The sequence below is a fragment of the Watersipora subatra genome, chromosome 1 (assembly GCF_963576615.1).
Source record: "Watersipora subatra chromosome 1, tzWatSuba1.1, whole genome shotgun sequence".
NCBI classification, from domain to species: Eukaryota; Metazoa; Bryozoa; class Gymnolaemata; order Cheilostomatida; family Watersiporidae; genus Watersipora; species Watersipora subatra.
In genome coordinates, this window is record NC_088708.1 from 66,733,570 (window position 1) to 66,800,691 (window position 67,122).

The 67,122-nt window shown below is 35.2% G+C and overlaps 1 protein-coding gene across 5 annotated transcripts; it reads left to right on the forward strand.

Moving 5' to 3' along the window:
- Window positions 1-4,305: 4,305 nt before the first annotated feature.
- On the forward strand, window positions 4,306-59,916 carry LOC137403940 (calcium-activated potassium channel slowpoke-like). 5 transcript variants are annotated; one of them, XM_068090078.1, is made up of 27 exons: window positions 4,306-4,403; window positions 5,070-5,481; window positions 18,589-18,650; window positions 21,804-21,900; window positions 22,853-22,964; window positions 25,279-25,430; window positions 27,165-27,335; window positions 27,821-27,912; window positions 31,419-31,529; window positions 37,482-37,587; window positions 38,692-38,844; window positions 39,103-39,258; window positions 41,490-41,519; window positions 42,440-42,552; window positions 43,561-43,716; window positions 44,201-44,277; window positions 45,967-45,999; window positions 47,608-47,674; window positions 48,322-48,475; window positions 49,196-49,420; window positions 49,517-49,724; window positions 51,096-51,191; window positions 51,337-51,467; window positions 51,573-51,767; window positions 55,302-55,472; window positions 56,516-56,745; window positions 59,173-59,916. In XM_068090078.1, exons 2-26 carry the CDS (start codon window positions 5,128-5,130, stop codon window positions 56,741-56,743), a joined length of 3,450 nt encoding a protein of 1,149 aa, XP_067946179.1. In that variant the 5' UTR covers window positions 4,306-4,403; window positions 5,070-5,127; the 3' UTR covers window positions 56,744-56,745; window positions 59,173-59,916. The 5 variants fall into 5 exon arrangements, with proteins under 5 accessions (XP_067946179.1, XP_067946171.1, XP_067946196.1 ...); XM_068090070.1 differs by lacking the exon at window positions 45,967-45,999 and adding an exon at window positions 46,694-46,792; XM_068090095.1 differs by lacking the exons at window positions 45,967-45,999; window positions 56,516-56,745 and adding an exon at window positions 46,694-46,792.
- Window positions 59,917-67,122: the final 7,206 nt, after the last annotated feature.

The following is a 67,122-nucleotide window of genomic DNA, read 5'->3' on the forward strand; positions in this document are numbered from 1 at the left end:
TAGCTTTCGTCTGTATTTCTACACTAACATGCATGCATACCTACACCCGCACACACATCTCTGCATTGAGATGCTTTCACAGATCTGCAAAAAATAAGAAGCCATAATACAGAGCACGCTTTTGTATAAATAGTATGTTTGGCATCATATTAAGCATGTGATTTTTTTAGCTGTTTGTGATGACGACTTCAGCAATCCTAATTGCACAACAATATGTACCGAATGCCGAAATCCACTGACTCCTGCGCAGAATGAAAACTGCCGCAATTTGTGTGTTGAAAATGGCCATGATTGCTGCTCGAGCTGCTGTCGTCTCTTTCCTGATCTTTGTGAGATTCCAGATAGTCCTGCCCACTATATACATTAAAATTTGATGCAATTCCATTGTCATGAAAACCTTGTCTCAGCTAAAAAACTTTCGCTCTCCAATCTTCAGCAGAATATGTTCCGTTGTTTTTATATCCTTAATTTTTCATCTTCAGTCAATCTCTGCTAGTCTTTATTTGTAAATGTAGAAAATGGATTATTTTAAGCAATTATCACTCTAAGAGTATGTGGATTAATGTGATATTGTTGAAGGACTTGGACAGACAGACATACATATAATTCTATTTAACTTCATGTTCTATTTATCACTTAGGTTTCTTTTTTCTCAATAAACAGCTTTCCGAGCACGTCTTTCATAGTTCTTTATTACACTTAATTACAGTTGGAAAGTTTTTACAATGGCAATTGGGATTATTCTTACGATTGGAGTTGTCTGTTCATATTTATCTAAGAGGAGAAAATTTTCAAACAAAAAAACTTCTATAAGAAAGTGCAGATAAAAATACCATAACAAAATAATGAATGATGTTTAGTTAAAACTATTTGTAATAAACATTGATTAAATCTTGTTATTTGCATTTTTAGAGTAAAAGACATGCACAGTCTAGTGCTTCTTATCAATAAGCCCAAAGTCATCATTGAGTAATGGTTATCTTTTATGACATAGCTAGCCAATACATAAAAGTAGTATTTAATTAAATGAATCGTATTTTTGTTAAAGCAAGTTTTAAGCATCTTCTATGTAGAAACTAGAGATAATACGAGCTATCTTTAAAGGTTACATCTCAAAAAGCATGATGACGTCTTACCGTTTAAAAGAAAATGAAGTTTTACGAAAATAAAACATACTGTTATACAACAAGCTGATATGCCACACTAACCATAATGCTGTACAACATACTGATATGCCATACAAAACACAATGCTATAAAACATACTGATATGCTACACGAAACATACTGCTATACAGCATGCTTATATGCTACACAAATTGTACTGCTATACAACATACTGATATGCCACACAAAACATACTGTTATACAACACACTGATATGCTACACGAAACATACTGCTATACAGCATGCTTATATGCCACACAAACCATAATGCTGTACAACATACTGATATTCCCATAGATGTATAAACCTATATATATATAGGTTTATATATCTATGGATATTCCATACAAAACACACCGCGAGGCTGCACTAATGGTGACCTACAAAATAAGTTTATTAAAGAAGATAAACTGCTATAGTTTAGCTCAATTATTTGTATATTGCTGACAAATTAATACAGCATTGTCTTCTCTAGATAAGTAGTGCTTAGTAAAGAAAAAGATGACGCCATGCAAATTTAAACTCTAGTGTGTAAGAAAAGAGTGTCAGTTTTAACAGCTGGTCAATTTTCATTCTTTTTTTTCAAAAAGAAGAAATCAACCGTAACACATTTACATGAAAAAACATATTGTCAGAAAACATATTAGAGGGCATTTTCAGCTAGTTGCCTTTTTCTTGGTTTAGTGATCAAAATGCGCACTAGATTTTTTTTAATAGATGGGTTGAGTGTTTGCTTCGGTAAAGTGTAAATTACTATGAGACGCACGTAGGGAACAGCAGGCAGTCCTAAAGATAAGTCAGCCTATAGTTTATGTTATGCAGTGTTGGTAAACTAGAGAGATGGAGGGAGGGGGAAGAGATGGAGGAAGGGGGGAGAGATGGAGGGAGGGGGGAGAGAGATGGAGGAAGGGGGGGGGAAGTAGCCAAAGCTTGCTAGTAAACTCATAAGAAGCAATAACAAGAGCCAACGGGTGGAACTTAAAACAATTTCTGATTGGAAAAAGTTGTTGAAATTTGTAACAACCAAACATATACTTTGGAAATGCATATCAACTAAATAAGTTGTGCCTAAATTATTGTAGGGTTAATACTGACAACATTATGGTAACTATGGTAACCTCTACCATTATGGTAACTATGGTAACCTCTATTATGGTAAACACAAAACTAAATCTAAACTCCTGCTAGAAGAATAGCTTATGATTTACAATGCTTTTATGCTATTTTTGATAGTTTCTGATTGCTTTATAAAAAACTAATACATTTTTTTCAATTTAACACAGCTGCTACTCGAGGACAAACAATGGTTACGCTTTCTTTCAATTGAAAGGTTTGCAGTGAATGAGCAGTCAATTACAGTGTATGGTATATAATCTGATACACTATATGGTTTATTGTCTGATACACTGTATGGTATATAGTCTGATACATTGTATGGTTTATAGTCTGATACATTATATGGTATATAATCTGATACACTGTATGGTTTATAGTCTGATACACTATATGGTATATAGTCTGATACACTGTATGGTATATAATCTGATACACTATATAGTATATTGTCTGATACACTATATAGTATATTGTCTGATACACTATATGGTATATAGTCTGATACACTATATGGTATATAGTCTGGTACACTATATGGTATATAGTCTGATACACTGTATGGTATATTTTTAAGACATATTGTAGCTGGTTAGTCAAAGGAGACGAGCCCTCTGTTTATAGATTTTTAAGAATCTAGGCCAAGTCCTTAATGTAATAAAAGCTTGTCTGTAACTAGAACATAATGAACTTGGAGTTGTTCCCACACTGTATTCACAAAAATAACCTGACAAACCAAAAAAATCAGTGGAGGAATAAAAAGGCGTAAGCTTATTGGCTGCTGATAACTTAATCATCAGCCATAAGCTGCTGATTAAGGTCATATCGTCATAGGTCATTAATGGTCATATCAGTTTTAGTGTGACTGTCTTATCTTATGACTCATAACGCGTGAGTAATATAAAACAAAAATGTTTTACTGAAACGTTTGGAACATGGTGCGCCAACTAGATAATCCTCGGTTGCTAGCATTAAATATGTAAATAATTGAGCAACCATTGTTGACCACCCGCAGTTTCTCTTGTTTGAATGGGCGGAGTGTAACAAGTGTTAGCAGGTGTTTTGGAATGCTATCCACAAGTAAGAAAATAATGTGTTTAAGCAAATTTCATCATCCAATTATAGTTCGTACAAATATTGTTTACTGGCATCCAGACTTGGTCTCTCGGCTCTGTAAAACAATACAACAACACAAGGGAGCTGTCAGAGCATTGGCAGCTTAACAGCCATTTAAAAGCCTCACTACACTTTAACAAAGCTACAGCAAGTCATTAATAACAAAGTTTTTAATTTTTTTATTGTAATCAAAATCTGTTGAAGAATTAATTAAAAATTTAATTAATATAATTTTTAAACTTGTAACTGGTGTGCTAAAGTGAATATAAATAGTGTTATAATTATAATGCAATTGAGTAGCTTAAAACCAGAACTAAGAAATTCTGGATAACAGAAAATAAGCTATGATAGCTCATTTAGGTTGTCAGCAGGCTACATATTGGTGAAGCTGTCTGTTAGATCAAGGTTGATTATCAGCTTGCTTTGTCTTAGTTAATAAGTTTGCTATAACCCTAGCAATGCAACAATATTTGAGTGGCTGTCATATGCATGTTCACTCAATTGTGGCATGTTTGTTGTAAGACCGCCTTTCTTATACAACTCATCAAAGCTATACCCACTATAATTAGACAATTCATAAAGAAGAAGAACAAAGCAGCTTGACAGATGATTTAAAAATGGACTTTGTATTGCAAGTTAATTTAATAAAACCTTGAACAATGGGTGGCATGATCCAATAGTTGTATTTTAATGTGCATTTATGGATGAATAGTGAAAGGTAGTTCATACTAACCATTGGAGTTGTTGCATCTTGAATTCTATGCCTTCAAGCAATCCTTACACAGGCAATGATTATCTAGCCACGCATATGGCTCACATCGTTAATACTCCATAAGCTCCGCCCACAAACACGATTGTCAACAAGGGAGCTTAGCATACAGGTATTAGCTTGTCTAGCGCCTGTACTGTAGGATATATTGGTCAGCCCCCTACGCTATCTTCCAGTCATGGTAGTGTCTCCAAACGACACTGCGCTCAGAGGAATTCCAGGCTCATAAACACATTTGGTGAGTGCTAAACATTTACAAATTTGCTATTGAGCAAGTAGTTAAGCAATAGCGATGCACACCGTTTCCACAAAGATTTGGATTAAGTACTTGTGTTTGAATCCAAGAATTTTTATATTTGGCATAAATATTTCACTCTTTGGAACCGTTCTAACTACAAAACGTTTCAAAACTTTCAGTTTTAAACGGTTTCAGCAAAGATTTTAAAACTTGCCACCTACAACAAATCAAAATGTCGATATCTCGCTGTCAATATGCTATTAAAAGTATATGATCATGTCATGCTGTATACCATTGTAATCTTTAGGCCGTGAGCTTTCTGGCAAATACCAACATGCTATAGGCATTTTAGCTTGAGCTGGGCAGAATTTGTAACTTGGTTACTTTTCGCCTGTAGTAGCGCGGGCATACATACTGCTGATATGAATAGTTGAAAGTGTTAAAGCTTACATATCCTATGGCCATTAAACAAATGATTAACGCCCTTTGCTAGATCTGAGCCTATAATTAAGAGAGGCTAATTTATGTAATTGGCATCAGCCATTCAATTTCTGCATTTACATGTGGCTCAGGGGTGCTAGAAAGTCATTACTTTGTTGTGTGTCAGTGGTGATAAGTCTCATTTCACTCATACAAGATGGCACACTTCACAATATGTTTTCCTAGGCTGTTAAACAGCGAACTACAACAGCTGCTGCCACTGAACAAGAGCTAGCGATGAAATATGTCTACTCCAGAAAGTGTTAGTGAAAGCTTTACAGCGTCTCTGAGCAACGCTACTACCGCTGCCGTTGACCAGTCATTGAGGGTTTGCAATCCTGATCAGAGACTCTGGTACGTTTTTTTTCTGTCAAGCATTTTTTCATTCCTCGGAGCTTTAATTCTAGTCTCTTGCGGTCGCTGTCTGTCATGGATATACAAAAGGCAGAATCAGCGAGCGCAAAACCGACAGAAGGTTTTTGATCAGCAAAGAAACCTGCTTAGCAACTCAAGGCATGCTGACATTGGCTGCGTAACCGCTGCCAAGGATTGGGCCGGAGAACTGATATCTGGACAGACGAACAGCGGAAGAATATTGGTAAGTGGTTTATAGACGTCGTCTGTGTCTATAGCAGAAATCGGGTTTGTGTGATGAGAGTGACCTACGAGTCAGACACAGATAATACAGTAAATGAAATAATAGTAATGATGTTTTTTCAGTTCTGACATACACCCTGGCAGACAACTAAGTTTACTCCCTTCTAACCTAATAATACGCAAAGTAATGATAATTTAATAAGTTGTTACATTTAGTAACTTCCACAAGCTTTGGTAGTTAAGTCATTTTTGTCAGCTCTGATGATTGTGACAACCTCTACCGCTTTTCGATTGAGCACAGATTAATTCACTAGTAACACCTACTGCAGGTAGGAGACTAGTCAGTAAACCATAATAAAGAGTGTAAATGCATGTCATAACCGAGAGTTACGAAATCTCGAAGGTAGCAATTACATTACGACTTGGATGTAAGATGATGAGTCCCAAGGAAAATGGCTGCGCTAATTGCATAACACGAGAATTAATGAGTGCGTATTACTTCCAGTTAATAAACCCTTACCTAGCCTCATCTTCTCCACCTCCTGTAACTTCTGTACAGACATGGTACATCTCGCACGCACACTGTTTGCACACATGTCATATTTCATTGCTTTGCCTGCAAAACTGCGTGTATGCTAGCCGATAATCTGTTATTTGCCTTTGGACTATTTGCGTGACTGACAACTCGATCCGCAAGCCAAGCGAGTGCGTCAACCGATCTATGCTGTCGATTGATATTACGCCAACAAATAGGTGTGTTCGTCATTCTTATTGGTGCTCAGTAGATGCTAGCTTGTTCTCTGCGCGAGAATAAACCTACGATCTATCCATTTTGATTCGAGACCAAACAGTCGTCTGTAAATGGGACAAATGTAATCTGTACTTCAACTAATTTTGAAAAACGCTTTTTATCGGCTGAAAATAATTTTTTTTAAATATTTTTGCATAGTCTGCTAGTGTACAATTTGCTTAAGACTGTCCAATTTTAACATCAGCAGCTGTGGTGAGGTGTTGTAGCATCCTGCAGCACATCCTGTCATGCTCTGGTGAAACAATCCATTAAGGAAGTGTGGTTAGTCAGAATATTTCCTGAAAAATCAGCAAATTTCAGGTCATCTAAAAAATCATTTGGTTTTAACTAGCTAAAATGTACATTCATATTTGGTCACAGCCTAAATGAAAACTACAGTCTCGATGAGACATTCAGGAACATATAAAAAGAATTACTTGATATTGTCTAAAGAATGCTAGCCCAAGTTCTTAAATGCTTAAACAATCACAATCTATTTCTTGAATAAAGATCTTTAACTAAGATTATGTGCAGAACATTCCAGCGGTACATTAGTAAAGTTAGCAATAGCTGTTAGTCAAACTAGCCTTAGATTTGGGCGTGAAATCACTGAAACATTTTACTTTTTAAAAATCTACAAACTCGTTGAATATGTGATACTATCAGAAATGATCGAAGCAAATGTGAATAAATGTGAAGGAGTCGTTCATCTGCCTCAACAATGGTTTAGCTCTATTCAGCAGGATAACTGAGAAATTAAGCTACTAGTTTTTGCAAGATTGTTCTACATGTATATATAAGTTTTAAACTCGATAATTTCATTGTGTGCTGCCTAAAACAATCATGATTGATTTGTTTGTTTTTAAATGACTAGACAAGACCGTAGCTGTTTTTGAATCATCTCCGAATGTAAATGAAACTTTTAGTTAGTTACAAGAAAACTAACGCTTCAAATAACCTGAAATGTGGTGATTCTACAGAAAGGATTTTGCTCAACATCATCATGTTAACAGGTTGTTCTGATGAACATGACCCCAAAGGATCTTTAATATTATGTTTATGAGCCACAGCCCTAACTAATTTGTTTATATGAAGAACAAATAATGCAACAATTATGTGTTTAAAAAATATTTTGCTATCTGAGTGACCTTTTCAAATCTGCTGCATATTTAATTAAAATAACTTTGCAAGCGTCTAGTGTCTACTCCAGACCAGTTACAGGTGATTCAACCACAGCCATCTTGCTTTCGCAAAGTCTCTTGAGTAGAAGGGTCTAAAAAAGGACATGTTAAGCTTCTAGTCAAGCATATGAAAGCATCTAGTTTATAAATTCATGGAAATACAACTTCCACATAGACGCACTTGCCATTAATATCTGAAATTGATTCTAATCAAGTGTTTTAAATTTTAGCTAATTCTCGATATTTATAAAATTAAAAAAAATTTATATTTTAACTGAGGTTTTTAGGATTAGCGAGAGCAAAATATTTAAAAAGTTTTCAACCTAATTTTATAGTGCAAGCAATTAAATTACACTGTGTTTTCTGATAAAATACTAACGTAATATCAGTTTAGCTAAACGTAGTTGCTCAAAATGAATTTTCTATACTTATAACAGTTTTAAAGTAAAATCTCTGCTCTGAACCTGAAACATTATGTGAGGATTTCAAAACATAATAAATTTAAATAAGAAACAAGTAGCTTTCATCCATCACCACAATTGTGGCCACCTTTTAAAAGGTCAGTAGTGTCAATTCCGGTAGAACTTACTATTAGGAACAGTATTTATTAAAGTATTTCAAAAGGTCAGCACTATGATGGCTCCTATGCATTGTGGATCACTAAGTAATAACTGCAGTGTTTATGTCAAGCCAATATCAAAGATTACTCAATTCAAAAATTGTTTTTTTATTTGGTTCATTAATATAATCTGTTTAATCATTTGTAAAAACATTTTATTTTCTACCATTTTCCACCAATATGTTGGTCACTTTGAAAGGCTAGAACTAATTTTATGACTATTATGGCACAATATTTCAAAGCAAACATTTTTCTATGGGCAATATTTACTAGAAATATCAATCACTAAAAGTAGCGTACCATGAGTATCCTAAAATTACTACCAAAGCATTGATCGGAAAAAATCTTTCACCCTAAAGACAGGCAAACTGTAACTTAGCTACTATAGTCCTATTAATTGATTTATGTACGGTATTAGCTCGTAGTTGCACTAGCTATAAGCAATTGCTAATTGTATTTGCTACCTTCCCTAACTAGAAGCAATTGGTAATTGTATGTAGTTGTTAGTTCCACATACTTAACGCAATTGCTAACTATTATTGCTGGTTGTACTATATGAAAGCACTTGCTAATTTGGTTTGCTGATTCTACTAACCAAAATAAATTGCTAATTTCAATTGCCAGGTTCACCAGCTAAAAGCAATTGCTAATTGTAATTCCTAAGTTCACTGGCTAGAAGCAATTGCTAATTGTAATCCCTAAGTTCACTGGCTAGAAGCAATTGCTAATTGTAATTCCTAAGTTCACTGGCTAGAAGCAATTGCTAATTGTAATCCCTAAGTTCACTGGCTAGAAGCAATTGCTAATTGTAATTCCTAAGTTCACTGGCTAGAAGCAATTGCTAATTGTAATTTTTAGGTTCAGTAGCTAGAAGCAATTGCTAATTGTAATTGCGAATTTGAACTTTAATTTTAATTAAACTTAAGAGAAGTTTTTTAACAGGTGAAAGGTTTTTAGCAAACTTTCTAAGGAAACAAAGGAAATAAGCAAAAAGCTTCAGCTATGCACTGAAAGTTGTGCTCTTGCTATTGCATCAATCATTAAAACCAAAGGATTTCACCCCGTGGTGTACGTAACTGACATCTATCTCCGAATCTCTATATACCTTACCAATGCTATGATTTATTTATTCATGAAAGTTATTTTTAAGAGTAAAAAAAGCAATCCTGCTGGTTTCAATATTGAATACACATGACATGTGGGACTCTTTTGCAAAATGAGTGATACACAGATAACTTGTACATAATCTTGTCAGACAACATGAAAAACAGCAACAGGCTTGTTAAACACTATTGATAGGATGTGTTGAGGTGTCTTTATCTATTGGTGACTTGGTTTGGCTCCGTTATTGAAGATGACCTGAATGATAACAATGGCTTCTGTTTATTATTAAAATCAGCTTTAATTCAAGAAGGCTCACAAACGTGTCGTTTTTGATAGGTAAATTTTTAATCCATGTTAAACTGTCAAAAATGATAAATAAAGGTATAGATGCCACATAGCCTTTTATTTTTTGCATTACAATAGTAGTAGTTTTAAATTTATCAGCTTTCACGCAATCGCAAAGTTCTGTGCATGCAGTTAATAAGACTTTTGACAAAGATATCGGTCAATAAGGGGCTTCAACCTGTGATATTCAGCTCATTGGACAGGTGCTCTAATAAACTTAGATAATCAGCCACCTTCTAAGACCTGAAAGTAATTTTGCCAATCAGAGAATAAATATTATGTTGTGACAAAAAGAGTGAGCCAACAGACAAACAGACAGATGAATAGACAGTAATAAAATATAAAATAAAGACAGATGGTTTTCTGGTTTTAAAAGAAGTATGGAAACAGTTGTAGAAAAAAGTTCAACAATATTAGAAGAGATCGATTCATCGGGTTTTTGTCAAGGCGATTAGGAACCTGCTAGATGTTCTCATACATAGTAATGAGAGGTCTTACACCAGAGTATCATTTGACTAACCTTATTCGACTCCCACTCTGTGACTCAGCAAGTTCAAGGCTGTTCTCAGTCACAAAATCTTTCAATGACTTTGGTGAATATTCAACATTGTCTCTGCCACGTTGAGGCAGCCAAAGTTGAGTGGTGGGACAGTTTAACGAGTGTGTAGACTGTCTACATTCTTTCTCTATCTGGTTTTTCTTGTTTCTCCACTTATATAGTTTGAGCAACAGGTCAGCGGTGGCTAATTTATTGTACAAATATGATAATACATTCACCAGAGCTAAGTTTTTTATTCGTTAAGTTAAAATAAGCAAAGATATTATTAAAGCTTGGCTCCAACAAGCACAAAATGTTTCCCTCAGTTCAGCAGTTCAACAGTTCAACGCTAGAAAGAGATGATAGCCTCTTATTTTTCCTTAGCCAGACACCCTTGCAATAGAAATATGAAAATTAATCAGAGCATAGACATAGACATAGACTCTGTATTTGACTGAAGTGCAAGTAGCCCGGCTATTACTAGATTAATGTTACTGTTCAAATGGCGCTCTCTCTATCTCTGCAACTGTTGGTTGAAAGAAGCAATACTTAACTTAAAGTAATGAACTTGCTACTTCAGCCCACCGCATGCGTCACTGTCAGGGTGCTGGAAAGATGAATAATGATAGTAATTTCACATATCTTTTCTACTAACTGACCAGATAATATGATGAAGATAAATAGCCAGGCACTAGTAGCAGACCAGAGCAATATATGTGTCAGCTGAGCCGATACTACCATTTCTTAGAACTTGAACAGCCGATGATAAGCTTATGCATTTCTCTGGCACACTCCAGCAATCAGCTGTTAACGTGAACACCGCAGAATATATTACCACCACTTAAAATACTGTTATCTATTCTTTCACAAATGTGACAAGTAGAAGCAAGTACTAAGTAAAGAAATAACTTACTTAATCCCTAACACTGTGAGGGGAAGCGGATTAACATGCTCCAGCCTGTGGTATTTCTGTTGAATGTGACGTAACCAATTGTGCCCTGCATGCTTGTGGTATTACAGCAAGAATTCAAAGCATAATTCGGTGGTTCCACAAAAATGTTCAATTTGTCAATTACTTTGGATATTCCTAGCAATCGGACAAATGAATAAGAAATTTACAATATCTCTGCTCATTGAAGTTAAACTTTCTTAAAGATATGGTTCTGTCTCAAATAACTTTAGACCAATTTCTCTGTAGTCGGAAAGTTTATTACATAATCTGATTCTCATGGTTTAGTGATGATCACCATAGCAACATTCATCAAACTCACCGGTTATATAGCCTATTGTAACAGCAATCTACATGTATCATTTCATTTATGAACCCACCAAATCTCATTGGACTTTCTCTTGAAAAAAGATGTCATAAAAAATCTTCTTTCAGCCTTTAAGTCAGATTTTTGGTACGGTTTCATATATCGAAAGAGGTTGCAAAGTGGCAATCTTCAAAATAAGCTGAAGTTGAGAAAACTTGTTATCATCCAGAGTTTCGGCCATGCAACCGGCTCCTTAACTCACTTGGGTTAGTGCATTTTTCAATAAATAATGCTGCATATACTGCTGAAAGGAAGCCTCCCCGCTATTATGTCAGTTCATATAAATTATAGTAGTATAGCATCAGACATTATAGAAATTATAGACATCAGCATAATGATTTAATTTGTTTCAGAGATTGTTTTGTACTGATAAGCTGTACATATAAGCCTTCATATCATGGATCAAATGATGCCATGAGAATGCTCTGTAACCTTTACGAAAAAAGGACAATGCCCATTGGTTCTTCTGAAGGGCAGTTGGAGGTGGGAAAAAAGATTGAATCATATGGGTTTTGAACTCACAACTTTCGGCTTGATGATCAACAGACGGACACTTGAAATCAGCCACCATGTACCATAGCAGAATAATTGTGTGAATAAAGATTTACTGTGTTTTATCGGCACACTTTCTGATCTCTCACAGCACACTAGACTAATGGGGTGCTTGTTATTTTAATTTATTCCACAGCTTAAAAACCTATGATAACTTTTGATTAATGCCACAGGTAATCACACATAGCGATGAACTAAATACATTATATAAGAGGGCTATAAAATTAATGACAATCCATCGTTTTTTTTGACGTCATCAAGCTGTTTGCACATGCGCTCGTTCACGAAAAATCTGCCATATTTGTAGAAAACGATCGTTTTTCTTTTATTTAATAGTACTTTTTAGAGTTGTTTTGACACTATAATAAAAAAATTGCAAATAAAAGCATTGTTTTCAAACATTTATTGCAAAAGCTTCGTGTTTTTAACGATAAACTTGTCTATAAAGATGGCCGACAATGATAAAATTACGTCACGAAAAAATGAAGGATAGGAGGCTTTGCTTCCGACTTTACCATAAAAACACATGAGCAGAGATTAAGCCTGGAGGTAGAGGTAAAGATACGCAGCGCGAATTAATGCAAACAAGAGTAGATGGACTTTGGACTAACTTAAATTAGGTGTATGTAGTTTCTTTTCTATATTTTGTTGTTTTCTCTTTATCTGTCCCCTTCAATGCCTTCATTTTCACAAACTTCATGGTGTTTTGGACCAACATGCTGCCATCTAGTAGGTCTGCTATCCAATCATGATAGTTCAAGAATTTTCAGTCATATGCTGGAATTTAGATCAGGCGTATAATCAATACATAATCTATTGGAAAACTCAACTGCTTGGGCACTCATATTCACTGGTATATCCAAGCACTAACTTCTTATAACATTCATTTGCTCGAGGCTGCGATAATCTAACTGGAATTATCTTAGAGTCCGCAATAAACATCTTACAATAAAACTAATGGAGTGCAATTCTTATCCTCGCCAGACAATATTGGTTGTGTTGGTAACAGTGCTCGTATGCAAAGGCTGTCCTGAGCTAGTGTAAACTGGAGAGAAATTGATAAATGGCCTAGACATGATTTCTATCCTCTATTCATTTGGTATTTGTTTATCTTGTCCAGCGGGAGGAGCTCCTAAATTTATCTTTATGGCAGCAGTTTAGGAATATTTAGAATTCCACAGGATAGCATCTAATGGCCAAGGGTCAGCGAGACCTCTCAGTAACCAATATGTATCCAAACCCAGAACTGACATTTCTGTATACATGACAAAACACACCTGGTAATGTCTTTTCTAATTTCATTGCTTTCGCGTTTTTTTTTCTCCAATTTTTAAACTTTATTTGTTTCCTAAACAGCTAGTGTTAAATTTTATATTTTTGTTCTTTCTTTTTGAACATTAATTAAACAGCAAGTTGAAGACAAAGGGTGTAGCTACTGTTAGTGTCATTTGCTTCATGGTAAACAACGCTGAACTCATTTCATGCTCCTCATATTCTGTTCTGAGACCAACTGCAGCATGCCTCGTTCAGTAAAGATGATTTGTTGCTGTTGTCGTCAGCTGTCTGTTTTCAATCTCTTATCGAATCTTTTGAAGCTTTTGAGAAACTACATGAAACAAATTTGTTACGATTTTAGTGAACATAGCCACACATGATGTAACTATCAACTACTAGCCCCTAAAGCCTGGTTTACAATATATCGCTGTAGATCCGCGTTTTACCTTCGGCATTCACCGTCGATTATGTGAACCGTAAACCGATAGCATCGACAAAGCAAAGTCGTGTCGGCAAAGTCTGCAGCTGTCAAACTTTCCGATATTTTGCCAAGCATCGGCAACCACCTTTCAAATATGAACCATTTCGACGATGGTAATTTGCGGTTGCCGATAGCGTGATTTATTTTCGCTTATGATCATTGCTGCGGGAATAGTATTTGATCTCAGTCATGTGAAAACGAAGAGGTTTCTTCGCGAAAATGTAAAAATAAAAGTAAGAACACCACGTCACTGGTGCAAACGCGGATTAGTTTGTGGTGGTGTTAACATAATTATCATTGACAATCACTGAAATATTGTGGAATCAACGCCGAGATACGGCGATATAGTGTGAACCAGCCTTAACATTCTTCAAAGATGGACTTGCTCTTTGTATTTATATCCACATTCTGCTTCACCTCAGTTACCTCCTTGAGTCCTCCCCTGACTATTGGTTATTCGCTCAACTTTTTATCTGGTTTTGTGTCTCAGTAGATCTCATTGGTCTTCTCGTTATTCTTTTCTACAAGTCTACGAATCTTACACTTTTTACAAAGGCCTTGTCTCGGTCAGTACTCCACAAAATCTATCATCCATAATTTCTTTCAACTACAGCAAAAATCCACTGCAAATGTAATGAAACCCAGAACAATAAGAAATCTAATAGAATTATCCAACTAAATACGCTAGAGCATTGACTAAAGTATTTATTTTGTTGTCTGAAATTCGTACGCTATTTGTGAACAACAGCAAATGTAAAGGGTTACTTTTAACTAACGTGTCAAACATTTCATAAGAGATAATGAGGTAAATTCTATAAAATGCCTCAAATGCAGTGAAACTCGGATAACTCAAACTTCACGGGACCGAGCAAAACTGTTCGAGTTATCAGAGCATTCAAGTTATCAGAGCAGTGTCACAAGTGCATGTATTACATCAGTAGATACATGTACTTGTACAAACTATATATATAAATCAAAAGCATAGATTGCTTGTTGCAAGTTAAAGAGCCTCTCATGTAAAGTTTTAAAAATTTTTATCAGAAAGTATAGAAATTTTTCTATCACTTGAGATTTGTTTGTTGTTTTAGGTGATGTGACTACCAGGACCGTTGCAGATTAAAATTGGCAAAACTTGATCACTATTAAAGTGCTCAGAAAAATGACAGTTGTCCCCTGAGTGTTTTAACCAAGATCAATTTTGCCAATTTTACTGTGAGTTTATTCGAAGGTTACCTCGCTTTTCCTTGCTTTCAAAAGACCAACGCAAAGCGGATGCTTGGTAAAATTTGATTTTTTGCAAACCTTTAGAAAAGTCGTTAACGAAAATATTTTGCAGATTATGGTAATAACGACGCTTGAGAACTGCTAAAAGTTGATGCTTATATCTATGGCTTGGAATAAAGTGATATTCTATAGTGATAACAATCGTCTCGGCAGCCATTGGGCAAAAAACTGTTCGAGTTAATGATGTTGAGGTCGATTTATCTAAAGCAATTTACTATTGCATGGGAATGGACCAAACAAATCCGTTTGAGTTAACCATGTGTTCGAGCTATCCAAAGGCGAGTTATCCGAGTTTCACTGTCTATACTCATGAACAAGTGACATAAACAAACTATAACTATAATACATGCAGAAACAAAATTTAACATTTAAAACAAATAAAAACATTTTTAAAACAAAAATATTAGTATCGTTTGCTCGGCCAATTGCGTTTTGATTGTTGCTTGCTTTTGAAACCATTTCATGTTCTTCTGGTTTTTCAATACCTTCCACAATGTCTTCTGACCTCAACCCATCTTCTGCAAAGCTGAACTAGTCGATATTAGCGTCTAAACAATTTTTTAGCAGAGTAAAACTTTTATGCGATGCCATTTTGAATAGAAACTTCTAGCGTAAATAAAGAGAGTCAAAGTCGATCAAGTCAAGTCACAATCAAGTCTCAAAATATTATCCTCAAAATACATAGTAACACATTTTCTATCGTGAATGCGAAAACCTTTTCCCACATACGTCAAAGTATCAAGACCTCGTTTAAAAGGGAACTACTATTAGCCTGCTACAGCTGCTAATTATTTCTCTGGTGTTGCCATCAGCGTTTTTAACAAAAAAACTTAATGACTTGGAGTTAAAAAATGGACTTTGAGACAAACAGAAAAAAAACAAGTTAATTGTTATTGAGTTAAATTGAGTCATTATTAGTAGGGCTTTGTAGACACTTTTTTACTGATCACTTACTATTATGGGTTCAGAAAAATTAAGAATGTCAAATAGTATCAGTCAAATAGAAGTGGCGTTCAAATAGAAGTGGCGTTCAATTAAAGGGTGGCACTCTATCTTTTAACCGTTCTTCCATAGTGGCGCTCAAATAGAGGTGGCATTCAAATAAAAGTGGTGCTCAAATACAGATTTTATGGTACGTCAACAAACTATATTGAGTGTCTTCAGGCATGAGATGGACCATATCCTAAGTGCTGCCTTAGTTGAAGAGTCACAAAACTATCAGCAGCATCAGATATCATTCATGCTCGTAGCTACACTCGCAGTCATAAAGAACTTATCCGTATTGAATTCCAATAGCAGCATCTAGCATTGTGCTCATTGGTAAGATTAGCACATCGCAAACATTGCTGTAAATTTGTTTAGCATTCAGGGGAACAAACCTACAGACACCTAATGCTCAGAGTTTATCAACCTCATGGTCCCAAGGCTACCAGACTGCATAAATCCCTATAATCTATCAATTGATGACATAGGCTATGATTAAATGATTACTTTAGTGCCCACTCCTCTAGCAACTCCTCTCAGCCCTCGTCTTTTTTTATGCTGATATTTATATAAGGTTGTTTGATAATGTATTAAGTGGATAAACCAAGTTTAAGTCACGGCTAAAAATAATATTAATTTTCAAGTGAAGGGGGCAGCTGCTGGCGATGCTGCAGCCTGAGCTTATCTCACAGCTTGTTTTAAGGTAAAATGCCAAAGAATCTGAAGTTTAAACAAAATGGCAGTAGTGTTAGACTATGGTCAAACACATACTTTTAGGTTTCAAGCTAATGTGGTTCTAGTAAGTTTAGTTGGGTTTTGGTCGAATACAAAATTTTTATAAGAGAAAAACTACTAGATCTGGCAGTACTATTATAACTGGCCAAAGAATTAGACTAGCCAATCGGAGAAGTCTGATGATCTAGCCAATTAGAAAGGTTCGGGGTTATGGTGTTCTATGAATCAAAGACAATTCTACTATTTTTTGATATAATTCCCTCAGATCTAGTGCCTTCAAATATATTTTTCACTTCAAAATAGTTGATTCAAGAATTAATTTCAAAAACTTAATATACAAGCCGTATTACTCAAAACTTTCATTATAATGGCGAGTCCACGGCACAGACCTATAGGCTATATAGCCTGTAGGTCGATCAGTTAATCAGGTGTCAGCTGGCATCCAAAATTACATTTAATAAAATCGTAAAAGGAAATTTTAAAAATTCGCCGTAAATTGTTTCTGTATAGAGCAATCCCTAACACAAAATTTCTGTATGGAAATTACACTTTTCAGGGGTCGGATTATAATCAAAAATTCGACTCCAAGTTTTGAGCAATAAATTTGTAGGTCATATTCTAGCTAAAACTTGGTATGTTGTTATAGCAAAGTTTCAATGCTACAATTAAATGGCCTTCAAATATTATTCTTGAAAATTCAGCAAAAGTATTATTTCTATAGTGTTCATTTATTAAATATTGTATAGGTAATCACAACGCATGGAAACTTAGTAAAATAAATTATCTGTCAGTCTGGATACATCATCTTATTCACTATGTTTCCATAATGCGCAGTACTGCGATGCAGCCCCCTCCGAAGTCGAGGGGATTGTACGTTTCCATGTTGTGCAGTGGTTTTCAGCAAATTAGCCAGAGAAGAGAAATTGTATAAATCGAATCGCCTGATAGAGAAATTGAATCGATCATGGATACCGAACGTCAGAAACAGTCTTTTTATGCTTCTGTTATCATTATACTTTTATTTACAATACACATTCACAAGGTTTTACAAACCTTAACACAATTTTTACAAAGTAATATATTTTTAATAAGTATTTTTAAGTAATATATTATTTAAACGTTAATTTAGGACTTACCACATATTTTTCGAAAAGTGTTGGCATCGATAACAAAGTCTAGGAAAGTAATCACCTCATCATCCTCGTGGGTGCAGACCATAATTAAATTTAGGTGAAAGAAGATCGGAAGAATAGAAAAAAACAAGATTAGCGGGATAACATTTGTACTAGTTTATGGCCCTCGAAGAATCCGTCTCCACGGCATGAGAGCTATGCGCAGCCACTGCGCAATTGCTGTTTCCTTGCTGCGAATTTGCACTGGCTTCGCACTGATCAGTGCGCAGTGGTTTCAGTGCGAAGACGCCGTTTCCATGATTTGGAGAGGGCGCAACTCCGAAGCACTGTGCATCATGGAAACATAGTGATTGTATCCTCTATAAAAGTGTTACATAGCTCTATAGAGGCTACTTGTACAATGGCTCTCAAAGACACAACAACTAACAGACCTCTGACCTAAGCTGTAGGCTAATTAGTGAAATTTTACGCGGCCCTCTACCATTTGTATAATTTGAAATGAGCAGTGTTACTGATGTAGGGCTACATGCTGTGAATATTAGAGGATGTAAGCGGATTCACTCTAGCTTCTGTATTATAATAACATAGCATCATTACGTAATTGTTTACTTTTTTCTATCAAAAATTTGGTTGGTTGACCCCCAACTCTTGCTGATACTAATATAGTCAGAGTCACTGATTTTGCAAGATGAATACAATTTCCAACTAATCTCGCAAAGTAGTTTTTGTTCATATCTGTTACCATGGTTACCGTATTTTTTGTATTTTTAGATAGTATTCGTCTTCTTCTTGAGTCTGGCTTCTCTCATGATCTACTTTATTGATGCTGAACAGTAAGTTAATATAAGTTATATTATCAGCTATACGCTAGGAGTCTGTTGTCTCTTATTATCTACTTTATTGCTACTGAACAGTAAGTTAATATAAGTTATATTATTAGCTATATGCTAGGAGTCTGGTGTCTCTTATCATCTACTTTATTGCTGCTGAACAGTAAGTTAATATAAGTTATATTATCAGCTATATGCAAGGAGTCTGGTGTCTCTTATTATCTACTTTATTGCTGCTAAACAGTAAGTTAATATAAGTTATATTATCAGCTATATGCTAGGAGTCTGGTGTCTCTTATCATCTCCTTTATTGCTGCTGAACAGTAAGTTAATATAAGTTATATTATCAGCTATATGCTAGGAGTCTGGTGTCTCTTATCATCTACTTTATTGCTGCTGAACAGTAAGTTAATATAAGTTATATTATCAGCTATACACTAGGAGTCTGTTGTCTCTTATCATCTACTTTATTGCTGCTGAACAGTAAGTTAATATAAGCTATATTATCAGCTATATGGTAGGGGTCTGGTGTCTCTTATCATCTACTTTATCGATGCTGAACAGTAAGTTAATATAAGTTATATTATCAGCTATATACTAGGAGTCTGGTGTCTCTTATTATCTACTTTATCGATGCTGAACAGTAAGTTAATATAAGTTATATTATCAGTCATATGCTAGGAGTCTGTTGTCTCTTATCATCTACTTTATTGCTGCTGAACAGTAAGTTAATATAAGCTATATTATCAGCTATATGGTAAGAGTCTGGTGTCTCTTATCATCTACTTTATTGCTGCTGAACAGTAAGTTAATATAAGTTATATTATCAGCTATATGGTAGGAGTCTGTTGTCTCTTATCATCTACTTTATCGATGCTGAACAGTAAGTTAATAAGCTAGACGACTCGCCGTATTCTAAATGTCTCTCTCACCAGGCTATGTACACTTGGCATTTGGCATCGCACTTTGGCTTATGCATTTCTTTTGACATTTGTTTGCATTTGTTTGCGCAGCCAGCGAGTCACATTTTAATCCACAATTGAGTTCTCATGAAAAGAAGTAAGGATTATTTAGTCCACATTCATTATCATTAACTTTTGACTCTTTGGTTTATTTATGGGAAGTTTTCATGCCTGGATGGAAGACGATCAAAGCATATCCTTATCAAGTGAATACTCTCCAAAAAATCTTTAATTTGTAGGAAATGGAGGTCACGTTTCGACTGAGCGTTTTTCAAATTTTTCATTGATCTATTGGTTTACATCTCAAATGTTGAATACATGTATTGTAGCATTACATAAATAGCTAGCTCGTTCTTGTTAGCTCTCAGGAAGATCGCATGCAATGAACTTGTTATCGAAGCTGTCCACATTGTCGATAAGTTTGTCTTTGCATGTAAATATGTGCATACCTAAACAGTTATCACCCGTTAGTAAGGAGAGCTGATAGCAAATGAAACTCATAGATTAGCATTTTTATTTCATCGACTCTACACTCGCTCTACAAATATGGACAAACCGCGGGTTTTGTACAGGCACATGTATCTCTCATCCCATCCATCTTTAGCCATAATTCTGTTGAATTTGGTTTGCTTAACAGTTTAGAGATTTTAACTTACATTCTTACCTTCAACCTACCAACAATAGGTAACAACCATAATGATTTATTAGAAAATGCATGGCTACTTTTTCATAAGTCGACCTTCTTAGACTTTTTAAGCTTTTATTTGTTTCATGAGATTGAAATCGTCCAGAAATGTTAACCATTTTTGTACTATTTTTGATCAAATGCATAAGGAAAATGAAATTATTGGAATTTTGTGCTACAAACGTTTTGATCAAAAATACGCTGCACATTAATAGAATGAGAATGATAGTTCAACTTTGATATATAGTTGGGTACCTGCCTCCAGCAATCACATTCCTGCATGCAATATTCTTCAATGCAAAAGATAAATATCCATTTCCAAAAATATTCGGTGAAGTATTGTCCTTAAAATAGTAGCAATTATTGATTACAAAAACCATACTCAGCTCAATAATATTATTAGTTGAAACACAGCTCACAAGTGCCTAGTGAATAAGACAAACTTGCGCTATGCTAGATACGTATGTTGCCTCTCATGTAAAATTTACATTATATATACTATACACGCATGTTGTATTTCATGTCACCTACACCATATATGCTATATATACATGTATTTATGTTGTCTCTTATGTAAACATCTTGCTTTACTTTTAATTAGCAAGCTTCTGGTCCATATTTATACAAACATATCTTTTACGTAATCATTTGATTGGAGAAACATGCTAAGCCATAATACGTAGGCCAATTTTGCCTTGATCTCTAGAATTAATTAATGTGCAGTCAAAGTTATATACCATTTAGACAAAACATTTCTGTGTTTTATTTCAAAACTATTTGCAGTCGCTTGGTTCACAAGACTGTTGAAGCAAGTGCTCATCAATTGTATTGTTTAATAAATGCTATGATGATTTGTTTGTCTGAAACCCAAGCAACTCCAAGCTTGGTGCTATAGAACATCCTTGTTTACTGTATTCAGTTGCCCACTTTATTTCCTTTGTAAACCATAGACATAGAGTTACATAGAGAAGACAAAGAGCACTGGTAGTTGTTAAAATTTAGCTTGTAAATTCTCTCAGTTTATGCATCTGTTTGATTAACATATTCATTTCTAGAATTGCTTCTGTCTATGTTTCCATTGTCTTAATTATTGTAGTTTAATTTCTGCCCTCTAAAACGTTTGTGGTAGCACATTAAAATTACAAATTCACACATTTTGGTTGCAAAGTTGTACTATCGCTAATCAACATGCTTTGCACTTCAATAGATTTGTATTTGTAAACTTTAATCCAAAGCCCGCCGCTGCCTACAAAGCAGCATATACAGAGGATAAAGTGTTTACCAATGTGCCGTACATAATTCTAATCAGACTGCAAGACCTCAGCAGTCTGGTCTCTCAGATGTTACTCTTATCACTCCTGGTCTGGTTCTGTTCAGTTAGTTTAGTCTTGACTACAGCCGCAATCACACTCCATGGTTGCTTGTGGTTTCATGATAACATCATAGGGCTAAAAGCAGCTATCAGCAGGGCAGTAACCTCAAGATTAGCCAGATATTTTCTGATTGTAGACCTGAAGTTGAACGCTGCACACAATGGGAGAGCAACACAACTCAACAGGTTGACTTGGCTTTCAACATTTTCTTTATGCTATATTTTGTTCTGAGGGTAAGTCGTATCCGTTTTGTTGACTTTTCTTAAGTTTAATGTACCATAGCAATCCCAAATATAACAATCATCTGTTTAAAAATACAATCGAAGAAAGTCTCGCGTTAGCTGTTAATCACTTTACCATGAAATATTGAAATTTTAGCTTCGTATGCAGGAATGTTATTGACTTACCTCTAGTTTTGTTGATCTCTGTATTATCTGTACTATCTCTCTGCAATATTCGTACTATCTGTACTATCTGTACTATCTGTACTATCTGTACTATCTGTACTATCTGTACTATCTGTACTATCTGTACGACCTATACTACACGTACTACCTGTACTACCTGTACTACCCGTACTGCCTGTACTACCCGTACTGCCTGTACTACCTGTACTACCCGTACTACCTGTGCTACCTGTTTTATCTGTACTAACTGTACTACCTGTACTAAAATGAGTAGTACTCTGAAGCTATGAAGGAAGCAGAGGAAGATTATCTTTTATTCCGTGTCATAAATTAACAACAAAACATAGTTTTTAAGTAGCAGCTAAATTTTCGATTTATCGTTGCCTATAGGTATACGGTAGTTATCAGGTTTAGCAGCGTTTTATACTCTTCAGTGTACAGTGTACAGTCTCTTGCAATAGAGGTCTCTCAAAGCTATCTTGTATCTCAGTTCATTCTAGCAACAGATATTTTATGGCAATCCTGAATTAGTAAGCATTTTTCTTGAATAATACAGTTTTACAAAAGTTACTCTTTATGCTGAGCTTGAAACGGCAGCACTTACCTTACTTAAGGATTTACCTTCACTCTCTTATACCCAAATGGTCACACTTTCACATAGTCCATAATTGCGTTTTTGACAGTTTAGATTGAACACTAAACCAGAAACACAATCTGCAGTGTTTCATGCTTGTCAACTCTTGTCAGGGTTATGCGCATGAGTTTTAATTATTTGTAGTTTGTTGCTGCTCAAGATAGACTGTGGTTTCTCATAGAAATATACTCATGGGTGGACTATTTCACCATCACCCCATCTTTTGTGTCCATCTTCCTTAACCGCTCTTGGATAGGTGAGTTACTCTTACTTGATTCTTTGTCAAACAGTGTGCTGTCTCGGCTAGACTATCTATCCTTCTCATTGTAAGTCATCACAGCGAGCAGCAAACAGTGTGCTGTCTCGGCTAGACTATCTATCCTTCTCATTGTAAGTCATCACAGCGAGCAGCAAACAGTGTGCTGTCTCGGCTAGACTATCTATCCTTCTCATTGTAAGTCATCACAGCGAGCAGCAAACATTCACTAGTGTTACCTGCTAAGAAGGTTTGAGCTTTGAAGTTGTAATTTTGATCGTAGGAATGAGGAGGACGAATTTACATGATACGCAGGAGTGGTCGCAGAACTCGCAAATATTCGTAGCTGATGAGTTTAAACGCTACGAGGAAATTGTCGCACAACAAGGCATTTTCTATATTAGTATGTTGTGTTTTTAACTACAACGGGACGCATAGTTTATATTGCGGCTGACACTCCTAAAATGCGTCCTAGGTCAAATGCTAATGTCAAAGCGTGTAAGAAGTTTTTCTTTCAAATTTGGAGTTAACACTTTTTTTATTTCAGAAATAATATTTTTAAAATGGGTGCATTAAAAACGGAGCTGCGTAGAGATGCTGTAAGGACGTCACTAGTGAAGATGATGAAAATCTAATCTCTGATCGCAAAGATTTATGCAATAATTCGAATATCGATGTTTACATGATACACAGTACTTCGATTTTGATACGATGTTTTCAAAAATACCCCCTTGAAACGGAGTTTGAATCGCTTTGAAGATTTAAAGATTTGACGTTTTAAACCAGTTACATGCTACGAAGATGGAAAATTACAACAAAACTTCGTAGCATGTAACACTAATGAATGAAAAGTATTTTAACTAATATTTAGTATTTACGTAAAAAGCTAGTAATTGACAAGAAGAATTAACTGGCCAAACTTCCATCAAATCCTTCTTTACAGAAGGATTTGAACTAGTAAAAAGGTGGACCATTGCATTTGAATATAATATGTTTTTATATTACCTGACTTTAACATGCTAGCCTTTAGATCTTTCTAATATTTTATGTAGTTTATTACAATTCCAACTACAAAAAAATAGTAGTTAATGTTATTAATAAACTCTTATTTTTTAAGATGTTTTTTTAATTAAAATGTAAGAAATATAATTAAACGCATTAGGCAACTGAATTGTATTATTATGAAAAATTCTCAAAGTATATATTCATAATTTTATACATTGTAAAAATCTTGGTTGTATCTTGTATATCAAAAAACTTAGGTTTATTGTCGCTTTGTACAGATTAAATGATATCAAAAATAATATACACCTGTTTGTCACTCTCCCAGCTGTTTTATATTTATAGCCACAAGGTGATTAATCCATAGAACGGGAAGTTATCACATCGCTTCAACCAACAGCATGTACTCTTGACATAGTGTCAGCTGCTAAAACAAAACAAGCTAGGGTATATTTATTCAAGAATATATTTATGAGGCAAAAAATATTTAGCATCGTAGAGTAAACAGCCCTGAAGATCAAACTTGCATTATCTTGCCGTACTTTGGCAGCTCTGGATGACTCACCTGCAAGATAAATAAATATTTGCTCACCCAAAAGGATGTTAGTATTTTTTGCTGCTGTGGATCTCTGCCAATCTTAGTATAGATCAGACCATGTTTTCTCAATATTGACAGAACATTTTTTAATAATTACATTTCCAATTAGGTTGTATTTGGTCTGGATTGATCGATGGAGACACAGATTAAGCTTTCTAATACACTGGGGGCGTGTTATCAACTTTCATGTTTGGATGATGATTTCATTACCCAAGCACGGTTGGGCTATTAGAATGCTCACGGCTCTCAAAATTCCTATACAGTATTCATGAGTTTATAAATTGAGTATTCATAACTATATAAATGTAGCCATGGGTTCTTGGAGTGTTAGCTTTCATGTTTAGGGTGGTACATATGTTTTCCTCTTCCAAAGAACTTGCCATGCCATTGATGCCCTTTAGCTAGAAGAGGCATTAAAAGGGGCTGCCCTAAAGTACGCCGAAGCAATTATATTGCACGGTTTGCTGTGTTAATATTGCCTGCTACAACTGCATGTCGCCATCTCTACTTGACCAGCATGACATCTTAGTATATGTTTATATATAATGGCTCTATCAGCACCATAAGAGGTCATGTAAGGAATTTACAGTATTAAATACGGTGTTTTTAGGTGTATAATAGTGTCTATATTATAGTCGGCAGATGTTTCTCAGGTTATAAATATAGGTTTAATGACTCATTTGCTAGCGCAAGAGTGAATGTCCTTTTTTACAGGCCTGAGGTTTCTTCGAGCTTTGCGGCTGCTCAACATCCCAGACATCCTCCAGTATCTGAACATACTTAAGACCAACAGCCATATCAGACTCGCCCATTTCCTCTCCATGTTTCTCAGTTTCTGGCTAACTGGTGCTGGCCTCATTCATTTGGTGAGCTCTTTGAATACATTTTTTGATTTGTATAATAGCCTCAGCTCTTCGCAGGAGCATACCTCAACAAATGATTTAGTGTGAAAAATCGGCTTTCATCGTTAGCACTAAATGCATCAATAGACATATTCATGTATGACTCTTTGGAGCCTTGGAAACAATACTGGTAAGAATGTTCTCAAAAGATAGCATAAACAACTGTTTCATTTTTAGCACCGACAGGTTAGAATACAGAAATAGATTTCAATGTTCTATGAGTAATGACTAGCAAGTCTATTATGCATGTTAATGCAGTGTCCTTTGATTAATAGAACTACGCAAATTTTCCATCTTCGAGTCTATGACATCAATTCTATAATAAGGCTTTTTAGAGAGTTATTTAGTGAATGCAATCAGGAGTATAGAAATATTTCAACTGTTAGCATGTTAAAAAGCCATTGACAGCTTATTTTAAAAACTTCTTCTTGCAGATGTTACGCTCGTCATTCATTACGATTCAGTGTTATAAAATTTAGTAAGCTATAATTTAATATGAATCAGATTTAAAACATAAAATGCATAATATACCGCTCATAGATAGCTAAAGTATACGCTAACCGGTAACCAGACAGACTATCATAGTTTTAATCAGCCGATAAATTGCAAAAAACCGTTTTGTTGATCAACTAAAAATATGCTGTAAAAACCAACCAAAGTGCGGTTTGAACTTGTTAAAGTTGTAGATTTTTGTTTGATTGTAACAACCAATCAAAGCTGATCGGACGCACAGCTTCACTTTTCTACTCTTCCACTCAGAACAGGCTGGTTGTACCTTTTACATGTAAATATAGATGCATAACTTGTTCTAACATTCTAATAACCAATAGAAATAATAAATGTACTGTGTTTATTGATAAGGTTGATCAATTGAACTGCTCACTTGCTAGCAAAATGATTGCCACAAAGAAGGTTCAGAAAGTAGTAGCAGATAGTCAGCTAGTTTTAGGAAGCTTTAGTAAAAAAGCTAAAAAAAGAACTGCTGTCTTAGTAAGATGTGATATTTCCTGTGAACTTTACCTTACCAATAAATAAATGTATTTAAGTAGCAAAATTTCATCATACGTCTATTGATTATATATTTAACAAATCAAATGTATTTTTAGTAGGACAATTAATTCAGTGTAAGAAATATTTATTGCTTGTGATTATTTTAAAAATACACTTGCTTTTGCTGCTTAGAAAAAATAGCCGTCTCCACAAAAGTCGTTTTGAAGATAAAAAAATCGCCAGCCTTTGCATGTTGATCCATGTTTAAAAAAGTCATATATTGATTTTCAAATCTAAAAAGACAAGTTTTCCTATTTGCCAACAGTAATTTTATTGGATCTAACCCTGCCATAAAGCCCTTGCTTCACTTTTCATACTGCTTAAACCGTTGTGAAAGCTTCCTTCATCTTTACAAAGGTTTGATGAGAAATGGTTAGATACCACAGTTTACTAAACTGCCTAGACTCAGTTGATGTTGTACTAGCTAAAAGTAGAGCTTGTGACAGCAGCTGAGAACCACATGCTAAGGTCAAGCTTGTATATTAACAACGGAGAAGATGAGTTTCAAAGCAAGAATCCGACAGTTTGTAACATTGGCACTTGCTGGCACCTGCTGTCACACAGCATGCAAAACATTTACTGTCACTCACAGTGATTTACTGCAAGAGAGTAAAGATTGATTGTTGATGTTTGTGTCACCACTTGCAGGTTGAAAACTCAGGAGATCCATGGACGGAGTTCTCAAATGCGCAGCCTATCAAATTCTGGGAGTGTGTCTACTTTATTCTTGTTACTTCCTCGACTGTAGGCTATGGAGATATTGCTGCCAGGACAGCATTAGGAAGAATATTTATGGTGTTCATCATAATGGGAGGAATGGTGAGTAAACATGGCTGAAGGTTAAAAAGAAACAAATTCGATGTCCAAGCATTATAGAGTGTGTGATGAGGACACTTTGTAAGCTGTTCCCCTTTCACTGCACTTTTTGGAGACAGCTGATTAGAATGGGAAACCCAGAACCCAGGTCTAATTAACTATTTGTTAGTATAAAAAAATCATACTTACATGTATATGACATAGAGTAAGTACTGCAAAAGATTACTATTAACTTGGCCGCTCAATGATCAGCAGCAAACAGCCCTCAGCTGTTCATATCTAATGAATAAGAGTTCAATAATTTAGTAAAAACATTCTTCTTTCAGGTAGAAGTCTTTTAGTTATTTAAAATGCCAAGACCAATGAATCAATTCATATACATGTATGTACATAAATGTGAAGTTACAAGAAGTTAGCTCTTGTAGCTAGTCCGTTATCGGCATTTTCTACAAATTTTTGATAGCATGATACTGTTTGAATTTTTGTAGATAATATTTGCCAGCGCTCTCCCAGAGATTTATGAGCACGTAACCACTGGCAGCAAGTACTCAGGGCGATATCGGTGCGAAAAAGGAAAAAAGTGAGTTTCACAAAGGTTGACTTGCAACAAAATTCACATTACAGTTATTTGGTATTAAAAAGTTCACCATGTCTTACTCTGTTGTTTTTTAGGTTCAAAATACGTAGAATTGTGATTACAAGCTCTTAAAAGCTCAAAAACAAACAGTTAAATGCAGCCATCATGAAAATGCCGTAGGTTGAAATCCCTCTCTAAAATGGTTCACATGGGAAGTAGTTAAACGAGATGGCTTCTGTTTACACTTTCATGCAACTTCATTCGTCAAAGTAGTTTCACAAATGTGCTTCACGCATTCAATAAAACCATGTCTATTGTCCTTACGCGTCTGTTTCATCACCATTGCAATGCCGTCACTTTGAGCACTGATACCTCAAAACCTACTGCAAAAATTTGTTTAATTTTTTAACCTTAGCTCAAAGAAGTGCATATCATCCTCTGATAAACATGAAAAGCCTGTCGGTCGCCTGTGATAGTAGAAAAATGGTGCAGAAATTGTTCGCGCCATTTGGCAGAAAGTATGGGTCACATGATCAAATTACGACTAGATGATTAGACCAAACTGAAACAAAACTGTAAAGTAGCGAGTATCTATATTTGATACGGGGTCTTCGGTAAAACCCGAAGTGTTTGTCATAAACTAGTGCTATAAGATGTTTTATGTTGAGCTTTTTATTGACCTTTCAAATCACGTGATAACATCGCATGTCAAAAAATAACCACGTCAAGTTGAGTACGTCATTAAAATAAAGGGATTCCAACCTACGGCGTTTTTGCGATGGCTGCGATTAACTGTTCATTTTTGAGCTTTTAAGAGCTTGTAATCACATTTCCACATATTTTGACCTACAACACAGCAAAGTAAGACATGGTGAATCTTTTGATACCAAATAACTGTAATGTGAATTTTGTTGCAAGTCAACCTTTAATGTTTTATCGCTAACCTAACATGAAGTTATTTTGTATAGAGCTAACCAAATATACATATAATCTAGCAAAGAGTAGACCTATCATAGAGCTAACCTAGCATAGAGCTAACCTACAGTAGCATAGAACTAACCTAGCTTAGAACTAAGCTAGCTTAGAACTAACCTAGTATAGAGCTAACCTAGCATAGAGCTAACCTACCATAGAACTAACCTAACATAGAGCTAACCTAGCTTAGAGCTAACCTAGCTTAGAACTAACCTAGCATAGAGCTAATCTAGCTTAGAGCTAACCTAGCATAGAGCTAACATAGCTTAGAGTTAACCCAGCATAGAGCTAACCTAACTTTGAGCTAACCTAGTATTCAACATAAACTATAAAGACTCATAGCTAAAGAGTCTGGTCATGAAACATACCCTCCTATAAGAAAATGGATATTAAAGGCCATCCTTCAAATAGAAAACTAAAATATTTTCATCAGGTTCCAGTAGAGATCATTGCTATAGGCTTACTAGTTAGGCATCATTGAACCAGTACAACTAGAGAAAATCCATGAGTCAATTATACACTTTCCATAGGTCAATTATGCATTTCATTTCCTCCAAAGCCATCTGCACGCATCTCTAAGAATCACTACGTAATTAGATGACTGCTCTTCTCCTCTCCTATTATAGATGCTCGTGATGAACCATTAGCAATCTCATATACCATACAATCTGATTTCTCTAGTAATTTCATTTGTTTTGCCCATTATACAACACAGGAAGTGTCACATCTAACTCAATACCTCTTGTGAACTGGAGATAAAGGCTGCTCTGCTTGTCTGTTCTGAGTGTTAAGATGGATTTGATGATGGACTACATTAGCTAAGACATAGGCTGGTACATAGACATTAGCTGACAGATTAAAAAGAAAACAATTGCATTGAAATTCTAAGACAATTATTTTAATTTTAAACAAATTCAATCAAAGCTGATTTAAGACAAAAGTTTGTTAGTTTACTACCGGCTAAAATGTTTTTTTTCATTAAATCAATTAAATTTTTAGTAACATGTTTTTTGGAGTATATATATAAAATTGAGAGCTGTAATAATATGCGTATATATTTGTGGTTCACCGTCTACCAGTGTTGTAGTGTACCAGGATGCAAACCTGATTAAGACATAATGGAGTCAGCATTTGTAGTTGTAAACAATAACAATTAGGTTTTGATAGGTGAATCCACTAATGCTAAATATGCTGTTTATCGAATGAAGCTGATTCCATAGTTATTTTCTAATCTTTTGTAGAAGTTGATTCATACATTTGCTTACATATATCTCTATATATAGACCTACTGGGATTTTACAGAAGCAAAATCAGTCTATAATAGCATAACAGAGCCCTCACTCTCTCACTCCCTCAACGCATCCGCGTGTCAACAGCCAAACTAAATTGTAGAAGTGGTCACTGGCTGTGTTATAGTTATTAACAAGTAGATATGTAAACTTTTGTTGGTACCCCAAAAGTCTCAGTATTAGAATATAAGTTAGATCTACTTATTATGTGTTAAAAGCGGATGTAATATATCGGTGTCAATTGTTCATAAAAGGTTTGTCATCATTGAGTAATATGCAAGCCAGGCTAGGGAATCCTTAGCTACACAATTTGGGCTTGTCACCTACAGTAACTATCAGATCGCTGCTGGATTGCTTCCAGCACTAGAATAATTTGGGGTTCCATAAAAATAAAAGATGTTGGAATTAAAAGGTTTTGCATTGACCTAGTTTACCAGCTAGCAGCTTTTATTTGACAAATTGTTCAGCTTACAACTCAACTATGATTCCTTCAACTAAATAACTAAAGTAGCGATGACTCATGGTTCTAATGCTAACATTTGTAAGGTTGACTGATTCTAATAAAAGATGAAGTTGGGCTAGTTTTAGTACAGCCTTTGGTCTCCTTAATATTGTTCATTTGTGTATACGAGAGTCCAGAGCTACTGTAATATTTTCATAAGAGTATATATGCGCATCTCTCACAGTTTGAAATCACCAATTAAATACTCACATGCCTGGTTCCACTTTGTTTGACATTTAAAACGCATCAGTTACGATTAGACTGAGGCTCTAGCTGTCATCAACTTAGACTAAGTTTTTACTGCATTGTTCTCTCTGACAATACCAACAAATGTTTGCTAAGAAACTTGGCAAACACTGCGTCTAAATTTCATTTTCTTTTCAGGTATAGCTTGTTAGTCTACCAAGCTATAGCTTGTTAGATCTGCCAAACTATAGCTTGTTAGCTTTGCTAAGCTAGAGTTTGTAAGCTTGCTTAAGCTAATGCTAGCTATTTTTGCTAAGATATAGCTTGATAGACTTGAGAGGTTATAGCTTCCTATAGCTGCAGCTTTGTTGCAAAGTTACTTTTAATGTTACTAGGTTACTTATGTTTACCTTTACCAACCATTTGCTGCTCTAGGAGTTCACATCTTACAAATATGAACTTCTACCAGATTAGACATTGTAGACACGCCTAACTACAGCAATATATCAGTATGCTCACTAGGAAAATCTGCGTATGCATTTTGTTTCATGTTGTAGGCACATAGTCGTGTGTGGGCATATCACCTACGACTCTGTGTCTAATTTCCTATCTGATTTTCTACACAAGGACCGAGAAGATGTTGATGTTGAGATTGTTTTCATAGACAAGTAAGTCTCAGCAAATAGCATTACCAAGTCTCTCACTCATAAATCTGAATTCATAAAATAACAGTAGATATGCAGCAATTTGCATAAAAAAATTTTTTTTAAGAGTGATTCACCAATGTATGAATAAACCCATATTTTAGACAAGTTTAAAATGTTTTGGTTTTGGCTTTACTTAAAGACAAGGGCTAAATTTTTGGGAAAACTCTTTAGTTTTATTGAAAATAACAGGTAGTAGGCCTATTATTTATATTATAGGTTTTATATATATATATAAAGGCTATATCAATGAGTAATTTGAAAAAACATTAAGAGCATCAGAACTGCCTAATAAAATGTTATAACAAATTTTAGCGGTTACAAACTGTATAACAAGTCAGCGAGCATACGTGTCTGGGGTAGATGCTTCATGCTATCAGTCTGCAAAGGGGGTAAAAATAAACCTGTGTTTAGTGAGTGACAAGCATTGACCAATTACATAAAGCATCCCCAAACTTTAAAAGTTTATTCCCAAAGTTTTCATATTAATATTTTGAATATAAAGCTTGGATTATTTGTCAACAAAAAGATCAATTTAATATTTTCAACTATATTTGATTATCATACTTTTTCAAATTTTCTTACTACTTTTTTCTCTCTCTCTCTTTCTCTCTCTCTCTTCTCACAAGCTCCGCAGTATATGAAGATGTATTGACTAAAGCTTTAGCTGTTCTACTTACGAATGTTTTCAAGACCATGAAGGTCATTTTGACCTTTATTACCATATAGCTGTGTGAGTGCTCTTCTCATCTGAGACACATAACCAACCTTGTATAATTATGATGGCACCTGATAGTATGTCTATAGATCGCTTTGAGCTCGCATAGATAGGCATTCAATCTGCATAGAACAACACAGTTCATGAATGAGTGTATTTATGATTTTGTATGGTTTTGCATAGTTTTACACAAAAGAGAACTACAAGGACTATATTTGTCTGTGGAATGTGAACTAGAGAATTATAACCAACTGTATGTCGAGGTTTGACTGTACACTGATGAGTAGCAGGAGTCATAAACCTTTATAAATGCAGATAGCATAAAAGTGACTAACAATTATCATTGTAGTCTATGGACTATTATGAATACAAATAGATTGGTGTGAAGGTGAACTATATTGAAAATTTGATCCAAATCTAAAAGGAGCAAAAATCTATTAACATCATTAATAAAGATTTGATGCTGATAATCAAACCTCGCTGACTTAAGGACTGGCCATCCAGTGAAAAGGTGAGCTTGGAACTGAATCACTATGTTTCCATGATGCGCAGTACTTCGATGCAGCCCCCTCCGAAGTCGAGGAAATTGTACGTTTACATCCTGCGCAGTATTTTTGAGCAAATTAGCCAGAAAAGAGAAATTGTATAAATCGAATCGCCGGATGGAGAGATAAAATCAATCATGGATACCGAACGTCAGAAACGGTCTTTATATGCTTCTGTCGTCATTATATTTTTATTTACAATACACATTCACAAGGTTTTATAAACCTTAACACAATTTTTACAAAGGAATATATTTTAATAAGTATTTTCAAGTACGTAATATATTATTTAAATGTTACTTTAGGACTTGCCACCTATTTTTCGAAGTATTGGCATCGATAACAAAGCCTAGGAAAGTAATCACCTAATTAAATATTAAGACCATAATTAAATTTAAATGAAAGAAGATCGGAAGAATAGAAAAAACAAAATAAGCGGGATAACTTTTGTACTAGTCTATGGCCCTCGATGAATCTGCCTCCACAACAAGCGAGCTATGCGCAGCCACGGCGCAATTGCCGTTTCCTTGCTGCGAATTTGCACTGGCTTCGCACTGATCAGTGTGCAGTGATCTCAGTGCGAAGGCGCCGTTTCCATGATTCGAAGAGAGCGCAACTCCGAAGTACTGCGCATCATGGAAACAGTGAATGAGATCGAGGCTTTAGTACAAGGAGTCGCAGCGAATAAGCACTTCCTCATAGATTCTCATTCTTTGTTCATTGAGCCATCGTGCAGGTCTAATGTACAAATATTCTTATTTTCAACCAACCTCAGTTATTGGTAAGCATCTCGTTCTGCTAAATTATAAAGAAACCATAAAACAAAGTAATAAAAATATGTTTATATACTTTATGTATTCTAAAAGAAACGGTAATCTATTAATAACAAACACAATACATAGTATTTTATATAATTAACGCCTATCAACTACATAAGACTAGATCGGTATATAAGTAATGAAAAAAGGAAACCAGAATTCATTTTTATGTTCTGTGATTGGCTGATTTCTGAACTACTAGTTCTAATCTAATAACCGTGTAACAGCACCCACGCTCAACAGCTTGTTTTCAGTCACATGTATCTATCTTAAAAACAAGCCTGTGGTCCACCGTTTACTTTTTAATACCTAAAGCTAAAATCTTTTTTAAATCACACACAACTTCCTTCAGGACCAGATCTTATTTTAAGTAAAACTTTGTGTGCGTTGTTTTGCACAACTTAAAGATAATCTTTATCCATCTGTCTAACCTTTCATCTGTCCGTTCGTCTGTCATCTGACCATCTGCCCATCTGTCTGAAGCCATGCTCAAAGGTTAGGAAAAAGATTTTCTTTCAACTGGATTCGATCTCATGACTCCCAGCTTGGTAGGCTGACACTCTACCACAAGCACTGATCAACCACCTTGCCACTTCTTGGAATATTTATGCACGTAGCCACTACCCTTGATGATCTCTCACGTGCACTTGACTGCCAGGGTATTAGTATAATAAAATAACCTTAAAGGCAGTAGGTCGTTGGAGATGCCTTGGAATCCGTGAGAGCTGAGTCATAATAACACAATGAATGTTGTAAAATGGCAGCAATTAATTCTATTACATCATTACATGGTAATTGCTATGCGTCTTTCATTCTCTCACTGTTCTTTCACATCAGACAGCTGGTCGATTCTTTCTCACCCCTTATCCAAGCTACATATGTAAAGGAAGGCTGGTCTGTGTTAGTGAGTTTATATCCCTTAAAGGTTTAAACAAGGAATCATCATGTTTAGTATTGTTCAAAAGTTTGGCGAGCTTTGTCGAGTTGAGCAAGTTATTGTCATTATTGGAAACATTTACTTTGATAAGTTACAGAAAGTTTCTGATGTTGTAAAATAAAAATATATCATCTTCACGGCGTAAGAATGTTGCTACTGTGGCCTGTGTTTTGTTTTGTGTTTTTTTTAAACCAATTTGCGAAAAGAGTTATTATACTTCAGTCACTCCAAAGGCTGACCATGCATGTTACTGTTATCTTAACGACGCTCTACGTTTATGCTCATCTTTTTGGCTGCTATCGGCCATTTAAAAGCTGGTTCACACTATATCGCCGTATTTCGGCGTTGATGCCACAATACTTCAATGATCGTCGATGATAACCATGTTCACGCTATCACAAACCCATCCGCGTTTGAATCGGGAAATACTCCATGACGTAGTGTTTTCATTTATCTTTTTAAATTTTCGCGAAGAAACATTTTTATTTGCGCGTACTGGAATCAAAAACTAGTTCCGCAGTGACTATTATAAACAAATATGAATAAGTCACGCTATTTGCGACCGCGAAATACCATCGCAGAATTGGTTCACATTTAAAAGGCGGTCGTCGATGCTCGGCGAAGTATCGGGAAAGAATGACAGCTGCAAACTTTCTTGACGTGTCTGCGATGCTTCATCGATGCCATTGGTTCACATAATCGACGATTAACACCAAAAGGAAGCCTTTAGTTTCAAATGCAGGGCTATTTTTACCCATCTTTGATTGGACTGATGACACAAAAAGTTTTTGCGATCATTTTTGTTACCTTTTTAGTGGTCAGCAATACTAAGTCTTTTAAAGCTGACACCAACACCTGAGGCACAGAGTAGACTCCAGCATCTTATCACATGTTACAGCATGATGCTGTTTGAAAGGAATAATTAGTGAAAGGTCATACTGCATTCTTTCTACAGCTGTCATTAGCATGTGTAAAGTGTTGGCTACACAGATTCCAATGTCTGCCGGGCTTATTTCCAAAGTAGAACATGTATCTACTAAAGCATTAGCATAATGCCTCTGCTGACTATCAGTGTCTCAGTGGGGTGGTAGGCGTAGGCACCCCTTTACCAGTGCCAAATTATAAAATATAAAGACATCTTTAAGGCATATCTTTAGACAATTCTAAAAAGAAGATGTATACATAAATACAAATCTGTTACATATGCTTTACATGTACATGTGCTTTAGATATTTTATAACTGTATCATTGCTTTTATAGCCGCTTTGGAATGAAGTTACTTTCTCTACACTATTATTGCATTCTAATGTCCGTGGTCACTTAGGATTCAGCTAATATATATTATATATTGTAACGGATAAGTAGCCAGGCCTACTGCTAACAGCACTCTACGTTCTGAAAAGTGCAGAGTGTTATAAATAACTAGAGTGTTGGAATGTGTTAAAGTTACTTATCTTTTTCCAGGTCGATGTTTATCTCTGAAGTCACACCAAGACTATTATATATTTTACACATATTATATGTTGTGTTTTATTTATATGTATATTATATGTAATATTATTCTGCTGGCAATAGTTTCATTTCAAACAAAAACAATTCCAAATTACGCCAAACAACATTTCACAAATTTCTGTTTTCTGTCCTAATTTTATAGAAAAGAATCTTTGCCTTCTTGCATGCTCTCGCACCATGCCCTTGTGCTAGGCTCTCACACCATGCTCTCACACTATGCTCTTACACCATGGTTCTGAATTGACACACCTCTTCGCAGTCTGATAGGCAGGCAATATTCAATTACATAAATATTCCTTAGCAGTTCACGTGGCAGCCATTACTGCATGTGCTGTTGTTCGCAAAATCAATGCCGCTCATGTTATGTACTTTTTATTGCCCGCTACAGGTATACTGATGATATTTTGAGAAAATTGCTTATAAGAGTAAGCTGCCGGTATAATAACTTCAGCATTCGCTGCCTTCATGATGCCAATTAAGAGAGATAAGTCTTTTGGCTATTGATGAACCATGGAAAAACAATTATAGTATATCTGTTCAAATATTGTAGAGCTGCCTGCTAACAAACTTATTGAATTAATGTTTGACATCCGTTGAAATAGGATGTTTGTACTTCTAATCTTCTCACTGCCCATATCTGTACTAGCATGAGAATGATCAGCGCTTTAGCGACCTGTAAAGGGTACATGCATGCGGTGCATCTCCCCTACACAACTCATCAAATAAACGGTCAATAAAAATTAGATTTGTTCTCAAGGTCGGCATATCATCTGTGAGCGTGGGTGTATAGGGCAAAGCTATTTTTGCTATTGCTGCCGTCTTTGATTCGTAGCATTATTAATCCTAGTGGGCAGTCTTCAAATATACCACAAAAATGCAACTGAAACATAGAAAATCTTATATACCATGATTAGACAGCTGTCAGCAAGTGCGTCAGCTTCAAGAGTCACGCGTGGTTATCTCGGAACCGAGTCAGCAGACATTAAAAATGATAGCTGTAGTTGCATATAATTGCAGGTTGATCATAAATGTGGTTTCCAGTAGTAATTAAATACATATCAGTTTTACGTAATCCTAACAGATTTTCTCATGCATGTAAATAATAAGGCTTTGTCTGAATACCAAATTTGTTAATAAATCTTAAGTGACAAATTCTGGGCCACCATAGACCTCAGCATTAAAACACTCATAGACACAGCCCTGAATGAGTCAGTAACTCCAAGTCTTAATGGTTTACCTATGCCTATGTAGTAAAAGCATTCCAGAAGGTTCTGTGGGACCCAACGCGTAGTAATATATCTATTTTCTATCGCCAAATCATCTCACAAAGCCACTCATATGTTTCTCTTTTTTCTATATTAGACTGCATACTGTCTGTTGTTGCAGAAGGGTTCCAGATCTAGATTTGGAGGGATTATTTAAACGTCATTTCACGCAAGTTGAATTCTACATGGGTTCTGTAATGAACGCAAATGATTTGGAACGAGTCGCGGTACGTACTAGATAATTATAAACTACTATTTTACTTAAATTTTTGAAATGAAGACCATTTTTAAATTAGAATATTGTTCCGTAGATAAAAACTTGTCTTTCTATAGCTAGCATTGCATTCATACCTGATATATATCATAACACTGTGATTATAATAGATTAATTACTCTTGGTTAGGTATTGTCCTCAATACAGTTCCTGTTGTGTAGCAGATTGCCGCCTTATGATAAAACTTCAGCTCCCTACTATGGGTGGGTTACGATAACATCATCCTGCATTAATCTGATTTCCTTATATTAATGCACAAAGTTAAACCATACCATAGGTTGTTTTTATGTTGTGCTTTCACTTAAATAAGCTTTATTTAAGTTTAAATAAAGCTTATTATTTAAACTTAAAATTTATTTATTATAAATTTGTAATGTAGAACCAATTACAAATTTTAATTTGAAAATTAATGTTTTATGAACTGGCACAGTGTGATGTAGACTTGGTGACTATTAAAAATTCTACCTCAGCAAATTGTATGTGGTAAGCATCAAGATAGGCATCGGATGTAAATCTGTTATTTGTAACAGCCAATTACGTTCATTTAAAGGTGCTGTACTCAAATACTCTCTATTTGCTTGTATTAGTTTGCCTCTATTTGTCAAATATACGATAAATCAGACATAGGCAATTTTATATGCTGTCAACTCTACAAATGCTCTTCAAGCTTTACTCAGCCAATTTTTTTGCCTTTTATTTCTTACATAAAGCCTTAAAACAATTATAAATTGAACATCGTTTTTTACACCAACTTTGGATTATTTTTTAATCTGATAGCAAATAAAATTGTAATTAAAATGCATGTTAGCTTTTAGCTAACTTGCATTTAAAATTTATATTAAAAGGTATTTCATCAACAAGATTTTAAGAAGCGATTAAGCTTGCCATAAAGGATCTCTTTTCTGCACAGAGACCTCAGTTATAAGATAAGAAATCATTTATGTGTTAAAAGTATGTTGTACAAGATATTATTAACTGTGTAGCAACAGTATTTGTAGGTAGCCACAACCTCTTAAAGACAGTGTTGTTCAGATGATTATGTATTTCATTGGTTTAGACAAGAGATGCTGATGCTTGTCTCATATTAGCCAATAAATACTGCGAGGATCCAGATGCAGAAGACGCTGCTAACATAATGAGAGCCATTTCTATTAAAAATTACTACTCTGAGCTGAAGGTCATCATTCAGCTGATGCAATACCATAACAAGGTATGTTTATACATGTATGTACTTTACACGTACACTTGTATAACATTAATATAATTTCTTCCCACTATTAGCCCTTCACATGTAAATTGTTACAACTTTGTTTGTTGTGTCATGTTAAGCTCCTAACCATCAAGTCTATGATGTAGCATTATGACTTGAAGCCTGAATGTTATTCATATTAACTTCTATTTAGGCAGTACAGTCGAGCAGACAACTCCAATTTGCACATGTCACAGAATTTTCTGCCATCTATTTCAGGCATATTTGCTTAACGTTCCAAGCTGGGACTGGAAAAGAGGAGATGACGCTGTCTGTCTAGCTGAGCTTAAGCTGGGATTTATAGCTCAAAGCTGCCTAGCTCCTGGTTTCTCTACCCTCCTTGCCAATCTGTTCACCATGAGATCTTACAAAACTGTAAGTGTCCAGGTTTCTAGTCGGAATTTTAGATCTTTCTACTAACAACTTGTGTTAGTTTTTATTTCCTGTTGCTTTCTTTGTTGGAATTGTTTTAGTTTCGTATTCATTGTGCGTGAAACATAGACATAGTTAGACAAGTGAGACTTGTAGCGAGACAAGACGTACAGAGGCTCTAGGACTATGGAACTAAAAGCGGTAGTTTGAAATTGATAATTGTTTCATAATAGATACCAAGAATTTGATTAAAAAAGTTAGTTTTATATATTAATGCAACCTTCACCTAATGGGCTTGTATCCTGATAGTCTCCAAAGTTTTCTGTAGCTGTATTATCCAGATGAACTGTGTTCCCTGCCAATTAAAAAGACACATAGGTTACGTTTTCCTGTTGGTAATAAATGAGTTAAATGCATTTGACCAACTATTTTTTATCATCTGTAAAGCCATTAGCTCTGTCACAAATCATTAAACATGTTAAAAACTATATATTGATGCAATAAAAACAACACTATTGCGACGCAATTACAGGAGGAGGAAGAAAAGGATGCAAAGGTATTGTATGATGTTTTTTTATCTGTTTGACTTCTCTAATTATATGATTGTGTGTATTACGTTTGCTGTGCAATATTGTTGATATTTTGAACTTCTTATTTGGGTTTATCCTCACCTATCCAACTATTACCAAACTCCACTTTTACAACACACCATTTGTACAAGGTAGTTACACCACAAGGCATCAGCCACCTCTATTGTATTAGCTTGTTGTGACAAATGTTTTTGTATATACGATTGATGTTAAATGCAGCGCAAAAGTCAACTCTATATCGTCTGTTTACTTAACCAAGTTTTGAATAACCTTCCAAGTGTCTATTGTGTGCATGGAATCTTTTACAGTCTATTCGTTCCATCGCCTTTCCTAGATGTGGCTTGCCGATCTGTGAAACGGCAGTATTTGTGCTAACGCTGTATTGGTTATTAACAGCATAACTACAGTCGTACATATTGTGTAACTCATTGTGTAGGTTTAATAAGATTGTAGGGATACTGTTGTAGACTGAGACTACCATGCCGCAGGTATTTTATTTAGATGCTTATGAAGATGCGGAAAAAGCTTTCCTTCCTGATACAACAATTTTTTCTGATTTCAATTCACCATTAAAAAAGTGTTTTTAAAAAAGTGAACTAGTTTAACTACGTTTAGAGAAAACTCAACAGTTTCTATTTACTGTCGTTTGACTATCTATATAGCAGGCAAGCATATAACGAGATACTTTGTAGCAATTGAAAGCTGACCGTCATAGTGAGCCTTCAGTAAGCCAATCAATCTATTATCGCGAGTCTATTAAATGACATTTTCAAGAATTCAAGTCATTTCAAAATTATTTTATATAATTTTGAAATTATATAAATTATTTTGTAAGGCTGAAATGAGATCAGAATTATTGATTGTATGCAAGAAGGTAATAACAAAACGAAACTGAATATCTATAGGTGGCTTATGCATTGTACAGCTCGTTTCCCTTTGGCTGTTAGTTTTTGTTACACTAGATGTAATACTTTTGTTGTTTTTAGCGGTGCACCTTACGATATCTGTTCAGCTGCTTTATTTGTCTGTCTACCTTGTTCCTAAGAAGGTAATAGACCAGCATATTGAGAAATCTCTTGTATGCTGCTGAAGCAACTACATATACAAATTGTTATGCTCCAAAATTTATGAAAACTGCTCTCAAATGATGACAATGAACCATTGCTAGATACCTCGAGACATCAAAAGGTTCAGTACAATGGCTACAAATAATCAATAGAAACTTCATCTGATATGAACTTTTTATATTCACATGTATAATATTACACTTTAGTTTGTTTTATTGATAAATATTTTCATGTTAGATTGATTTGAGGCCAAACTAATATTTGTTTTTGTGTGTAAAATTAGTGTTCAATATTTGAGGTTCTCGAATGCTGTCGGATATCTTTGGAATTGTTTGAATCATGTGACATAGATACTATAATGGCAGCAGGCCCCTTTTCAGCTTTCTTTGTAAAACTCTTCAGTTATTGTAATAACCAGAGCACTAAATATTTTATCAATACACACAAAATATTTGATATTCATCAAATCTTCATCGCAGCTACAATATTAGACAGCATGATTTTAGCAAGGTTTTAGAGGACAAGTATTGAAACAAAATATGTTTTAATGTTTAGAAGGTTTGTCTGTTTTCTCTAGATATTTCGACAATACCATACAAGCAAATGGGTAATTGTTTCTAATTTGCTCGCTCAGCTTTGGGTTACACGGGTGTAGAGATGTTTTATATACCATAGGGATTTTAAATCTCCTTAGCCCTTCTCACCGCAGCTCATGCTCTTCTATGCTCTGTCTAATAATAAAGTTTAACATCTGTCCGTTAGATAGGCACAATGTAATCGAAAGAATCAGGTAGGATTGTGGGTAGGATTCTGGCAGCAGTTAGCGTTACCGTTAACAGTACAATCTATATTGTGAGACTGTTTTGGAAACACCAAAAATTATCGTGAAAGCTATAATATAAAATGAAAAGAAACAAAATGTGATACAGGAATTTAGGTTCACAAAAAACTATATTAAGTTTTATAACTTTGAGTTTAGAAGTTATCTTTTGTATTGAGCAGTAAAATTGTAGATAGATGAAAGAAGTTATCCGCAACCAGCTGCATGTTTCTATCTCTGCTTCCAGAAGTTTTCGCCATGTAGATGAGCTTCTCCCTGAGCGCTATTTGAAAATAACGATTTGTTGATTAAATGCTGTAGAAGTACAAGTCTACTTCGAATAAAAATATAATTTATTACAAGCTGGCTGCTGTAGTTGTCATCTCTCGCTACTGCTTGCACTCACACCGGTTTGTGCTTTTTATCTGCTGAGAATTGATTAACTTTGTATCTACATGTATAATACTGAGCTGACTCTCTTCTACTCTTGATCACTGACTACTAGAATATTTGGCTAACTAGCTAACGCGCTTTTAATAAATTTAGGAAGGCAAATGAAGCTTTACGAAGTCTATGGTTTTAACAATGATTGATAACAGGCATTTATATTCAAATGATTAAAAATAATTTTGCTATTGCTGGAAGCAAATTCATATTTATGCCTGACTACTTCCTGCTACTAGTTGATATTTCATTTTTTGCGACAGAGCGTTGAAGATCAGTTGTGGCAGAATGACTACTTGAGGGGAACTGGAATGGAGATGTACACGCATGTCCTTTCAGCAGCTTTTGTCGGTCTCACCTTTCCACAAGCTGTAGAGTGAGTCAATCTTCAAGTTTGAAATTCAAATACCATTTCATGATATCATAAAATGGTAGTCTTCTTTAACACTTTCATCAGTGTTAAAGCATTTAAACTATTAACTTTTTAAATCTGATACAAAAACCAGCCGATCAAATTAGTAACAAAAACTTTTAAATAGTGTCGGTTTTTGTTACAAATTTGATCGGCTGGTTTTTGTATCAGATTTAAAAAGTTAATAGTTTAAATGCTTTAACACTGATGAAAGTGTTCAATCAGTTCAATCAGTTGTTGCAACAGTTATTGTTTTTACACAGTAATTAGCTGTGAAGCATGCATGGGTTCAAGCCTCTACAGTATTTACTTTAAAAAAGAATTGTGTGGAAAATTATTTCTGTAACTTTTTAAGTCTTTTCAAGTTCCGATTAGGTTTTCTCTTAGAAATATTCCCATCAGACGTGTAAATGAGCAACTCTGATTCAGTCAAAGAATTTATCAGAACTTTTTGCGAAACAAAACCTAAAAATTTTGTACACTTTGGTTGCTTAGAAACAAGTGACAGGAAATGTACTCAACAGTGAGACTACGCACAACTCTGGCAACCTTAATCAGGAATAAGCCATGGAGAGGAAAAAATTATTAATATTATAAAAAAATTATTAATATTATAGCTATTCATAATTCTTTTTGCTTTGATTACATGGCATGCATAGGAAAAGATTTTTACAACATGCATCATACTTGTTTTGTCTAATAGTTTCATTAGCTACATCAAAAAAATTAGTAGCCTAAATGCCTTTAAGGCAGTTCAAAAAATATTACGTAGCTAGCAAAATATCTTTTGTTACAGATATATATTAGAAAATTTGGTTTAGTCAAATTATGGAAAATGTTTTTACGCCGTATTTTCACGTCGTATTTTTTCTGTGTCTTTAGTTTATCTTTGAATTTATTGCCAGCTTTCTATGACCTTAAATCACAATCCTTTCATCTTCCTACCTTAAAAAATACTGTACATGTTTACAGGCAATGCTTCACAAAGCTCAAACTGCTATTGATAGCTATAGAAGTCAAGTCAGAAGACGGTTTAGGTACCCTTGCAATTAACCCAGGAATAGAGGCTAAAGTTGAGGCAGGAACGCAAGGCTTTTTTATTGCACAATCAGACGATGAGGCTAAAAGGTTAGAAGATGAGCGGATAACTTCTATGCAGAAGAGCAGTAACAAGGAGTTGTCTATTATAATACATTAGTGACATGCAATTAACACTTTTCTAGCAAAAAATCTTTTTATTAGATTCATTTATCAATTTGAAAAAGACAAACAAGATTGACTTTGCTCTAATTAAATTTTTTTTAAGCAGGATCAAGTAGTCAATGCCATGTTGGTTGTTCTACTACCTACATGTATTTTTAACTTCATTGGTGCAAGCGTGTTAGTCGTTTTACTATTACATGAAATTTTTATTTAAACTGTCTGATTCAGAGAAAGAATTTAAATAGATAATACAACATTACAGCATTTTGAAATAATAGTTTTACTAACATTACAAATATGTAAAATAATTTTCTATTATATGATGCACTTGGTGTAGACTTAGTACCTATGTCTGTGCTTTGCTGCCTTTATTTTTTGTGTTACACTCAATCAGTACTGCCTATTACAGAGCTCACAATTACTGCAGCACATGCCATGCAGATGTGATTGACCCTAAACTTATCAAAAAGTGCAAATGCAAAGGCAGTAAGTTCCTATCTGTATGTGTCTTATCCATAGATGTGCGCTTCGTATTTAAGCACTGTGTTTCTCAGAGAGCTTTTTTATTTAACAGCTCTGCTACATTTGTGTAAGTTACTTCTATCTATAGATTTCACTGTATTTTCTACGGGATTTCGCTTTATCTACAAATCGTAACTGATTTCGAATGCGTGTCAAATGTTGTTCTCTTACTTGAAAATTTTTTTACTCTCTACGAATTCAATTCTTAAAAGATTGAATTTATAGCGAAGCAATAACAAGAATATGCTCTTGACCAATTAGGAGGTATACTGGCATGACTGTTGAGTTTTGATTGGTCAAATCTACCTGTCTCTTGTTACGAGATTCCAATGTTATTCAGCTTTTATTCTGCCCACTAGAATTACCTCAACTTGTTTTCAGTGATTTACATTCCTTGTGATATTTTAACTCAAAACATTTTTGTTTCTAACATTTTTTCAACTCTTTTTTGTTAGTTTTTTCATAACCTTTTTTAAAAACTAGATTTACAGGTCATAATACAGTCAAAAATTGACATACTAAGCTAGTCTGTCTGGTGTTCTCTTCAGATGCCGGGACCTTTGTATGCTGGAGCAAATCACCTATAAGAATACTTAGTATTGTGTTTAATTTGTTTTAGAACTCAAAATCTTGTTTAATTTGCTTTTCGAGTTTAAAAAACAACAGTAAATATTTTAAGTAATCAAATTTCACATTTTTATATTTGAATTATATATTAAATTACTTGTGTAAAAAATTAATAGTAAAACTTAAATTAAAATTAATCTATAAATAAAGTTGATGAATTTATAAAATATTCCTCGTTGGAAAAGAATTTTTTATTGGCCCTTAATCTTACAGACATGTGAATGGAGGTTTAGGCACAGCAATGTGTATGTCCAGTAGTAGAGGGACTAATAGAAACATACATTTTAACTTACTCTAACTAACATTTCTAACTTCTAACTAAAGGTGAACTTACACAAAATTTTAATAGGTTGTCGCAGAAAGTGTCGATAGTTTTATCACTTGCGATTGCTTTTGATGTTTGAGGTGATCTGACTGCCAGGATGTTTCAAGATTAAAATCAACAAAGCTTGATCGCCATCAAATCGGTCAAAAAAAATCTATATGAATAAACGTCACTAGTTGTTATTGTTGGGATAGCTAATATCAGATATTGCGTCCAAGTTGCAACGTTACGGGTCTCTATTCTGTTGGTCTCATTGCAACTATAGATGTCATAATTATGCTTTTGCTTGATATGCGCATTTTAGTTGCAATCAAGTGTTGTAAAATTTAATATTGAATCATTTTAGTAGTCAGATCACCTCAAACATCAAAAACAATCACAAATAATAAAATTATACTGATAATTTCTTATAAAGTTTTGTGAGAGTTGATCTTTAATAATAACTTTCGGTAACTTAAGTTATGTACTTTTGTTACCGGTATTTTTGTTTTTTTATTTCTAATCAGCTTTTTTATCTTGTATTTACAAAAATTCAACATTCCAAATAGTTTCAGACAACTCGTTCCAAAGATTGCTTCACGTGTCTAAACTAAGTTTGCTCAAACTTTACATTCTATGTCGAGTTTTGTATGTAGAGGTGACGGTAAGTCAAAGTTTGACTGTAAATTGCAAAAGTATGTAACTTTATTGAACTTGTGTAGGACTGATACTGCTCTCGGCTATGGTACATTCTGGTAAGAAGACCTCATCTGTACCCTGGCAAACTCTGTAATATTTGCTTTGATGTTTTCACAACTAATCCCATCTATGAGTTTAAATGTGTTTATTCGACTGTTGCTACTCATGAATTGTTGTTATTGAACAGAACGATTTACCTTTTTGTCATGTCAGTTTACTGCTGCTATATTTATGGAATTGTTGCTGTGTCTGCAAAGCAGTACAGCTCTAAAATCAATTGTGTCATTATGATTTATTCTGTTATGTTTAGCATTTATGGTTGAAAAGCGGGTGTAAATTACCCCTTTAAAAGAAAACCAATTTAAAACAATATCTATTACTGTAATACATGTATCAAGATGCTGGCCAATCAATAATCAGTTTCATCAATTATTTACAATTTAAATATTGCTGTGGATAACTGATCTCAAAATTAATTATTTATGAATTTAAAAGAGTTTCAAAGTTACAATTTTTTTAAGACATTTGTGTAATTTGTAAGCTCATGCAGAATTATCAATGTAGCATGTAACAATCAATCCTTCTACAACAGAGCAATCATCACCACACTTACTTCTGGTTGTTTGCCAGCATTTTGAATGTTAAGCTGCACAACACTCTCTACGCTTGTGATTGGCTCACTCCTGTTGCTACCCTACGTGATTGGTTCTTTGCATTGCTCAGTGTCAGTGATTGGTTGTTCCTTGACAGGACTTGCTACTATGATGCTGTCACAAATTGTTAGCCGAAACAAGACCTCCATTGTTAGTCACCTTAAGCAACCCAACAAAGTAGACAACTCCACAAATGGTATTTCTGCAAAAAGTTGCTAAACTTCACATATTAGCCAGTGCACTGGCTGTCGAATGCATGAAACGCCAAGAAGCTAATCTTACCGAGGTTGCGGATCATCTTGCCTTTATGCTTTGCTCGCTGTAGAAATGATTAAGTTTGAAACAGCTAAATCTCTAGCTCTGTTGTATCGTCAGTCTCGCAGATTAGTAGTAGTAGCTAGAAGCTAAACAGTTGAAGTTGTGTTGCACCGATGTAGTTTTTAATTTCATGAAAACATGCACTTATTGTAAACAGTTTAGCTAGAGCTGGTCTATTCTGGGATTGGTCTGTATTTTTAGTCTACCAAAAAGCATTTTTTAAGTTTTTTAGCAAATATGTTTATGTAAATATGATTCTTCAACTTATCATTAAGTGGGCTAGTTTATGGTGCATGCAGAGTTTTATCTATTGAAAGATGGTGCTCTTTCTCAGCGGCCTTCTCATACTAACCTGGCTGAAACTTAAGCTTTCTTGCATTGAGATGCATATATTATTTACATATTTCATTGTTTATTCTACTTAAAATGCTATAAGTTTATGATAAGCACATACATTGTAGTTCGAAAATCGCTTAATAGTGTATAGCCTAGTACTTAATGACAATTAGATAACGCTTTTTAAAAATAACGTATTTCTGTCTTTTAGCCAAAATTGCCAGTAGCTAGTGAGCTAGCTACCCTTACTCAATTTTAGCCAAGAGACAATAACTTCAAATGGGCAAAACAAAGTTAAAACTTAGTCGATTAAGTTTTTTTTATGGGCCTGTTAATGACTTGCAATCAAACTTTTAGCAGTGGATAGCATGATGTCAGAGAAAAAGTCACGAAATGGTGCCAAGCCTGAACCGTTGTCAGTAAAGTGAGTATTAATTAGATTTAACACAAAGTTATGTGATGGTAGTCTCTGGACATGAGGAAATGAATCTAACGGTTTTTGGTAATGCATGAGTGTGTTAAATTAGGATGTTGATATGGCCTCATTCAAACAGATTTCCTGTTCATCTATAAGTCTACAAGCATATTTCTTAGCATGATAGCATACTATACATATGTTTTATTCTGATAAAGCAAAATATATTTACAATCGAGTGTTCTTGAACCTGCGCACATACTTTTCTACTCGAGCTCCCTCCTAATCAAGATTGCTAGTACCCTGGCAAGCTAGTGTGCTGTGAGATATCATCAGGTGTGCCATAAAGCACAGAGAATAAGTATCTGCATAACAATTCTAAATTTTTTAAAAGACGAATGATTAGTGCAAGGAAGTGTTACTAAGCTGAATGTCATGGGTTCAAATCCGGTACTGTACGATCCTTTTTCTAATATTTTTTTGTGCCTTTGGACAAACAGACGAACAGTTATGACTCTTATTATAGTAAAGATTGTAATAGCATAAGTTATTATTATTGAACACACAGTACAATAGTTTAGGACTCTGTCAGCACTACTATAAAATTTTAGTTAATTAAATTTTTATATTTCATTTTAAACTGCTTCAACTTTTAGGTCTTCTTTCTTGAACGCACTGACCTCTTCTCAGAATCTCTCACAATCTGGTGACAGACTGAGTAGACTCGTACCTACAGAACCAGAGATGAGGTTTGATTCTACTGGAATGTTCCACTGGTGTCCCAGCCAGAACATTGATAAGTGCACTATTGTAAGTATACATCGCGATAAGCCAAACCTATTTATTTCTCGTGTAGATGAATAGATCGCTATTGCTGGGTATCTACTAGTTGTATAATATTATAAATAAACCTAGGTCAAACCATAGATGGAAGTTTGTGAGATTGAAACCACCTAAAGGCTAAATGTACTATTTTATACTACATGCCGCATGTTTACATTAGATTTTGTTAATGTGGTATTACCTTGCTTAGTTTCTGCTTTAATGATTTGTTGTTACTCTATTTATTTGGTAAATTGTATTTTTTGCAAACAAACATGCAAAATAGTTTCATGAACATCTGTCGTAAATTTTATTAATTGAATTATAGTTTTGCAAGTTTGTAAAATATATTATATAACTTAATTTTCATATTCTCTAATAATTTTCTGTTTTGAATTTTTATCAGTTTTTATTTACTAGCAAAATTTTAGTGTTTCAAAAATTTCAAACCTCTAATATTGAAAATTACTTGTTTACTATTTTTCTTTATTATTTCAAGGATCAAAACTGGTTTTGCTCAAACTTTACATCGAATGTTGAAGATTTTGTACATAAAAGTGGTTGTAAGTCACAGTTTGGTAGACAAAGGACATTAAAGCAAGACTTTTATACAAAAAGAATCAAACTGTAATTTTGAATGGCTAGACCCAAAGTCATGTTCTCCTCTATAATATTTGAATTAGTAACACATTTTGAAATTCTTGCCAGGATATATTATCTCCTCCGTCCGAAGTGCTGTCCAGACATATCATCGTCTGCCTCTTTAGCGAAGCTGACTCTCCTCTGATAGGCCTCGGCAGCTTTATCATGCCTCTGAGGGCAAGCAACTTCCATTTTAATGATCTCAAAACTGTTGTGCTGCTTGGTAACATGGAATACCTGAGAAGAGAGTGGCTTTCTATTAGAAACTTTCCAAAAATATATTTAATGGGGGTGAGTAGACGAGGTCTCCAGTTTTACAGCTTTGAAAAGCTTCTCCTACGTGATTATTTTATCATTTACCTTTTTATTATCTTTCTTTCTTGAAAGGGTTCCCCACTAAACCGAGTGAATCTACGAGCGATAAGCATTAACACCTGCGACACTTGCATCATTCTGTCAGCGAGAAAAACTCTTGCACCAAATGAGGATCCGACACTCATTGATAAGTCAGCCATACTCTGTTCTCTAAATATCAAGTCTATGCAGTTTGCAGAGACTCAGGGTGGACTTCTTGCTAAGCACAGAAAGATGCACGGTAAGGTATTTGAGGTTGTCTTCAGAGTTGCAATTGAATTGACCTTTAAATGACCAAAAATGTATGTAGGAAATGCATTTGGTAGTTTTACAATGTACATGTATATCGATATGTCTGTAATGTGTCTAGTGTGACTCTAACTACACACATATTTTATACCATGATAGCCCTTAGTCTGAGGTCTATAAAAAAACTGCTTTGATATAGTAAGGGCAAATTGTTTTGCTTCTTAAGGTTTTTGTGTAAGAATTTAAATGCAAACTTGGAAAGGCTGGTTAGTATACCAAGAGCTTTAATTTTTTCAAAAAGCAAGCCGGGAGTCAACAGAGTTGTAAGGCATGCAGTACTACATCCTGCATAGCTTAAAGCGTTGTACTATATACATCATTCTTAAATTATCTGATAGAGTTGTCCGAGAAATACTTTGTTGAATGTCTGGAGGAAGCAGGTAAAACTTTGAAATTGCCTTATGTAAATATTTTCTTATTTTGTTAACACTATACTGACAATCAATAGAGATTTCTATTTATTGTGATTGTGGTTATTAAGAGTTGTCCGCTTTCATAGATTTAGATTTGTTGTAATGTTTAGTTTGCAGCCTTAACATTGCAGCCTTTGCTTATAATTTTCTAATATTAAAATGGTTTACTTTCTTAATACACTAATAGAAATTCTTTCATTTATTTTTTATGCAAAGTTGATGGAAATTGAGGGCTTTAATCAGAATTTTTAAATTTTATTAGCGAAACTTTTTTAATTTTTAATATATTAAGCTGAAACCTGTGAAACAATGTGTTTGGCTTGTCATCTGTTTCTGAACTAGTACCAACTAGCCTTATTCATTACTGCTAAGGCTTCTAGTCATTTCAACTCCTTGTCATAGGCCTAGTTCCGATCCTCTTTCTGCTTTCTGCTGGTGTGCGAGTTGCCTTTTAGTATGCTTGGAAAAAGCTTTAAGCATCAAATACCGGTATACGCTTTTAAGAAACATTTAAAAGACTTACATAGAAGGATACATCAGGATCCCAACATCTCCTCATCTTCTTTAGAGCCCAAATAGTGATGTCACTTACTAAACCAGTTTAGAACCCTCAAAAACTTTTTAGGGAAATAATTCACTTTTTCTCTTGTTTTTGCTTAACACTCAGAAACTGATCTAAATTTAATTTTTGGACTACTTCTGCTTACAGAGATTTGCAGCTATTTCTCATACTCTGTCAAAGCGCTATTCTATGGCACTATTCTTTTGAGAATGTGCCAAATCATATATTCTGGCGAATATATTGTCTGAACCTTTCCATAAGTAAATAGGCAGAGTGCGGGTCATAATATTTCAATGCCAGCATCATATTTGCTGTTCTATCTCCACAGGTCTCGTAGCCCCAGCGAGTCCGGTGAAGGCACCTGTAAGACCTGTCAAAGGGGAAATTCTAGCTGGTGCAAGCATTCCAATGGTTACTGAGTTAGGTAAATGCTTATCCGTTTATTGAGTATGATTTTACATAGTGAACACTTATTCCTTTTATCATCATTTACGAAATAGTGATCAGCATCACACAGCTGGGTACCGGAACCTGGTTAAAAATTTTACCAAATCTACCATTTTCTCTAGCCAATGACTCCAATGTACAGTTCCTAGACCAAGATGACGAGGATGATCCAGACGTGGAGCTCTACATGACCCAGCCATTTGCGTGCGGCACGGCATTTGCTGTCAGTGTTTTAGATTCACTCATGAGCACCGTGAGTACGCTTTCCTCCAATCTTAATCTTCAGAGTCAAATAGAATTTTAGAGCATTCTCAAAACACCTTGGCTCATCAACTAAGCAGACTGTTGTTTATTTCAGAGCTATTTCAATGAGAATGCTCTGACACTTATCAGGACCCTGGTGACTGGGGGCGCAACTCCTGACCTTGAGCAGATTATGGCTGAAGGTGCTGGAATCCAGGGTGGCTTGTCAACACCTGAAATGAGCCGTTGTAGAAATCGCTGCAAAGTTGGCCAGATATCTTTATCTGAAGGACCATTCGCTCAATTTGCTGTTAGTAGAACCATTACTCTTTTACATGCTTTAATTTAAAAACAGCTTGTTGATGAAACGCAAAAATATTTTTGGTCAAATTTGGCTAACTTTTTGTATATTTCTTGTTCCCCTGTCTCCTTGCTGGTCAAACGCTGAACATATCTGACTTTGCCATAGATATAGTAAACCCTAGATTGGCTAATAGCTATCATTACAATGGAGCAAAAGTGAGGCCTATAATTGGCTGTTGTTTTCACGACGTTACGTCGTAGTGATGTGCATCACAGCATCAGAGCCTTCTATTGAGCATTGAGTTTGGTAGTGAAAGCATGCTTGGCATGCTAGTTTTTAAGTCATAAACGTAACAATAAGACCAAATTCTTAGTGAAATGTCATCAGAAGAGCTCCCAACACCCCAGGTATATCCTGAATTGCCCATAACAAAACAGAACTTCAACTCAAAACAAGAATTTCTCAACAATATCATAAGCTATCCATGCCGATTAAAGACACCAAGCTGAAAGCTGCTAGTGTAAAATAATATGAAAACCATCATCATTTCGTCATTGGTTTTGAGTCAGCAGCCAAATTTGTACATGGCATTGCTCAATATCTTTTCAGCACTACCCTTACATCAACTACTTCCTAACCTTTAAGATCAACCAGGATCACATTGAGATTCTGTTTTCCACAATACGATCTAAGGGTGGCTATAACAATAACCCGGATGTGCTGTGCTTTAGATCTGCACTTCGAGCACTGTTCATAAAAGCAAATATCACACCAAGTCCCAATGTTAACTGTATTGATCTGGATGTGAGCAGGGCTGAAAAAACTGGCCAACTCCTGCTACATTCTCTGGCTAGAAAGAAAAAGAAAGAAGAGACAAAAGCTGAGGAAGGTGAAGATGAGGAGTTCGGTGATGAGGATTTTTTTCTAACTCAAATGTGATGAGTGGATCAAGTTCTTGACCGATGTCGAAGTAGTGGGAAGTAGAAATAGTGATGACATAACCCTAATCTCAGTTAAAAACAGAGGAGGATTGGTGACCAGATTGATAGGCCGAATATGTATTGCTGCAGAAAAGTGCCTACGTTCACACATGGAGAGCTGTGGTATCACACAGAGAGCTTTTAAACAAGCAACATCACAGACAGTAACATATATATTTTATTGCATAACCTCCATCAAGGTTTCACATGTACTGTGCATGCCAACAGTCCACTCAAAACTATAGTAAATCGCTATACGTACTAAAGTCAGAATACACTATGTCGCTTCGAAGCAGGAATCTAGTTCAACCAACCTTAGACAAAAACTATCTCTCGACTAGTTATTGTCAGTCATGTCTAATGGGTGTTTAATACAGTGGTCCAGCGTAACTGCTTATAAATCTCATTTGGTTCATTAGATCATTATTAGTTTAATTTCTATTTGGTCACTCTTTGTATTATCAATGATATAGAAACTTCTAAATCATTGGTTTATCCATCACCATGTGTCTAAGATTCTTGCCTTTCTCATCCAAAGTTATTACAGTCATACTTTGATTTACGAGCTTAATGCGTTCAGAGACTGAGCTCGTATGTCGATTTACTCGCATGTTGGTGCAATTTATTTATATATAAAACAATTAAATATATATTGATTGTTTTCCATTCTCTGAAAATGCAAATGAAACACTCAAAGCAATATATTGTAACAGAAAGAACATGTTGATTATTGTCCTAACTTACCACATGCTTTCAAAAAGCAACAAATAAAAATAATGCAAGGAAATGTGATTAATTAAAATGTAAAATTAAATACATACAATAGCAGCTAACGCTATAGCATTTGCCAGAGAGGGAGAGATAAGTTATCCTTCATTACAACAGTTGACTTTGATAAATTTAGATCTTATCCAAGTCTTAAAAGACAAACTTAAAAGCAAACCTAAAAGCAAACTTTAATCTTTAACTTAACGTAATTAAAATTTCTTCAGCGTTCATAGTTTGAAGTTTCTCGCTTGTTAGCTAATTTTTCTTTAGTTTCGCTCTCACGACTAGCCGGCAGTTTTAAGAAAAACCTATCTGAGGACGTTTGCCTTTGTCACCCTTTCAACATGTTGCGATCAGGACGAACACAGGTGTCGTCACCAAGGGTTAATGCACGACCACTAGCCAACTTGTCCGAATGTCTATTTTTTATAGTCTTGATAAATAGCACCGGCCTTTTTACGTAGCAGCGTTTCAGTTACGCAGTCACAGGTCAATTGTTTGTCTTTTATCCAAAGCCTGAAAAATCTCTCCATCAGTGGTCGTGAAGATCGCTGCATCGTTTAGAAACTATGGTTAGTCCTTTTGCAGACTAAATGCCTTGAATATAATCCTTGTGTTTGATAATTGTGGATGTATTTTTGTCATATTGCTGAGCTAGCTCAATCACGCATACATCTTTTGCATATTTTTCAATAATTTTCCGTTTAATATCAATTGTTATCATTCGCTTTTTCTTTGCATTATCTATCCTTCTACTGGCAAACTTTCGGTCTACGCACGGTACTTTTAATTCACATAAGTCTGCACTGAAAATCGCGCACAAAAAACATAGTACAAAAGTATAATCTGAGCAGTTGAAAAATACAGAGTGATGCTGTTCTCATAAAACACCTCCGACATACTTGGCAACTGACTCATGTGCTCGTATCTCAAACATGGCTCATATGTTAGTGCAAAAACTTGCTTAAAAGCTGGCTCGTACCCCAAGTTTCTCATATGTTAGGGCACTCGTAAGTTGAAGTATTACTGCAAATAAGTTTTACATATTTTCAATAAAATATGCAGTCTCAGATGCACAAACTATAGAAAAATTGAGCAGTTTTTAGTGTCAAGTCAATAGGAGTTAATAGATCAGCTGATTCACTTTGCACATCACCATGACGTTGCGTCATGCTAATTATAGGCCTCACTTGTTTTGATTATTCGCATATCTAGGGTTACTATATCTATGGACTTTGCACATATTTTAAAAGGATTGCATGCAAGACTAGACAAGACAGACTTCATTGGTTAATTATTTCTCTTCAATCATTCAGAGCCAATCACAAATGTCATTTATTGATGCATGTTTTTGATTGGATAGTTTTGTAGCTAGTAACCACATGTAGAAATATTAAAATAGAAATATTTATGTCTAACTAACTAGAATATTAACTAAACATCTGAATTCTAAATTTGAGTTTGCAGTGTTTAGGAAAGTTCTCTGTACAGATGCGTTATTTTGTATCAGGAGAGGTCAAAAACTGATTGCAAAGAAAACTCTAGAAGCTTTTTTACGAATGCCCTCACTTTAGAACCACTAATTGAAATATTTAATTCAACTTACCTAATATAATTATAATTGTATCATGTATAGAAAACCTCACCAAATGCTCTAAACAAACTACAGTTGTCAATTACAGTGTTTAGAGAGACTAAAACACTGGGCAGTATCGTTATTGCACTAATCAAATCTACATCGAGCGACAGAAGCAGCAACTGTGTGGCATTTGTAAACATCTCTATGTTGTAGGAATCGGGCACTTTTGGCGCTCTATTCCTCACAGCTCTTAAAACGTATGGCATTCTGTGCATTGGTCTTCATCGGTTTAGGGATCAGAAACTAGACAATTCATGCTCTTCTAACAAACGCTATGTGATTACCAACCCACCAGAAGACTTTCCTCTCATACCTACAGATATGGTGGGTCATCTGTCTTTTTTAAAGTGCTTATGTTTCTGTCTTTGTCAGGTTACATCAATTTGTACTGAGTGAGTGAGTTATTTCTGTCAATGTACTTATTTTCGACAGCTAAATGTGATTTATGAATGCGCATTATGTGCTCTTGTGTGTGAATCCGCTCTCTACTAAAGCCTATTCATCTAACATCTGGGTAACATAGGCAAAACCTGAGCGACCATTAGCAGGCAGTGCTTATCCCTATTTCCGCTAAGGAATATCGTAGATTTCTCTGCGAAAACAAATGGTTAAAAAATGTAAACTTGTATTAATATTTAGAAGAGAGAAATCAATTTTAGTTAATCGATTTAGTTTTTTTGCCTCAAACAATTTTGAAGTTTACATATTCTCATTTAAACATCTTTTAAGCTATGCACAGCATCAGAGTTATCATCCCATGCACAGCATCAGAGTTATCATCCTATGCACAGCATCACATTCTCATATGTATTTTAATTGGGAACTCTTTTATTTTGCATTTGAAGCATAAAAACTCCTTCAAATTCATCTGCTAAAGTGCATGTGTATGAAATTATTTGTTCCTCTTACATATTAGATGTTTGTTAGGAATCTACAGTGTAAATCTGCACATGGTGTTACGTGTATATATATATATATATATATATATATATATATATATATATATATATATATATATATATATATATATATATATATATATATATATATATATATATATATATATATATATAATATATGTATGTATATATGTATGTATGTATGTATGTATATATATATATTTATATATATATAAATATCATCTTGTTGTGCTGCCTATCGCAGTTAGCTGTCCACAAGTAGCTGGCTCTCTAAGGTCACATTATCGTTAAAAGCACCTAATATCATTTCCTTATCATTATGCACTTGTCTTATCAAAGTTACCTAGAACATAGCCTGAGAACTTAAGTTTTTAGCAACCGCTTCATAGATGAATAGGCAAGAAGTGTTGAATGTCATCTGACACGCTGTTGTCTGTCATTGTGTAGGTATTCAGTTTTATCCCGTGCAATATCACAGGGATGAACAAGCAAGTGTCCGCACCTTGCACTCCCTATCCCATCCATAAGCATTCACAATCCAGGTCAGCCAGGCTCCCTATTCGTCGTTCACTCAGTATGGAGTATAGAAAACCTAAAGAGGTTTATGTCGATAAACCTGCAAGGCGCACGCCTATAACATCAGAGAAAGAGGTCGTTCAGTCAACTTACTTATGAAAGTGAGAGAGCTGTGCTGTCGCTTTATTGGCTGATTTTCCTGCTTCGGCATCATTTTGTTTGGCTGACCGCGCTGAGCTGGCTTGATCAATAAACATATCGCTGGTAGAGAATGACTGATAATTTGGTGAGGGGTATAATATCTTAAGCTACCATTACTGTTGTTGCCGTAGTGTGTCTGAGAAGAGGCACTCTGCAAGAGAGGCATTATATGTATTCATCCGCTCGCAGCACTACAGAGCTTCCTTTCCGCTTCTTTGAGAAAGATTTAGATGTTTATATTCGCATACAATACACTTTGACAAACATTTGGCATCAACAGTTTTGTTTTAAATAGAATATAAAAAAGCATAGGTAAAATCAGTTTTGCAGTTAACTTCCCTCAAATACACTAATTAGCTAATGTGAATGCTTCTGTTTTTAAAAGTAGACAACTTCCATAAAAACTGCAATACTTTGCAATAACAAGGATTCTTCAGTTCTCCAGCTACACTTGTATGTTTATCACAGCTTAAATAAACGCATGGCTTTCACAAAGCTCTTATTTGTTGCTGATACACTCGTTTGTCTGCTTGCAGCATAAATGTTACATGTGTCACAATGATTAAAACTCTGCACTGAATAACAGTTTGAGACGGATAGCTGGTGTTGGCAAGATATGAGTCACTAATGCTAACTAGTAGTGGTCAGATATGAGTCACTAATGGTAACTACTAGCGGTAAGATATGAGTCACCAATGGTAACTACTAGTGGTAAGATATTAGTCACTAATAGTAACTAGTAGTAGTAAGATATGAGTCACTAATGCTAACTAGTAGTGGTAAGATATGAGTCACTAATGGTAACTACTAGCGGTAAGATATGAGTCACCAATGGTAACTACTAGTGATAATATATGAGTCACTAATTCTAACTAGTAGTAGTAAGATATGAGTCACTAATGCTAACTAGTAGTGGTAAGATATGAGTCACTAATGGTAACGAGTAGTGGTAAGATATGAGTCACTAATAGTAACTAGTAGTAGTAAGATATGAGTCACTAATGGTAACTAGTAGTGGTAAGATATGAGTCACTAATAGTAACTAATAGTAGTAAGATATGAGTCACTAATGGTAACTACTAGTGGTAAGATATGAGTCACTAATGGTAACTACTAGTGGTAAGATATGAGTCACTAATACTAACTAGTAGTTGTAAAATATGAGTCACTAATAGTAACTAGTAGTGGTAAGATATGAGTCACTAACGGTAACTAGTAGTGGTAATATATGAGTCACTAATGCTAACTAGTAGTTGTAAGATATGATTCACTAAGGGTAACTACTAGTGGTAAGATATGAGTCACTAATACTAATTAGTAGTTGTAAGATATGAGTCACTAATAGTAACTAGTAGTGGTGAGATACGAGTCACTAACGGTAACTAGTAGTGGTAAGATACGAGTCGCTAAGGGTAACTACTAGTGGTAAGATATGAGTCACTAATACTAATTAGTAGTTGTAAGATATGAGTCACTAATAGTAACTAGTAGTGGTGAGATACGAGTCACTAACGGTAACTAGTAGTGGTAAGATACGAGTCGCTAAGGGTAACTACTAGTGGTAAGATATGAGTCACTAATACTAACTAGTAGTTGTAAGATATGAATCACTAATAGTAGCTAGTAGTAGTAAGATATGAGTCACTAATGGTAACTAGTAGTGGTAAGATATCATATCACAAATGGTAGCTAGCTTTGGTGGGTAATTGATGAGCAGATGATAGGGCAACTTCATAAGGTTCATAGCACGCACGCAAATGCACTGCTTAGGTTAAAGCTAGCTGTTATAAGTTTTTATTATTTGCCTGAATCTTCAACACCCTGATAGAGTTCACTAAGCAGGTTTGTAGATTGTTGAGGAGACTACTGAAAGAGCAGCATTTAAATCTGCGCAAGTGTTGATTTCATCTCAACTCATTCATAAACTAAGAACCTTTTTTTCTCAAAGAGCATAGCTAAAATACCTGCTCAAGTAATACTGTTAGACTTAATTTAAAATATCAAAAAGATCAGCGACTTAGTAGAGATACTAACAATTAGAAAGATTCCAATGCGCTCATTTATGCAATGATTTGTAGCTACAATGATCAGGCTAATTATATGCTCTGTTATTCTTAGTTGAATATTACGGAGCTTTACTTTATGTGTCTATACTCTATAGGCATAAAATAGTTTGTAGCAACTCCATGGCTGTTTATGCTTATCGTTTAGCACCAAAGCTCATCCCAACAAAGGTTTTATCAAACAATCACTAGCAGTCCAGATTGTTCATATCTTCACTAGTTTGTAAAATGCTGTCAATCTAAGTGGTATTCAACAATTTGCGAATTTGCATTTTATTTGCTTATCTGTTCAACATTGTCACTGTGCATCACATAATTTTGCAGGTGTTCACTTTCCTCCATCAGGAATCGGAGCTGGCACTTCAGCAGGCACCAGACAAGAAGAAGCGAAGAAGTGGGAGGAGCTCTAATAGGATAAGCCTTAACTCCTAGTACAATTGCCCCCTACTGTCACAGAGACGCTTTTTAAAAATGATCTTCCAGTCCTTAGCAATGCTTTCTAGAGAGCCTTGACAATCCGTATAAAATACAAATCATGTTTTTCCTGTTTAATTGCAAGTAATATTTTGCTTTGTCGTTGCTCAAATACTCTCAGTCAGTCTTGTGAATGCGTATTGTTCTGGTCATTTACTTACCTCGCTCTTTTTAATATACTGTCTGCGTAGATTCTCGCTCCTATTTGCTCTCTTTCCCGCACTGGTAAGCGAGCTAATTCTGCTTTTACTGTGCCACATTGTTTTTATTCATTCCAAAGAAATAAGCTTTCAAATCTGTACTTCATGCAGTTTAAAAATAACATTTTTGGAAAACAGTCATTTAATGATTTTGATTGCTTATAAATTCTATGTTTGTTCAAGATTGTTTAAATGGCTTGTTCTGTTTGTATAGTTACTACTGCCTGGTCACATTGTTGTTTGGCCATACGTTGGCATGGCTGCACTGAGGGACCAATCAGCTGCATCATTGGCCATAATTTCAGGGAACTCCATTTTACTATGTTAAACATGAGCCCGTTGGGCATATGGAGCGGACAGAGTGTATATGTATTTATTTAAATCAAGGGTTACATAGATGCTTGCTCTTGACTAATATTGTGCTAATAAGTAAATCATTTTGGTAAATAAAATGTTAACTCTGTAACGATTTGTTACTTTATAGAGATTGCTTCATATGAACACACAAAAAATAGTTTGCTTTTTAAAAATATTGTTTCAAAACACTTGAAGCATGCAACTAAAAAATACTGTGACATGTAGTAGACAAAAATATAAAAATATAAAAATATAATATTGAGAGTTGTGTTGCCTTTGCTAATATTAACAATATGAGAGAAATATAAACCGCAAGACCAAAGCATGAGACCTGCGCTAATACTGATAGGTTTGGAAGAATTTTTTTAAAAATTGTAAAATTGTGATGCATACAAAAAATGCTGATGCAAAGCTATCTGTGACTTTAGCCTCAGCCTGCCATTCTTGTGAATGAGACGTGCATACGTATGTGTATAAAACACCTGCATTGGAATTAAGAACACAGGCAATAATTATAGCTGTTATGCTATACATATGCATGCATAAGCAACGGTAACAGCATTATTAGAAAAGTTTTGGTGTATCGAGAAGGATGACTATGGATGGATGAAGCTGCGTTAGGCTTGTGTTCTGTATGGTTCATCCAGCTGTTGCATCGGTGGCCAGTACAACACCTCAGACAGCGCTCTACCTGCAGTTGAAGATGTGACTTTACTAACTCAATCGCATAAACTCATCATGTGTTTACAGAGAATTCTTCAGAAAACTGTAAAAGTATCGAGAACTTATTATTTGTCGTTTACCTTCTCATTGTATTATTTGATTTGTTTATGTAAGCTACTCTTTGTTTAGCTACTACAATTGTTAACTATAACGATTTATGCTTCATTATTATTATTGTGTCCCACATACAAACAAAATTTTATTTTTTGTTTCATTATCAATGCAGCCAAGTTTACATTTGTTCGTGTTGCAAGGAATCAAACCATTCAATTACGAAGCGCTTGTCGACCTTTGCCAATGGGCGCAACCCTCATCTCCATTCACTTTCCTCATTTCCATCATTTCTTCATATTCATGTGACAGTATATGGCGAAGTATTTATTGCACAGCTTTTACATCCATAAAATGACTTTTAAAAAGGCAGAATTCATCAAAACCTTTTTAGTAGCAATCGATTTTAACATGTTTAAAAATGAGAAACGTGTAAATTTCTTATTTTATCTGTCATAGTTTTAAGATCTTTCATTGTTTGTGTCCTCGTTCTTAACATGACACTTACAGGTTTTCCGCTCATTTCAACTTACTTAATATGAGCAGATCGCGTACAACAACTAACAATTATTTTGAAAATATCATTGCTAGCTGCTTTAACGATCTTTCACCTAAGACCCGTTCTCTAAGCGGAGAAAGGTATTTATATTTACAAACCCTTTATTCAATTTTAGTAGACAAATGTTGCCCTCTTTTGTTTTTTTATTGTTGTATGACATAATTTGAAAATCATTTTTATTTGAAATGAAATCATTGCCAATAAATTCATATAATATAGTTGTTATCAATAGAGTTGTTATTAATAGACGTACAATCATATACTTACTTTATTTGTATTTGTCTCAAAGTCAATGCATTGCCCTTCCTTTCCATTTTCATCACAAACAAAGTTAGTAAATTCATCACTGGCGTCATCTTCCAGACAGCCTTTCTTTATCTGAGAACAATATTTTTCTATACATGTTTGACTGAAATAACAATTTTAATTGTAGGTAGTTGTAGTTAGGTCACAAGCATAGCTGTATGTTAACACAGTCTAATAGTTAATATTGCATTGTTTTCTATTAAACATTCTATTTAAATTTGGTGGTACTTACATCGCTTGTTTTTTCATTCACCAGCTCACTCCAGGAAACGCACGAGCCTTTGCAAGTTTTTAAACCTGCCGTCTCTTCACTATTGATAATATTCCTACAGTCCGAAAGGTCTGCGCATACGAAGCAACTATAGTTAGTTTCTGCTTGATTGTTTGTAGTAAGTGTGATTTGAGTTATATTCGTGGCTATACTCGTTTCTGAAATCGTTGTTGTGCTTACTACACTGGTGTCAGAAGTAGGGTGTGTAGAATGAGCGGAGCTATTATAGGTGGGAGTAGAGGTGGGAGTTGAGGTGGGAGTTGAGGTGAGAGTTGAGGTGGGAGTAGAGGTGGGAGTAGAGGTGTTAGAAGAGGAGGGATTAGAGGTGGGAGTAGAGGTGGGAGTAGAGGTGGGAGTAGAGGTGGGAGTAGAAGTGGGAGTAGAAGTGGGAGTAGAGATGGGAGTAGAGGTGGGAATAAAAATGGGGATAGAGGTGGGAGTAGAGGTGGGAGTAGAGGTGGGGGTAGAGATGGCAGTGGAGGTGAGAGTAGAGGTGGGAGTAGAGGTGGGAGTTGAGGTGGGAGTAGAGGTGGGAGTAGAGATGGGAGTAGACGTGGGAGTAGAGGTGAGGGTAGAGGTGGGAGTAGAGGTGGGAGTAGAGGTGGGAGTAGGCATGGGCGTAGGGGTGAGGGTAGAGGTGGGAGTGGAGGTGGGAGTAGAGGTGGGAGTAGAAGTGGGAGTAGAGATGGGAGTAGAGATGGGAGTAGAGGTGGGAGTGGAAGTGGAAGTAGAAGTGGGAGTAGAGGTGGGAGTGGAGGTGGGAATGGAGGTGGGAATGGAGGTGGTAGTGGAAGTGGGAGTGGAGGTGAGAGTGGTGGTGGGAATAGAGGTATTTGTAAACCGATCAGCAATAGTTTGAGTAGTATTTAATGAATAATCTGTAGGCTGGAGACTAGTAGAAGTGCTGCTAGCAGAGATCTTTGTAAGTGGAGTAGCCTTGGTGGTAGTTATAGTCAGATCGGTTTTTGTAGGGTTTTCTGTCGTACTCTCACTGTTGGAAGTGGCATTTTTGTAAGAAGTTGTGAAGTGTTGGCTCAGAGTAGACATTCCAGAAGTCGGTACTGATGCAGTTGTTAGTTTAGTTGTTGTTGATGCTGTTGACACTGTCGTTGGCGTAGGTTCTGTTATTGCTGTTGATGTTGCTGCTATTAAAGTTGATTGTGATGTCATTGCTGATGATGATGTTAGGATTATTGTTGTTAAAATCGAGGTCTGTATTGATGATGATGTATGCTCAGTTGGCAGCTCGGTAGTAGGTGAACTAGTTATACCTTGTGTAGTAGTCATAAAAGTAGAACTGGATGTAGTTTCTGCGAGTTCTGAAAAAGATGATGCAATGTATATGGATATACAAATAGCTTTTTATTGGCATTGGTAATGATCACCAAAATGCTGTTCGCGTTACAGCCAAAAACACAAAAAAAACAGAAATAAAGAACAGCTGTGTAAGACAGAATTGTGAACCATCAGGTATGTACATGATTTGCGGTCATAAAATGACATCGATTGAACACTGGCCTTTGTACAGCAAGTCAACTACTGTGATAAATCGTACCAGAGATGTGATATGTGTAAGAGGAGGCTCCTCCAGAATGTTGAATCATCATCATTAAATTTCCATTATCATCCAAGTCCATCACAGGTCTCCTGTAGTCAGCCTTCACCACGCAATCCTCTGAATTCCCTTTCTGGGGTGCAGTTCCACCAGCACATAGTGTAGAATATGCTGAGCTTGGAATTGTCTTTTCTAAAATATTCCCCAAAGCCTTTGTTTGCCAACAATAATTGTTTGTTCTTCATCTGTAATAAGCTGATAGAACTGAGCTTTTTCTTACTTAAAAATCAAAGCTACGTAAGTCTAGTCAATTTTTAATCATATATATATATATATATATATATATATCAGTGTTTGTTGTTCGTGTCCAATTATAAAGTTATAACTGGAACAAAAAGTTAGCTCTGCTCTGTAATTAAACATATAACCTCCAGTTTTGCAGGAAAGAGTGCTATCATTACATTACCCCTCCCATTGGCCATACTAATGGATAATTGTGCATATAATAATTACACCGGTTAAAATATGCACGCTTAAAGAGCTTGTGAAAATACTATTCATTACTACAGGCACCCTTGAAGATCCTGATTGCATGAGAAGTCATGGCGGATATCGTAATCGTTATAACCATAAGCGCAAGCTGGCTTCAGACAGATGACCATGGCTCTTATTATAGCAAATATTTAGACTACCTGAAGTTACTAGCTTAAGTTACACAAATTTATTGAGAAATTATTTTATTTCCTGTACAATTCCAAGAATTCGGCTTGTCCCTTATATAGTGACCAAATTTGCAAAGTTTATTTTATAATATTACTTTGGAATTTTAAATTAGTCTTTAGGTGCATTATTAATATAGTAATACACTCCCGAACTTTTGACCATTAATGCCTATAACATAATACTTCTATAAACATGGATAAGGTGAGAATATATCTTTACACATTATCTACAGAAAGTCATTGTATACGGAGAAATGGTAAAATATCATAAAAGCAGTTGGATTTTTTATACACCTTCCATTTTAGATTGTCTGCAGCATGACAAAGGCTGAGCATAAATAGAAGTACTATATTAATGTTTTATTTTCATTTTATTCAAACAATCGTTTCTGTTTCAGTAAGTTGATCTTACGCATTAATTTTGGTAAGCTGAGGACATCGATGGATATGAGTGTGTTTTGCAGGTCATTGTCATTGCCATAGTTCTGAACCAGAAGATACTTGCTGTCTGCTGTCAGAATGATTGTAGCATTGTCTTGTATTAGTCGGTTGTGTGTGTAGTTGGCAGCAGGATCTCCATCTACAGAGCTGATGCGATAGAGAGGTGACAACATTCCTGTACTCGCTATATTTGTCATGTTGTATACCACAATTCCTCCTAAAATTCGTGCTGTACATTGTATTAATTAATCCTTACACACTTACTATGTTTCTGGAGAATACCTAGATGCTACGCCTCCAACATGTGGAATATTATGTCAGACATGATAACTATATTTTCATTTGTTTTCCGACATAAACAATGTCTCATGTTTTATGCTTTGGTCTAGGTTACAGACATATTTATTTTCAGGTTCGTGTGCACTAAAATCCTAATTGGTTGTGAGTATAAGGTCGGATTTGTCTTACCATTGTTAGTAAGAATGTACATGAGTTTCCCACTGTTGTCTAGAGCCAAGTCCTTGACATCTGCCACCCCTTGTGTGAATAAAGGGCTCAAGGCTATATCATCATGTAGAGCCAAAATTCTAGCAGAAATTCCATTTTCAAAGTCAACCTCCATTAGCCCTCCCTAAAATATTACTGATCAGGAACTTGTTTGTCACAATAAATAAGTTAATACTGTTTCCATAACAACAAAAGATCTAGTACTAACACTGTTCAATAGATTACAAGGGAAGGCAATTCATACAGCTAACATGCTCTAGCTAGATGAAACAGTAGTATTATAATTTTAGTACGCTGGAAGTCCTGTGTGCTGTGAGAGGTCGTCAGGTGTAATAACATTCTGCACAAATATCCTACAATGCAGTAAGGTGATTGATTGGTGCAGGTGATTGATTGGTGCAGGTGATTGATTGGTGTAGGTGATTGATTGGTGCAGGTGATTGATTGGTGCAGGTGATTGATTGGTGCAGGTGATTGATTGGTGCAGGTGATTGATTGGTGCAGGTGATTGATTGGCGCAGGTGATTGACTGGCGCAGGAGATGACTGGTGCAGATTATTGATTGGCGCAGGTGACTGATTGGCGCAGGTGACTGATTGGCGCAGGTGATTGATTGGCGCAGGTGATTGATTGGCGTAGGTGATTGATTGGCGCAAGTGATTGATTGGCGCAAGTGATTGATTGGTGCAGATGATTCATTGGCGCAGGTGATTGATTGGCGCAGGTGATTGATTGGCGCAGGTGATTGATTGGCGCAGGTGACTGATTGGCGCAGGTGATTGATTGGCGCAGGAGATAGAATTTCGTGCTACAAAGTGGAATGGGTAAGTTTGAATTTCATCAAATGTAATCCTATTTCCTAATCTCTAAGCATGGCTATGGACAAACGGACGGATGGACGGACGGATGGACGGACGGATGAACACAGCTCTTATCATAGTAAAGATTTCATTTTTGTTTAGGCTTATTGTGTAGGAAGTTTTACACTCACAAATTATTACCTATAACCAGTGTAATGCCAATAGCAGACAACTAACACTTGAAGGCGTTAAAATGTCTACCTACGTGTTACGCAGTCAGCCGTTACTTATTGTTTGAACTGTTGGTATTCTACCTGCGTCTCTCTACATTTTCTACTTGCATAAAGCATTAGCAACTGATCACTACTTGGCATGTTTTGCTTGACACTGTTTGTACATAATACTAGCAAACTTACTCATCTCTGGATAAAGCAAAACTGTGTTAGTAAAGGTATTTTTAAAATGTTTCCTTACTCCACATGTTAAGCTGTGTTTCAGCACAAATGTGTAGAGTCAATATGTAAAACTTCAGAAAAATGTTTAAATTTATGGTGATTTTAGATATACAAAACTCAAATGCCTATGCTGGTTACAAAAAAAAACCTTAAAATTCACTCTCTGTTGGCGGAAGAATTCCCTATAGATAGAATAAAGTTGTCAGTGTTTTGTTCAGCGTAAAAAAAATACCTACCATGCCTGAACCTTGCTTTCCACAGAGAATATACAGAACATTACCAGCTGTCAAAGCTGTACTCCGTATATTTTGCAACAGGATCGGATTGGTTTGAAATCCTCCGGTTGTGCAGTTTCCTGAAATACAATCATAGTATGATAACCTAAGAAACATCTTTATAGAGCCTAGTTTAGAAAGCTTCTATAACTAAATTTTGCTAAAACTTGCAATAGCTGTTGTAATTGGTCACTAATGTATTGGGTGTTATGTACATCATTTTATGTGATTGTTTGCAGCTAAATAGTAGAAAAACTAACAAACACATGCTTGAGATCTTAAAACAAAGTTTATCTGTACTTAAATTAAAAATCATAGCAATCAACTTCTACACATATATTTGACTCTACACTTGCAAATGGCACAGCAGTGAATACGATTTTTAAGTACTGCATATTGTGTATCTTTTAACTCTTATACAATTCACATTCCATTAACAAAAAGTTCTTTAAATCAGAAAAAAAATAACAGAAGTTACTGTACAAAAACTCCATAGAGATTCACAGCGAAACTGGTTCTTTCCTTCTGTCTGCTTGCACACACAGAACTTATAAAGCACTCACCGATTCTAGTAGAGA

What these genes read in the sequence shown, in the direction of transcription:
- LOC137403940 (XM_068090070.1), top strand. Translation starts at nt 5,128, where the DNA reads ATGTCTACTCCAGAAAGTGTTAGTGAAAGCTTTACAGCGTCTCTGAGC. An exon ending in ACCTTTCCACAAGCTGTAGA is followed by an intron (nt 42,553 to 43,560) that starts GTGAGTCAATCT and finishes ACATGTTTACAG; the next exon opens with GCAATGCTTCACAAAGCTCA. An exon ending in TCAGACGATGAGGCTAAAAG is followed by an intron (nt 43,717 to 44,200) that starts GTTAGAAGATGA and finishes TGCCTATTACAG; the next exon opens with AGCTCACAATTACTGCAGCA.